Raw genomic sequence first — 71,653 nt, 5'->3', positions numbered from 1 at the left:
GGGTGGCGGGCAAAACGGTTGTACCAGCCAATACGCGGCTCCTCGTGCTCTGGAGCCATGGCAGCCAAGTGAGTTGCATTAAACTGAGAAAGGAGGGCCCAGATATCCTCTACTGGCTGCAAAAAAAGAATATCTGTATCTACATAGAGCAAAGAGTCCACATCCTTTAGGATCAGCTGGGGAAAAGAGGGGGAAAAAAGATATTAGCACATTTTATTAAAGTACAGCTGAAGTAGCTTATGCCAGTCAAACATTTTGCACCTACAGGTAGGAATAGCCTCTGAGAGGCACATGGTTTGAAGAGCTTCTTCCACTCTTTTGCATTTTCATTGGGGAATGAAATTGGGTAGATGGAGAAGGTAAACTTTGCCTGGACAGTCTTAGGCCATGCTTCCAACTTGAAGAAAAGAGAAAGAGAAAAATGTGCCTCAGCTTTTTCCATTTACAATAAATTAAAGAACACAAGCATGAAGTCAAGCTGTTTCTCTCAATTAGTTTGTGGCTTGACTAGTATTGTGTTGTTTAGATTAAACAAGTTTAAATGATGACTAAGCCGTCACACTGCCTTCAAAGAACATTGTGTACATTTTGTGTTGTTTACTGGCCAGTATTTCTATATGGGTTATTACTGGTGCATTATAATTCTGCTAATTATCTGACACATTCTTGTAAGAAATCTAGATTTGTTTTAAAAAAAAAATCACTATTTAAAAACTGCATTTTGTATTTACTTGGGTCATGTTGGTCTGATGTTATAATATGTGTGATGTGACACATTTAAGTGTGACAAATTTGCAAAATAGTAAGAAATCAGGAAGGGGGCAAATAATTTTTCACAGCACTGTACAATGGTTAAGCTGGTGTGGAGGTGCCATGACAGTCTGCAATCTTGAAACGACAGTAAGGGACAAATTGCACCAACCCCAAACAAGAACACATTTTCTCTGCGAAGCACCGCAGTGAGTCAGAAACATTTACCGCCAGGGTTGAGCATCACTTCTCCCCAAGACATTTCCCAGCTGAGAGTAAAGGAGCACTGATTGAGACGTCTGAGGATATCACCAAGAGAACTAATGCATATTCAGGCAAACTATTTCGTACACAATGTTCCTTTAAATGTTTCAAACAGTTAGCATTAGATATAAAAACACACCAGAACACTTACAGCATTTCTGAAGCGGTCATGCAGGTCATCCTCAGCAAAGATGTAGAAGCGAAGTGGCTTTTTGCTGAAGAGAATGGCAGACTTCAGCATGGTGAGAGTTTCTTCTAGCCTGGGGCCACATGCCACCACAGCCAGGTGACTTCTCTCATCATTATGTCTCTTGGCAACAGAGTGGGACCTTTCACTGAGGGCCAAGACACAATTACATAAATCAGTAAAGGAAGTGAGCTTTCATTTTTACAGGAGGCTTTATATACTGGCAGGAGGTGTAAACAAAGTCACGAGAACAACAACAGTCTCAGCTGACTGGCACTCAGCCCTGCAGGACTGGAAGAATGATTAGTTTCAAGGAGGATGCAGACAAGAACTATAATTCATGCTTTGTGCTGCCTCCAAGCGCTTCTTGTAAACTACAACTTTCTGCATGAACTAAACTTGCCATTCTTTTCTAAATGTATTTTACATACCAATATAATTTTTTACAAGGTTTTCATACATATAATTAGAAAAGCTTAAACAAATTAAATAAATTTCATGAGTCAGATGTGGAACTAAAAATACTGTAATCTAAATATACTCTCAGTGAAAAGTTTATGAGAATAAGAGACCTAAAGTTAAAATTTAAAGTGAGTGATGGAAAATAATTGACCAAAGCATAGAGTTACACATACATCAGAGTGAGTTCTAACTAATGTTTCATCTATAGGGACTGGGAAAAGGAAGAAAGTTCCAGAAGGGAAGAAGGAAAAGAGAATGAAAATGTTTGTTCTTGAGATCATCATTATTTTTGTGATAAGCCGGTGTTGTCTGAACGCCTTTGTGCAGGCTTAAGGATCACTACATGTACAAAATGATCTTCTGCAAAATCAAATGCTTTCTATGGATGCAAACAAGTTATGTCTGTTATGAGCTTTATGAACTCTAATAAAATGAACTAATCTTTATGTCCTAAAATCCCCATTACAAGTGCCAAAGGTGCTTTTTTGCTTTGTTTTGTTTTGGTTTTAGACCAATAAAATAAATCCTCATAAAGTCGGTGTAGATTGTTACCAGCTTGTCTGATTTCAGTCATTTGAAAGTGGTCACAAGGAACACTGGGAGAGCAGCAACAGCTTGGCATTTGCGATTGTGGACATGTGGACAAAGGAAGTCAGCGAAAGTTGATTACTGTCATTTTTTTTCAAGGTTTTCTAAAAACACACACAAAATAATAAATAAAATTTTAAAAAATATTATATATAGATATATATATATCTATATGGATATAGATATAGATATAAGAAAGTAATACTTTGTGTTCTGAGTAAAACGTGAAAAAAAAGTTTGGTCATTAATTTAAGAGGATGACGTTATTTTGTATTATTTTTTTGAGGTTCACAAAATCATTCATACCTAAAAGATGATTCCAATAAGCAGTTCACTCCACAAACATCAGCAGGCAGTCTCCAATACGGATTCCAGTTAGAAACTGATAGTGATTTACACCTGACAGAATAAAAACATGATCTTTTGGATGTTCAAGGTTGATCATTTGAATATCTCAACTTTAAGAGATTAGATCTTTCCTGGAGTACCTCCAACAGTTGGTCAACAGGTGGTTGTCCTCTAAATCCAGCCTAAAGCTGACTTTAATAAGAGAATTACTTCACACTAGCTTTAAGCCCATCAGTTACCTTGCTAGGAAACAGGTGCTGGCTAACATATATTGCAGCATGAGCCATTTTGTTCATACAATTACAGTCAGCGTTATCCACTGTGGGTGCAACAAACAGCGCAATTAAAGCACTGAATGTAGAAACTTTATAGAAACGGTCTTAAATGACCTATTATACAGGTAAACTGGGTTTTATGTGCTGTTGTTAGCCGCACCGTGTGCTAGCTGCAGGAAGTCAACTTACCCTGACTTTAACAACTGCAGCAGTAGCGAAGAGTTAATGCAAACTACTAATAATCTGCTAGCTTGTGGCTTAAAGCAGCGTGACATATCTGGCGAAACTACCTGTCCAGCCCCTTTTCACGGTCTTGGAGGCCTCTTAGTCCCGGTGTTTTCCTTGTAATCCTCACTGTGTCGTGAGCGCTCCGGTGGGGTCTGCTGTTAGCTTTCACGTCCTGGTCCTCCAGAGTGGGCGCTAGCTGACTGAATACGTACAATAGTGAGAGGAAAGTGAAGACTATACAAAGGAGAAATGCGTGAAGATAGCATCGCATTTTGCGAGCAAAATATTATTTGCTAAGGAAACATTTTTTATTCAACTTGTGAGCTAGCAACGCTACGGGTTTCTCCCCAGGTAACCACAGAGGAAGCGGAGAAGCGCTGTTGGTGTTGACAGTTTTTCGCCACGCCCACTTTTGCTGCACGTGCGCTGTTTCTTTAACAACCTCTCAAACAAGAAACAAGAAACAAGAAACAAGGGGGGGGGGAGAAACATGGTGTCATAGACATTATGCATAGAGAAGATAAATCCATTTCACAATCTGCATGTGTCTCAAATCTGTACAACTAAATGGCACCGATGGGGCGATAGAGGAAGTAAACCAACAGGTAACAGCGCATGCATCTCCAGAGAAGTTGGTTCAGATTCTCATCATAACTTTGGTGTCAATAAGAGTAAAACTCTGTTTTTATATCACTGACATGGATTTATGTTGTCCTTCTTCAGCTAAACGGATACAAATGAAAGATCCACTCTGATTTATCATCAAGGTTTGCCGTATAATGTAGCCCATCTGATACTGATAGAAGCTTGTGACCATGCTGCCAAAGTTTGGCTTCCAGATGTTATCCCATGGCAACACACTGGTGAGTACTAGTCACATAATGGCCACACAATTCATTTTCTCACATAATACAAATAGGAGAAAATGAAATATTTGACTTATCTTTTAATGTTTGGGTGAATTATAGTGGAATTATATCAGAATATTTTACTACAAAAGAACAAACTCAAAAAAACTATGAAACCCAGAAAAAGTCTGTTTTTTGTTTGTGGGGACATGTGCTATTCAAAAACCCAGCACATCATAAACTGAGAGGGTCCATTACAATGAAATGGTGCAATCTGTTGTGATTTGTCACAAAAAGGACACTTCATTTGGATGCTGAAGGTAAACGGTATGAAATAAAACACACATTAGTAATCCATGGCCACAGGATATCATCTTATTTGACAAATTCTGTTTCTCCTTTGTCATAGTTACCAGAAGGGCTCCTTCCAGAAGCCTATTATTCCACCATTACACAACAAAGTGATTTCAACCAGGGAAACAAAACATAAAGAGCCCAAGCTAAAAAATGTAGATATCCTAGAATATGTAGATCAGCCATGTTACTGAGTTCAGTTTTAACACCACTAAACTAATGTGCTTTGGTCCTATCTGCTATTGGTCCTTCAAATTTGCACCGACATCACATCTGGTGGTTTTCTGATTTTTGCATCCTCTTCATAAAATACTAAACAGTATGTGTGTAAATCTTCACCTACACAAGCAATTGATGAGATGATGGTGTGCATGCTGCATTAAGATCAAGAATGTGGTAGCATTGTTATCCAGCAACACAGAAGTACTGTACATGCTACATTTACTTGCTCTTGGGCATCTGAGATTTTCTCAGGTCCAGTACAGTTTAGCTTACAGCTCTTATACACCATTATTGTAAAGTTTTCAGAGTTGCCTCACCTGCTCAGTTAGAAAGGTGATTATTTTTTAATGAATTGTCGTGTGTGAACATAGTTATAAATTAGACTAATCTGGATTTGTTTTAATTGGGTCATATTAAATTTACTTGAATTTATTACGTCTGTAAAGTGCCAAATTGTGATTTGGCACTTTACCAGTAAAGCTTAATTGAACTGAACTTGAATCTGACCTCTGCATCATTAATACTGTTGAACATGTCCCATAAAAATAAAATGGTTGCTAAAATCTCAATCATCTAACATAAACATTAGTTCCATTTAGAGTTACTTTGTGAAATGCTTAAAATTCACTTTAAGTGTGCTGGCAAAATTAATTTGTGGACAGCAGCATCTCATTTTCTTTCTTGAAGGACAGTTCAATGCATTGTGTGCATAAGATAAAAGAATCACTTAAGCTTCTTTTTCTAGCATCTCATGACTGTAAATAACAACTGCAGCTACTTTACTCAGTAATGAAATTTCCACAGCAATTTTTAATCTAAAATATATAACTAATAAGGACAGATGAGACAGTGAAATAAAATGAAGATGTTAAATTAAAATTTCAAAAGGTACAAAGTATAAAAAAAATGACAAATGATCAAAAATAGCTTTAACAACAACAAAAAGACAGTTGAAAATATAAGGAGTTTTACTATTACCATTTAGACACAAGCAATTGATATAATTAAGCCAAAATGAGTAAATTGACATGAAAAACTAAAATGCTCAAATTGTACATACAAAATAATCAAGAACTATAATAAAGTTTGTATAGCTGGGTGTGGTGGTGGAATGGAAGCGGAGTATGTGTTTGTTCTTGGTAAACACAATATTGTAGTTGCAAAAAATTTCCTGAGTTGTCATTGTTTGACTTTCATTTTAATTATGAATCATACATTTTCAGGAAATGTATGAAGCATAAAGTAAAGACTGCAGACAGGTCAGTCAAGTGCATGTACACTGCTAAAAAAAAAAGATAAAGGGAAGACTAAAGTAACACATTGTAGATCTGAATGAATGAAATATTTTATTTAAATACTTTGTTCTTTCCAAAGTTGAATGTACTGACAACAAAATCACAAAAATTATCAATGAAAATCAAATGTATCAACCCATGGAGGTCTGGATTTGGAGTTCTACTCAAAAAAACACACTACAGGCTGATCCAACTTTGATGTAATGTCCTTTAAACAAGTCAAAATGAGTCTCAGTAGTGTGTGTGGCCTTCGCATGCCTGTATGACCTCCCTACAACATCTGGGCATGGTCTGATGTTCTCCTGAGGGATCTCCTCCCAGACCTGGACTAAAGCATCCGCCAACTCCTGGACAGTCTGTGGTGCAACTTGGCGTTGGTGGATGGAGCGAGACATGATGTCCCAGACGGGTTCAACTGGATTCAGGTCTGGGGAACGGGTGGGCCAGTCCATAACATCAATGCCTTCATGTTGCAGGAACTGTTGACACACTCCAGCCACATGAGGTATAGCATGGTCTTGCATTAGGAGGAACCCAGGGCCAACCGCACCAGCATATGGTCCCACAGGGGGCCTGAAGATCTCATCACGGTACCTAATGGCAGTCAGGCTACCCCTGGCGAGCACATGGAGGGCTGTGTGGCCCTCCAAAGAAATGCCACCCCACACCATTTTTGACCCACTGCCAAACCAGCCATCCTGGAGGATGTTGCAGGCAGCAGAACGTTTTCCACACCGTCTCCAGACTATGTCACATCTGTCACATGTGCTCAGAACCTGCTTTCATCTGTGAAGAGCACAGGGCGCCAGTTGCTCATTTTGCAGGGCTCTGGCAGTGCTCCTCCTGTTCCTCCTTGCACAAAGAAGGAGGTAGCGGTCCTGCTGCTGGGTTTTTGCCCTCCCACGACCTCCTCCACGCCCCCTGATGTACTGGCCTGTGTCCTGGTAGCACCTCCATGCTCTGGACACTACGCTGACAGACACAGCAAACCTTCTTGCTACAGCTCACATTGATGTGCCATCCTCGATGAGCTGCACTACCTGAGCCACTTGTGTGGGTTGTAGACTCCGTCTCATGCTACCACTAGAGTGAAAGCACCGCCAGCATTCAAAAGTGACTAAAACATCAGCCAGAAAGCATCGGAACTGAGAAGTGGTCTGTGGTCACCGCCTGCAGAATCATTCCTTTGTTGGGTGTGTCTTGCCAATTGCCTGTAATTTCCACCTGTTGTCTATTCCATTTGCACAACAGCATGTGAAATTGATTGTCAATCAGTGTTGCTTCCTAAGTGGACAGTTTGATTTCACAGAAGTGTGGTTGATCTGGAATTACATTGTGTTGTTTAAGTATTCCCTTTATTTTTTTGAGCAGTATATTTTACATCTATGAAGCCTTGCTGTTGTAATTCATGCAGAAGTCTGACATTATTCCACTGCAAGAATAGACTTCCAGCAGAAGACTTTACAGTTTTGGTATTAAATGTATCTCAAGTATTCCAGCAAACAGCTTAGTTTCAATGACACCTTCACCCATATGCATGTCACTCATGAAATTAGACTAGTTTCCTTTTTTCCCCCAAACTAAATTGTTACATGTGATGCCCCTTGTCTTCTTCCTGTTCACCTGAGATGAGTCAATAATTCTGAATGAAATCAATATCCAACTTTCTTGTGTAATAATTTCAGTTTACATTTCTAAGTGACTTGATAAGAGGCTAGATCTACTTAATCTGAATAAGATATGTTCGAGCTGGGACACGTTAAACTTGCAGGCCTGTGGGTCTTGAGGATCAGAGTTCCCTACACATAAGCTATACTGATCACGCTGATATGGCTTCTCAAGTAGTGCTGCCTCAGGCGTTGAAGGACATGTCCTTTAAACGGTTACTGACTTTTCAAGACTAGCTAAAATTTTTCACATAAAGAACTATTGATACTTAAAAGACCAAAATTCTTAGCACTTTTGCACTGATGATACAATATTGGAGAGCAGTTACTCTTTGTTTTGCACAAAGTGGTGAGCTATGACCTAACTTATCAAATAAGACAAAGATTTGGAAGAAGTTCCTTTTATAACCAACCCTGACATCCTTACCGATGACCAATTCATGTGTATTATAGAATCCTTTTCAACAAATATTTAGCTAAATTCTTTCTTTCCCTTGTTGTCAACCCTTTTCCAACATGGTGTTGCTTGCCTCAACCTTTCTTTTTGTTGTTAAACAATATCTTTTATGCTTGTGTAAAGGTTAAGTTGCATGAAAAAAAAGAACATTTTTTCCAGGAAACAAATTTTGTTTTAGAATTTATTCATTCTAAAATATTATCAAAAAAAGAAAAAAAAAAAAAAAAAAACGTCCAAGAATCTACAGCTTATTTTATTCATCATCATCATCATTTTACAATATAAACCATTCTATAGATTAAATCATGCTCAACTCTACCAAGTGATGGCAAAGCTAACGTAGTATAACTGATCAATATTTGTACTCAAGATGTTAGACAGTAAAAAAAAAAAAAAAAAGTTATTGCATCCAGTGGCATAAAATGATGGTAATACTGGTAACCAAGTGTTATAATGGCAAAATGGAAGTAATGCTAAAATCATCTTGAACAAAGGGTGTCAATAAGTGCAAACAATGATAACAAAATAAAAAAAAAACAACAAAAACTGTGATGACTTATTCACATTTCTTTCAGAAACCATTTTTTTATTCTGTGCGATGGTGACGCCAACCTGAATGTGATGCTGATGTAACAGAGTTTTTCAAGCTCCCCGCTGTGCAGTTCCACTGGCGTCTTATATTTAATGCTCCTGTTGTGATTTGTGAGCTTTCTGCAATGGTTCTTTGAAATAACCACGCATAATAATAATAATGATCCTGACTTCTTAACTCTGTCATCAAGGAAAGGCAGTAAAAAGTTTTACCCCAAATGAAAAGAATCATATTGGCTTTTAAAAGTATTATCGATAAAACATGCAAGTTGAAGTTTAATCTCTGGTTGAGGTTGTTGAGAGTGCAGAAGAAGGGGTTCTGTTGACTGGGAGTGTGAGAGTTAATGAGTTTCTCCATTGACTGATGAACCTTCCCCACGGGGCGAGGAACATCTTGAGACCCCTCGTTCAGTGTTATCAGAGCTTGAGCCGCTTTGACTGTGCTGGTCAGCTGAGGCAACGCTTGTTGAAGTGGATGTGGGTTTGGCTTTCTCTTTAAAGTCTGTAATAATTACAGTCAAATCCCCGACTGTGACTTCTAGATGCTGAGCACTGCTCCTGTCTATGTTTTTTAATCTGGGCCTGGTGAGGAACAAGAACACAAGCAGAAGCTGTATTGGTTAACTCTGAAAACAATTTATAGGATTGTAAAACAATGCAGATGTAACAAAGCAGATATCAGATAAAAAGAACACTGTTCAGCTATTTCTTTGGAAAATATGAGTTTTGTTTTACCTCATCTTTTTATAGGTTCTCTTTTTCACTTCTTTGTCACTTTTGTCCTTCTCTGACTTATCTTTCTTTTTGGGATGTGTTGGTGATGCAAACTGTTGATTTACTTGCTGTGCAACCAGCTGAGAAACAGGCCGTGGCTTTCTGAAAATGACAGAGGAAAAACAGGAACATTTTGATCAGTGAAACTTACAGGTGGATCGATTCACTATTTAATCGATCCATCAGGCAGGAAGCCTGCAGCTAGCTTTGCAGCTACTGTTACAGAGCATGAGATGAACTCATCAGGTTTGAAGGGTGGCATTTGGAAACATTTAGGTTTTTATGGACATGAGAACAGGCAAGGCCTGGCCAAAGCTTTTTCCATATGCAAGTTGTTAAAAGCCTAAATAAAGTCTAACAGTTCCACTACAAACGTGACAGAAGCTCTGTTCCCAGCCAGGTCAGAGGAAGTTGTTGTTCCTAACTGTTGCAAACCTATTTTTCCTACAGATTCCAGTTAAACATTTAAAGACAATATGATATGTGTTGGATTTTATTTATGCTTCCACATAAATAAAAGAAGAAAGACATTTGTTTGGTTAGTTGATTTAATGGATACTAGATGGAGTGTAAAGTAGTATAAAGGTAGCCACAGAGTGAGAAAAAGAACAGCTTTGGAAATCCTGATAATTGCTTAATAATTTAGTCATAGAATCCTGAATCATCATCGAATCGAACTGTAAGATACCTAAGGTTGCACACCCCTAGTGAACCTGCAAATAGGTTGAAGATATGGGTTGTACTGCTGAACTGTGTATGGATTTAACATGACCAAAACGACAGAAGGACTTGGGTGAACAATCTAAAATGCCAGGTTATGTCTCAATTTTCTAATCCAAAAATAAAACTGGCTAAAATTATGAGGATACAATGAAAGGTTACTTTAATGCAACTGAAAGAAAGTGTGCTGGTTGGGAGCATGCACTGTCACACCAAAGCATGCTTCTGGTTCAAACGTCAACTTGAACCCCAGTTGTGTTGAGTTTGCATGTTCTCTCCAGATACTCCATCTCCCTCCCACAGTCCAAATACATTCATGCTAGATTAGCTGGTGATTTTAAGATGACTCTAGGAGTGTGTGTGCATTGTTACTTGAATCTTAGTTGAGCCTGTGATAGACTGGTGAGCTGTCAAGGATGTAGTCAGCCTCCTGCCTTAGAGTAACCAAGGTAGACTCCAGCCCTCCATGACTTTGATCACTTTGGCTCACATGGCAAATACTACATACAGTACACACCATCTTTTCACCGTTATGAGTATAAGCATGTTTAAATGATTATCAGAGATGTAATTGTTCCAAAAATCTAGAAGATTTTTGATCTACTTCGGTGTATGATGAATCCATTAAGGTTACATGTTCAGTGTTCAGACATTCAGCGTCTTCATGCCAGGTTCAGTTGAGTTATGGGTGTAACAGACTATTCACCATGACCGAATCGTGTCGGGCTGCTTCCGTTAGTTTATGCGGTTTTTTCCGTTTTTTTGCTCTCATTTATTCCCCCAGTTGACTTGCTAAGTCACATGTAAAAATTGAAAAATTTGCTGGCAGTAAATATAAAAATATACAATGTAAAGAAAAATAACATGGTGAGGATTCTATCTCCTTTGTCATTGTTTGCAGTTATTACCTCTACCGAAGCATAGGTTGTATATTCGGCAGTGTTTGTGTGTCTTTTAGCAATATAATTATTAAAGTTAAGGAGCAATTTTGAGGATCTAAAACATTTAAATAAATAAATAAATAAATAAATAAATAAATAAGATGGCTTGACGGAGATTGACGCTGAGGGTTTCTGGGTTGGTTGTTATCTGGGTTTTCTGTCACAGTTAAAAGTTACAGTTCAAAGCATAAAACAGGACCTGGGAGGATTTTGCTAAATGTCTGAGCCTGTACAAATATAATTCTACTTCCAACTACATGATCAGTGTCTGATTTTAAATTATACAAAACAAACAACAGATAAGTACAGTGTGAGTATGACCAACATGTTTATTGCATTTGTCTGCATGTACTGTCCTAACAGCTTTCCTGTGATATATCTACAGTATTTTGGTGCCCATTTGTATAGAAAATGCGGTGTCAAAAGGGTGTTTTTCAAGAGAAATTAATAAACATTAAAAACCTCATACTCATAATCCCTATTAGTGATGCCTCCTAAAGACATTACTTGTGACAAATATGATAATGAATGAGCAACCCTCATACAGATTAATCACAACAAAACTCTGAGCTCGCTTATAATTATTGCAGGGCTGAGCTGTTGTAATAATCTGTAAGCAAGTGATAAAACTGTCATCTTTATGAGGCAATTTACACTGTGTCAGACATCTGAGCATATGAATGCACATTACACACAGCAAAGTGTATTCAGCAGCGCTTGGGTCGTTAAAAAGGGAACAGTTTACACTTACCGAGTTGATGTCCCTTTTCTGACATCACACATCATGCACTTGAACGCCTCAGCGCTGTTCCTGAACGTGCACACGCTGCAGTCCCAGTACCCATCGTCGGAGGGCTTGGATTGCCGCTTTGGCCTTCACACAAAACAAAACAAAAACAGACGGACAGCTGCAATTTTACTACTAGAATTACGATATTTAAAACTACATGCTCCGTAAAAACAGCCGCAGATGGGGTGAAACGCTACTTGAGTCGGTATTTCCTACTCAGAACCAGTCAAAGCGCAGGGAGCCGTCATACAACATAGGCAGTTGCCCCATATTACACCGTCAGCCTGCCGCCATGAACACTTCAGCAACACAGCTTCATCCATTCACCGAGGTTTTTCGTTTACGAATGACCCATTAAAGTCTTCATCCGATCATACCAGCGGCAGTTTTTACCTTGTGGGACTTTTCTTGTCTCCCATCTCAAAAAAATTAGTCTCAGAGGAGGTGAAATATACCACCGTTACTGGTGAAAGAAACGCATTTAGCAGCTTCTCAGCTGTCGTGGAAACTCCTGCCGAAGGATGGTCACGTGACACGGTTTCACCCAATTGCTTTTAATGTAATCGCAACAGATATAAAATGTCACACTATTGATTGAAGTTGACAAATTTCATCGCGTTATATACGACATATAAATAAACCTTAATGGGGAAATGAAAGGGATATAAAAACTGCACACAATCAGTACTGCGATTAAGACGGAAGTGGAATGTGTTACCTGATTTAACAATTTCAAAAATCAAATTAACCTAATTACACAACTGGACCTGAATGCAACACAATAATATCTCATAGTTCAAAACAAAGTTGTTGGTTTTTTTTTTTTTAATTTTTTAAAATCCCACATAAATAATTATATTAAATCCTAAATGGTCCATTTTCAAGAAAAAAAAACCCACATTGCTACAGATATCTTTATGGCTCTAGAAATGATAACTATTTGTTCAGATTTTTAACCATCCATAGACTTGATTTTATGCGATGTGTTTTTTTTTCACCTTCACATATTTAAATGCATGCATACAAAGTTGATCAATATTCTTGGAAAAGTTATTTTATACCTTTATGCTGACAGTAATTAAGCAAAGTTAGCATTTGATAGTAAGACAAGATTCCTTTCTCACTTAGCTGTGATGATTTCATGTATTTTTTCAGGAATAAAATTGACACTATTAGAGATCAAATTCACAATACTCTTCCTTCTACCTATAATGTTGAGCCTGTTGTGGTCTCTGAAGCATCCTTAGAACCAGGATCTGACTTGTGTCTAAATAGTTTCTGTCCTGTCCAACCCTCTGAATTAACTAAAATAATAGCTTCATCTAAACCATCCACCTGTATCTTAGACCCTCTCCCAACGAGCCTCTTTAAGGACATTTTCCCTTTAATTAATACATCACTACTAAATCTTATCAATATGTCTTTAGTGACAGGATATGTACCACAATCATTTAAAACTGCTGTAATCAAGCCTTTACTTAAAAAGCAATCTCTGGATCCAGAGGTGATAGCAAATTATAGACCTATATCTAACCTCCCGTTTATGTCCAAAATTCTGGAGAAAATAGTTTCAGCTCAGCTACATGCCCACCTGAGCAGAAATAATTTATGCGAAGAGTTTCAGTCAGGATTTAGAGCTCATCATAGCACTGAGACGGCATTGGTGAAAGTTACTAATGACCTTCTTATGGCCTCAGACAAAGGACTTGTGTCCGTACTTATCTTGCTTGATCTTAGTGCTGCATTTGATACAGTTGATCATAACATTCTGTTACAAAGACTAGAACAGGTGATTGGAATTACAGGTACAGCGTTAAGCTGGTTTAAATCATATTTATCTGATAGACTTCAGTTCGTTCATGTAAATGACAAGTCCTCCTCACAAACTACAGTAAGTCATGGAGTTCCTCAAGGTTCTGTACTTGGACCAGTACTCTTCAGGCTATATATGCTCCCTTTACGCAAAATTATTAGACAGCATGGAATAAACTTTCATTGTTATGCAGATGATACTCAAATATACTTATCCTTTAAACCAGATGAAACAAATCAGCCCAATAGGCTACAAAATTGTCTCATAAACATAAAGACTTGGATGTCTAGAAATTTTCTCCTCTTAAACTCTGATAAGACTGAAGTAATTCTCGTTGGATCTGAAAAACTCAGAGCTAAATTTTCCGGTTTTGTAATGAACCTGGATGGCATTACTTGAGCTTCCAGTGCTACAGTGAGAAACCTTGGAGTAATATTTGACCCTGACCTGTCCTTTGGCCCACATGTTAAACAGGTTGCTAAAACAGCCTTCTTTCATTTACATAATATAGCCAAAATTAGGGACATTCTGTCTCAGAGTGATGCAGAAAAACTGGTTCACGCTTTTGTTACTTCGAGACTCGATTACTGTAACTCTCTATTACTGGGCTGTCCTAAATATGCCCTGAAAAGCCTTCAGCTGATCCAGAATTCTGCAGCCAGAGTCCTGACCAGAACCAGCAGGAGAGATCATATTTCTCCAGTTTTAGCCTCTCTTCATTGGCTGCCTGTTGAATCTAGAATAGAATTTAAAATCCTTCTCCTTACATATAAAGCCCTCCACAACCAGGCACCACTATATATCAAAGACCTCATTGTTCCTTATATACCAAGCAGAGTAATCGTTCACAGACTGCAGGCTTACTTGTGGTTCCTAGAGTGTCAAAGAGCGGAGCAGGAGGCAGAGCCTTTGGTTATCAGGCCCCTCTCTTATGGAATAAGCTCCCAGTTAGTGTTAGGGAAGCAGACACCCTCCCCACCTTTAAGACTAGGCTGAAGACTTATCTTTTTGATAAATCATATAGCTAGGGATGGTTAGCATCCCCTAGTTATGCTGCTATAGGTTTAGATGGCTGCCTGTCCTGAGCCGGGTTCTGCCGGAGGTTTCCTTCCTGTTAAAAGGGAGTTTTTTCCTTCCCACTGTTGCCAGTGTGCTTGCTCAGGATGGGAGATTGAGTTGTACTCAACTCAATCTGTTGGTTTCCTTATATAGGCTATTATGAATTGGCCTTCATTATGTTTTCCCCTCTGTCTGTAAAGCGTCTTGAGATGGCATTGCCGTGATTTGACGCTATATAAATAAAGTTGAATTGAATTGAATTGAATTCTACATACATTACATTGTAGTAGAAGAAAAGTGCTGCATTTTTTAACAACTGTATTACTAACAGTCGCCACCAGAGGTCACCCACGCATGTTTTCCTTGTATACATGCCTTTCAACGAAGAAGAATATGAGGCATCTACCTACAGAAAAGTAGTGTTTCTGGAGGTTTTTCCTGCTGGTTTTATGGAGCACCAAGATTAGGGTTAGTTAGCCTAATGAAATACTGACTTGAATATATGTGTGATTCGATTGTAGTAATATGTAACACGGTCTTTGTGGTAATATTGGAGTCCTCATTTGGTGAGCTTCTCATCATTTCCTTAAATACTAGCTAGCTTTGCTAACAAGAAATCCATGACGCCAAAGATAAGCATTTTAACACTTTCATCATTGCGTCGTGTCGTTCGCCAAGTAGTCGGTCATATTTTTCCTGCAGGGTTTCTCCATTGTGAACTAAAGCTGGGATACTTTAGTTATTACATACTTGTTACGTAGGTTCTTTACAACGATAAGGATGGAAAGTAGCCCTTGTAGAAGTCAAATAATAGAGACTGTAAAACATCAAGAATTCATTTATGTGTTTCTTTTGTGCGATCATAACTTGTTTTCTTACATACAGGATCGTCGTTATCAACTGACGCAGCTTGAACATACACTGCAAGAAAGCAAACTCAGTTTTTCAACAGTAAGTGGAAATAAATAGCTCATTCTTTAAAAAAGAAAAACCCCACAAAAATAGAGAAAGATCTAACAGCACAGCCTTTACAAAGATTGCTGGGGGCGCAACCTGGAATGCATGTAAAATGTAAATGATGAGAGTCAACAACCCAAATACAAAGAAATTGACACTATTTGGCATTGCATTGAATTTTAGCTGCTAAATTTATATTGGATTTTCCATGTAAGAATGCAGACTGTATATTTGAGGATGTGTTGAGACCCAGCTGGTCCACCAGTTCTACATTTTCAAATGTTGATCAGTTGCACAACAGGGCTGTTTTCACTTGTTCATTCAAAATAGAATGAGACCTCAAGCTTTGCAAATATACAAATTTTCTGCATCTCATTTACATGAAAATTAAATGAAAAAGACAGTAGATTAAATTCAAAATTCTTATTTTTTATTTATCTGGACTTTAAACAAACAAAAATCTGTCTGGCATTTTTTTTTATAAGTAGGTAAATTCACTCTTAGATATATAGCATTAAATACTACACCATGGCATTATTTATGAAAACAACTTCAAAATGAAGAGCAGTGTATAACATCTAAGTACACTGCTTCTATAGAATTTAAAAGAATAAGCTTCTGCCAGGTGATGCTAAAGAAATGATCATGTATTCTATTTTAGAGTATATGTTTTTATCCAAAGTGGCTTACATTTGAGAAGAGATCAATTAACCTAACACACATCTCTTTGTGGGTTGGAGGAAGCCAAAGTACCTGGAGAGAACCCACACATGCATAGGGAGAACATGCAAACTCTACAATAAAAGACCTCTATTCAAACCTCCCCCCAGCCAAGGCTCGAACCAGTGACTTTCTTTCTGTTTTGCAGTGCTAACCAATACGCCACCATTAGGTGTAATCGCCTCTGTGGTAGGAAAGGTTTTTCTGATCTGGCACTTTCCAGTATTTATTGATGTAGCGCCAAGGATCAGCAGTGATCTAATAAAAAGAATTGTTGCTATCCGCCACTTTCAGTGGATTCATAAGGTCATTTCCAAACAATTTGGAGTCTACCATTCTCCAGAAAACTTGTGCATTAGCAGGAAATATTAATCTTAAGATAAGAGTGTATAAATGTTTAGAGAAACTGTATAAAACCCCAGAGTTTACTTGTCACACTGAATAAGACCGATAAATGTGGCTTGTTTAGAGGGGAGAAAGTGAAAAGACACTTCTTGTAGAAAGTTTCTTTTCAAATTGGAAATGTTTGGCAGGACTGTACAGTCTTAGCAGGAAGCCAATCGCAGCATATCAGTAGAAATACTTCATACCAGCTGTGAAGCACAGTGGTGGACAGGTGATGCTTTGTGCTTGTTTTTCAGCCTCAAGACCAGCTGCCTTTATTTAGTCAAACACCATGGTGGTCCAGTGAAAGGGTGTTTGCAACAAGGTGCAGGAACCATTAGAAAGTGAGAACATGTTAAAACTTTGGAGTGTTCAGTAAATCTCCAACATGTTAGACCTCAGGAAGGTGAAGAATGGTGAATACTTTGAGTAGAGGCTGTACTTCTTCGCTTAGTGAATCTGACTGCATTCTTATTTAGGAGTATAAAACAAACGAAACCAATGATGCATCACCCGTCAGAGCATTATTTAAAAAAGCACATGTTCATTGGCTGCTTGTGGAACAAAGCTGTGTCTTTCAATTATTCCAACAAACGGATCTAATGACTCCTTTATTTCCTGTGAGGGCTGACTGAATAGCCATGTCCAGGTTTGTTATTTTATTTACCGTTGATCTGTACATTTAACACTGAGAACATGAGATGCGTTGATGTTGTTTTTCACATATTTTCTTGTCTTTTCTTATTTCAGTGGCGTATCAGCATAATCGGAGGTCAATCAGAGAGGCTTATGAAGACCATTTTGGACCTTTGGATTCAAGAGAGGTAAGGAAGTGGCGTATTTTCCATGGATAATTATGATAGAGAATAGAGCTGGGCATTTAATCGGATTTTAATCTCAATTACGATCTGGGTTTTCAACAATCATAAAAATAAAAGGGTGTAAGTTTTTTGCAGTTTCCCCTCCTGCTGTCTTCAGTTGCGAATCGAGCGTCTCTGGCATTGCAGTGCTGTGCTGTAAACTCCTCCCTCAGCCGCTTTGGCTTCATTCAGCCACTTTTGCCAACTTGGCAAATTTCTCGCTAAATCTGGCAACTTTCCGAACCCCCTTTGTGACCTTTTTTGTTAAAAGCAACTAGCGACAAATCTGGCGTCTTTTACTGGAGTCAATGGAGACTTTTCTGGTGTTTTGGCGACTGACTAGAAGCACATATTGTTCTGCAGTTACATTCTCCACGAGAAGCAAGAACTGTGTTCTTCCTCTGGAGGCTGCAAGAACCAGAAAAAGTTCTTTTTCACCGGGTTCATTCATCCTCCACGAGAAGCATGTCTGTGGCGGTCACTGTGGATGGAGATGTCTGCCGTTATGTGTAATGAACCCGGTTGTTACCTCCACCAAGGAGGTTATGTTTTACCCGGCGTTTATCTGTTTGTGGTCCAGTCAACTCAAAAAGTTATCGACAGATTTTAATCAAATTTTCAGGAGTTGTTGGAAATGTGAAAAGAAAGAACTGATTAAATTTTGGTGGTGATCCGGATCACCATTTGGATCCAGGAATTTTTTTAACGGATTCTTTAACGTTTTGCTTGGCTGAGGTTTGCGCTCTCTGAGTGCTTTTCTATTTTCATATTTAACGAGCAGCTTCGACCACGGCGGGGCGTGTTGTGCACGCGGCTGGGTCCGAGTGTTTTAATGCCACATGTTAAAAATGTCCTAAAGCACTCAGAGACACAAGCCAGTCTCACAGTCGGCTCCAGCTGCAGGTACAATGGAGAATGATTGCATTAGGTTGTGGAAGTTCACTACAACATAGTTTGTATTAATTTTTATCAGTTTACATTCGTATTTGCACCTTGTTTGTCAAGACAACGCTTCATGTAATTTGTTTGTTTTCTAAAATTTGCGGAATCCTAAAGACATTGTTTAAAAGCCAGTGTTTAATGTTAAATAAATTCATGTTGTTAAAGATAATGTGTAATTGTGTTAAATAATCAAGATCTCAACTTCAGTCAGAATAATTGCGATTATAATTTTTTTTCCATAATCGAGCAGCCCTACTAGAGAAGTTATAAAGTTCTGATTAGATTTTAGTGGCCATTGTAGGTATTTTTATGAGTGTTTGTAAACGTACTAAAAAGATTGTTTGTCACTTCCTATTACAGGACGGGACTTAATTTTCTGGTTTCATTTATTTATTTATTTTCTTTTTGTACTGACATTTTAAATGTACTTTCTTCTTTAAGGTCACTGCTCATCGAGTCGTCAGTATAGTTGAAAAAAGGAGCTTGATGCCACGGCCGGGATCAGAATTTGAGAGAGGGTGTAATGATGAGCAATGGTACTCTGGGCCTCGAAATTACCAAGATGCAAGAGGATACCACGAAGATGACTGCTACCCATCTAATCGATACTTTGGCGAAATGTCCAACTACAGCAGTTTTCGCAGAAATTCTTCGCCCTCACGAAATGTAAGGCAACTTTATATGCATGAATCACTAAAACATGACTGATTAGTCCACAATACAGAATATGATGTTGCAATTATGACAAAGTCATCTGATTGGGAATACTTGAGATGATTGCATCTATTTTTATTTTTTTCTGGTCCACTTTCAGTGAGCTTGTCTCCTTCTGCAACAAATGAGAGTACTTTTACTGCCACCCAGTGTAAATTTCATTCTAGATTCTGCTTAATAAAACATTACAGACTGAACTTCAAGCACCACATTGCTGATGAGGGAATATTAGAGAGAGATTGGGAGAGAAAGAAAAAGTTCATTAACTTGGAAATTTTCATCTTGAAAGTAATCTAATCTGAAACCCCCCCCCCCCCCCCCCCCCCCCCCCCCACCACCACCACCACCACCACCACCATACAGTTTACTGGTAGGAGGGGAAAAACACAGCTGCACATTTCCCTCAGTAGTGTTGACTGACTGTGTACTCCTATTGGTAACCAAAGAAATACAGACATTGTTGGAAAAACTAGCCCTCATAGAAGTTTTATAAGCAGTTTGAATTTTCCAGAAAGACATCTGAAATACTGCCAACAATATGGAGCGTCACATTCTGAAAGATTTGGAAGTAATGACCTTTATTCAATCTCATCAGACATTTATTTACAAACCTTAGAGGAAAACTGGTATTATTCTTATTATGTTTGGGTTGCCCTTGCCAATAAAAGCGTGTTACTTAGTGTATTATGATATTGTTATGTGATGATTAAGCTTAGACTATCATTATGACTTAAAAAGAAAATAAATGATTAAATTCTCAGCTGCAATGATTTTTAGGATAAATAGTTATCTATTAAAATTTCATATTTGTGACAGCCCCTAATTTTGATTGGCAAAATGCATATGCCAGAAAATCATCATTTGCATCATTTCGATGCAATCAGTTGGTTTCTATTATAGGCTATGTATGAATTGGCTTGAAATGATGTGTATGTTGATTCATGTGTGTAAAGTGCCCTGTGACAACATTGTTGTGAAGTGGCGCTACACAAATAAAGCTGAATTGAATTGAACTGAATTGCAACCACATCTTATAGTTAAAACAGTTGTAGTAGTTGTTTGTTTATTTGTTTGTTTTTTATTTTTCAGGAGGCTCCTTACTCCTCACAGTGTTACAGCAAAGATGATTTAAGGCATCAATTAAGCTCAAGGTAATTTTCTGTTATCGCTGTGTTTCGGAGGAAGTGTGGTTGGTTGCCAAGTGGTTCACCTATCTCATCCATTCCTTCATTACCTTAACCGCTTAATCCGATTCGCAGGGAAGCTGGAGCCTATCCCAGCAGTGTTTGGGTGAAAGACAGGGTACACCCTGGACAGCTCGCCAGTCCATCGTAGGGTTCACTAATCTCTTGTTTGATTAACCAAAGTTGCCACTAGAGGGAGCCAGAGTTCTGTTGCATTATAAGGTGGTGGTGGAGATTTAGTGGGACTGCACAGTGGTGTGTTGTTTAGTAGTTGTTCCTGGTTCAGATCAGAGCTGAGGCCTTTAATGTTAAAACTACAGCAAATTCTGGGCTGACGTTTGAAAATGTACCTGAAAAAAAAAAATTGTTTAAAAGATTTGATATTTTTCTAATTGTGCTGTATCAAGTAAAATGTATATCATATTTTAACTCAGTGCACTGTGCTGTTATTTGCCTTCTTCCTTGTGTCTTACCAATATGAATATTGAGATATCCATATTTTTCATTCTATTTTGATGAAGTTGTTTAACTCATTACAACAAGAAAAAAATAGTGCAGAGAATTTGTTTTAAAAGCAGCACAGTTTCGTTAACTATTTCAAAGTTTGACATATTCAGTTTCATTCAGTTCAGTGATGCTTCATTATTCATTCATTTATGCTTCAAAAAAGAAAAAAATGCTAGAAAAAAATTCTAAACTTCATTATTGATCCCAATAATATAAATAACATTCAATGTTTTTGTGTAATAATCAAAATCTCCAGAGATTGCAAAACTAGGGAAAACTGTCTGTGCCAAATAGTTGCCGATGAGTTTAACCAGTTTAAATCTCCCCACTGTGGCTGCAATGTTATCGATAGGCCAGGCAATCATCCAATCAGCTGGCAGTAAACAAGGGCGTGGTGAGCAGAACCATTCCTCAGTAGGTGATGGCATGGGTGGATTTACATGTAAAAAAAGGAAGCATTTAGTTAAACTGGCAGGCAGCGTAACAGTATCGATGAACCACTTTGTTGTGAGATGTTTGATTTTTTTTTTTTTTTCCGCTGTTGCATAACTTGTCATGTGTTTTAATCTTTTTTTTATTTATTGTAATCCTAAAAGATATATGCTTCACTATCAACATTTTACATGTGTATTTGTACTGTTTAAAATAAAATATGTGATTGAAATATTTGCAGATCATTGCTTCAGGTTCTCACATTATAGAGTTTTCCGATTTATGAGGAAACATGGTTGTACTTCATGAAAGGTAATTTATTGTTTGGTAAATGGCAGGCAAAGTTTTGGCTGCTTCAAACAGGACATGCATCGTAAAAATGTGAGGCCTTGTTAGACCTGCGTTTTTGTTCAAGATGTGTCTTAAGTTCAAGCAGAGGTCGTGGCCACCAGGTGCCTCCGGGTTGTTTAAGACCTCAGAATCTAATGGATTTTCTGACGTTTTGAGTCAGTTAAATTATGACATAAAGGTGTAACGAACACAGAATTTAGGAGTCATGACTCTCAGATGAAGAAAAAAGTACTCTGACAAGACTTTACCTTATTCAGTAAATGAGTGTGGTTATAGTTTCCAGGCTTAATGGAGGTACTGTACATTTCTGATGAAATATAATGATATGGGTTCGATCAAAATGGCCAGTTTGTTAGAATGACTTTCTTGTTTATGATGTTTTCTTTATCAGTATCACTCTCCATCTAATTTTAAACCTTTTCTCTTCAGCCTGCTCTTGACAAATCTGCTCACTTTCAAAATTCTATGTATTTTTGTGTTAATCGTGTTTTGTTTTCAGGAGCAGTAGAGCTCAACAGTTCCGCAAAAGTGGTCGAGGGGCAGGTTCTTCTAAAAGGTTAGTGATGGGTGGAAAAGCAGTTTTTCAGCTCATATTTAACACTCTCTTTACCATGTCTAAAATAAGTTTAGGATTTTTAATTGAAAAAAATGAGAAGGAAAGGAGTAGATCCAGTTAATATTCAGTAATTCTATAAAAGCGGTATAAAGAATTGAACTGATGGATTTGGTGATTTTTTTTTTAATGACATTCGCACCATAATTTCTATCTAATATGCATTTATTACCATTTTTGTATAGTTATTGTCATTGAAACAACTTAACATAGCAGGTTTTTCTGCAATTAGGATGTCAATGATTGGGAAAATCTGAAAGAATAAAAATAACACCAATATCTTTTATGTGTAAAAAATGAAAGTAATAGTCAACCTTTTGTCAATTGTTTCCCTGAAAAGCTTTGGGTAGATTCATACACTGCCTGACCCCCCAAAAGAAGCCTCACCTGAACGCTTTCAGCTGTTTTGCAGACAAACAGACTGTGACAAATCTGTAACATGATAATAAAAACATACATCAACATTTAAGTAAACCTTTTCTCCAATATTAATTTTATGCCATTGCTTTACCTTTCTTTCTTTTTTTCTTTTTGGAAAAAAAAACTATTTACTTAAATTTAATGGATCCCGCTTTTTACTTTGATAGAGAGGAACGTGATGACTACAGGAACTCTAAGTCTTCGGTAAACGCACGGGATCGGTCTCCTGTAAGGAAAGATGTCCAACCACCTCAAACTTCCCGCTCTGGATCAAACAGCAGCAAGAAATTCTCTCCTGACAGGGACAAAGGCTACACCTACCACCAGGCACAGCAGAAGCGTAAGTATGATGTCCTCTGTGGATGCCAGTCAGCTCCAGGTTATGGATTTGGTGTGATCAGGTGAAGGAACAGCCTGAAGCTAGCGGTGATTGGTCCATATAATTATGCTACTGTAATTAACGTGATTGGTGGGCTCATCTTGATCTGGTTTGAATGAAACGTCACCCTGTTACCTAAACTGGTACTGAGAAATGATAAAAACAAAGTAACATGTCATCGATCCTAGTCAATTGATCAATCTTTTATTTTAAATTTGGAACAGACCTGGTAATAAAGAGCTCAACCATCTGACCCGGTGCACCGTTGGTTTTTATGACCCCTAATAACCAAGTAACTCTTTGAACCACCCGACACTCGGTGATTGGCCACGGCATTAAAAAAAAAAAGAAATTACAAAAATAATAGTAACCCCAGCAGAATTGCTAATTATTTATTTAATAATGTGTTTGTCTGTGCAAACCGTGTAAAACGACAACAGTGGAAGTAATTGCTTTTTAAGAGGATACATATAATTAAAACAACTAAAGGAATTAAACCATTCCAGGTGATCAGGCATCTGTTTTCAGAGGAGGCGTGTAATGCGAGGGGTCAGGGTGTGCTGTAACATGTTAGGATGTTAATTATACTAACTCTCCACAACACACACACACACACACACACACACACACACACACACACACACACACATGCATACTCTCTCTCTCTCTCTTTTAGAGTCTGGGAAAAAGGATACCCTTGGGTTATTGGGTTGGTTTGGATACAGAACCTGACCTTTTGCCACTGGGAAAGTAGTTGATATACTAACTTAATGACATCTCCAGAATCATTCTGGTTGTGTTGTTTTCCACAGTTTAAGTTGTGACTTTTATGGGTTCTGAACTCCTAATTTGGTGTGCAGTACAAATGAAATGGCTTGATCTGCTTAACAAACATTTCTTTTAAAGTGAAAAAAAACACTTTTTTCTCAGGTTTTTCTAAAATATAAAAATGAATTAAAAGATTAAAAGCTTTGCTTTAAATTGTACCATCACTTGAAAATACTTTTAGTCTTTAAGAGAACAGTTGGACTTCCCACCTCCACTCCCCCATCTGGGATACTAGTTAGGGAGGCACAACTAGATACACAAAAAAGGAGTTTGCTGACAAGGTGAGTTTGCATAAATGATTATTACACTATCACTTTGTATTGACTTGTCAGTGATATCCTGTTGCTATGGGGAATATTTAAAGTTTATAAGTGTTTTTAAACAACAGTTTTCTGTGATAACAGTGGCAGGTATAGACATTTAACAGTCTTGATGAGGAAATGCATGTAGTGAACTTCCGTAACGCCATTAAGGTGCAGCACACAGCTGCTCACCAGAACCTTTTTGTTGTCGGCCCTGGGAAATGGTACCAAACTAAGCTGGTTAACCATAAACTGGCCTTTGTCAAAGAAATTCAAATAAACCTGAGAAATGTAGGGCGAGAAATTGGGTTTCCCTACAGCAGTGAGCCAGTCAGCGGGAACCAACTTTACAACAGGCACAGATAAGAGGTAGAGGGGAAATTATCAAATCTGTCATGCATCACATTGAAGATTCTAAACTTCCTCACAAATGTCCACAATCGATTTTCTATATGTTAACAGCAAGTTCATGTTGAGTAGGAGTAACGTGTCAGATATTCTAATGTGTTATTTCTTCAGTCTTATGAGTAGGACTTTTGGACTACATTGTACCCTACATCATCCAAACTTAAAGATATTTCATTGAAACAATCTTCACTCTTGATCTTCACACTCTGCAAGGCCACAACTAAAATATGGAGTAATTTAATGAAGCAGGCAGGGTTGGTTTAGAACAAAATGTGTGCTACATTGCCACAGAATCTCATGTCACCATAATGGTTTTTTTTTTTTTTGTTTTTTTTTTAAATCTCACGTAGTAGATATAGACGGATAGGACAGTACATACAGATTGCATGTTGGCGTAGTGGTTAGCACTGCAGCTTCACAGCAAGAAGGTTGTTGGTTCAAACTTCAGCTGGGCTTGAGGTCTGAACAGTGTGTGGAGTTTGCATGTTGATGCCTGTGTATGCCTCTTCGGGGACTCTGGCTTCCTCCCAACCACGATATGTTTGGTTAGGTTAATTGATCCCTTATCACATGTAAGTCGCTTTGGATGACTATAGAATATATCGTTTGATGGGCTCCAAAGAACAGCACAAAATGAGCAATTGCACGATTCATTGCACAAAACTTGAGGTTGTTTGTTTCAGTTTAGAATAAATTAATGCCTATTACCTGTAATTTACTACAGATTTGCTTCTTCAGGCAAACTGTTCCTCCTGTGCTGCTCTGTTAATGCTGAGAAATATGCTGGCAAAAGTAAATGGTCACATTATTCCTGTTAGTTTTATTTATTAAGGTATTTGAAGTAAATTAATTATGCATTGTCATTAGAAAAAATATAAAGCAACAAAAAGATGCATCAAAATGCATTATTGGTTTTAATCACATTGCATCCCTCTAAGTAATGATTAAATCATATCATCAAATCAGCCGTGTCTAATGATACCCACACCTAGTGCGTTGTATTCTTTAGTCCCTAACTGAACTCTGCTTTGTTGAATTGTATCTTAGAAAATGAATCATCTCCACATTGTGTCACCGTGGTTTGCTTCACTCATTGATAAGTAGAACATTTGTTTCAAACAATTGGTGCATGAACTTCTTCTGGATGTTGACAGGTTGGTTTTTTTTCTTACTTCCTTTGAGAAGGAACCGTTGACACACAAAACATGAGTCATTTTCAGTGGCATATCACTCTAGAATTTGTTTAAGCAGATCCTAGAATTTACAAAGTTTCTTTTTTACCAATCACAGTATCTGTGAAGGAATGCAGTCTTGGTGAAATGTAATAACTATATTAGAATAATACCAGTCATAACGCACAATGGTCCAACAGTGGTGTGTAACAAAAAACAAATGGTGGTTTTAAGACTTTTCAGATGCCTTGTACCTTCACGGCTTTGTGATTTTGTCCAGAGATTCGTAAACGGTTGTTTGATGTATCGCACATTATTAAAAAGCTTAGCGCAGAGCAATAAGAAGCGAGAGGAGAAAAAAAGAGGATAAACCCTAACAGAGATCACTGGCCTGTTCTGAAAGACAATACTGCAGTTAATGTGGTGCACGTACCAGACCATGGCCCACCAGGTTGTTCCCTGAGGCTTTGTTTTAATACAGATGGGAGTTAATGAAAACATTGTGGCCACCCTCATGTGGTCTTTGGATCACCTTCTTTTTGTGGTTGTGTAACCTTTTGTCAGAACTTTCTGTTTACCATGATAATGTGGAGAATGATCATCTGCTTTTCTGCTTCCTTTCATCGTCTCTGCAGAAAAGGCCAATGCGGTGTCCAGCCACACTCCCAGCAGTTCTGTGGAGGGGTGTCAGATTTCAACATCTTTAAAGGTAAATCTTTTTTTTTTTTTTTTTTTTTTTTTTTTTTTTTGCTGCTTTTGTGCGATCTAAATTTGTTTGCATGTGGTAAAATCCTCTCCAATAGTCTCGCGCTTGTATTCATTCAGATATTTTAGAGTCAGTCCCAGTTGTACGACTGGTTCCTGGTTGACAGGCCAACATGTCAGAATAAGATACTCGCGTCAGCAGTGATCCTATATCTCCAGAATCTGGGCTGTTCTCCTCCATGGAGCGATGGTGATCACAGTGTACCTCCAGAATCCTGCTTTCAGTCCAAATCTCGACCCAGCTGAACATTTGTGGGGTCAATTGGAGGGGCTGTATGTGCTGGTGTGGCCAACACTACCTCACTGGCTGACCGTGTACAACTGGTTGAGGAAATAGTTGCCATCCATGTGTGATGCTGATGTTGACTAGCATCAGGAGGATGTGTGAAGTTATTGTGTCTGTATATTGATCTTGCTCATGCTACCAAGGCCCCCAACAATATAAACTGAACGAAGAATAAAATGGCCAATATCTGTGTATGTTTTGTTTTTTTTGTCTTACTATGGGACAATGTTACACAAACTGATGTTATTAAAGGGGAGAAATCAACCAAACTCAAATTCCGTTACTTTTTTCTCTAGGTTAGGAAACATCTACAGTACGATTGTTGTTTTAATGTCACTCTTTGGAACAGCTTTTACTTTACCAACAAGAAGCATGCAGAGTTTAAACCTCCGCCAAGCCATTATTATTATTTTTTTGTTAGGTATGTGGTGGGGGGATTTTTTTTATTTTTTGGAATAGAAGCTGTAATGGCAAAGTGATCGCTTTCATACCATAATAAAGAATCCTTTAAAAATTCCTGGATCCAGGTGGTGATGTAGAATATTCTCAAAATCAAATTAATTGTTCCTTATTCCATTTTTGAAATTTCATCAAAGTCCATCCACAAGTTCATTTGCTAACAGACAGACATGCAAAGCACCCAGCCAATACATGGCCTCCACCTCGGCAGAGATAAGCATAATAATGGTCATTACAGAAAGTTGACCACATCAGCATTTGAATCAAACTATTTGATTTCACATTTTTTTAAACTGTTTTTTATTTGTTGAGGTTAAATTTTAATTCATCAATGCACTTCATTCTCACTCAGTGTGCAATGACAGGAAACGCATTATTGTAGGCAAATTAATGAACACGGTGTGTGTTACTAAATATCTTTTCTCTAATTAGAAGTGTTACTGACTTATATACTATGTGGATCATTAGGTCTTTAATGGTACCATTATGCACACTGTTTGGTACCTCCTGCCTGTTTGTTGTTGACATGTAACTTGCATAATAAAACACTTATGCAAAAACAAAGAGAACATGGCACCTGTAAGAGAGCAGCAATGTCTTTTTCTTTTGTAACACTTTGAAATCAGAGCCACATTCTAAACCTGGTGACCTCAGCTCTAACCCTTAACCTTTGGCCCTCCAGGAAAAACCTTCAGCATCTGTAACAGAGCCGGAGGAGGTGGTGGCTGCCAGCATGGAGCCAGAACCGACACCAGAGAAGGACTTAAAGGCTCGTCGGTTGGAGGCCATTGAGGCTAAAGCTCAGGAAATTGAGAAGGTAGAAAGATTTGTTCTCAAGCAGTTAGTGCTAATGCCTTAACTAACTAAATGTTTACTTTGCAGTTAATTAAACTGAGCTTTCCAATACTAATACCACTGGGCTTTAAATATGGCGTGGAAGAATAGTCTTTAACACACTTAAATCTTCAATATTATTTCCCCTTTTCTTATTCAAAATCTGTCAATAAATTTAATTTTTTTTCATATTTGAATTTATATTTCTTCACAGCAACTTGTTAGTGGGGAAAAATATTTGGGATACCATGTAATGTTTGGATAGGAGGGGCGCTAAATCTGTTACTTCCCACAGGCCATATGACATTGTCCCAAACTTACACACTTTCCATCCGTGATGCTCAGAAGTAACAGCTGACCCAAATACATTACTATAACTTGCAGGTGGCATAAAGCAAAGTGCTGCAGGTCATGTGATCACATGAGAGACGGATCCACTTCTGCAAAGTTACAATGTCTGGTTTCTGAAGAGGGCAGCCACCTCGGAGCGCAACCACACGTCAAGCACTGTAAATTGACCCCAGAAATCAGACATTATTATTCACATTAGCTTAATGTTTGAGTTACACAGCATCCCTTTTAAGCAAGCGGCAACCTCTGGCGGTTAAAAGTGAAATCCCCATAGACTCCCATGTTTAAAAGGACAACTTCACAGCAGAAATAAACATGTTTACAGCCTGGTTCAAAAATCCATTTTCGGTTTATAGGACAGGTTTACCTTCATGACAACTGTGGAGGGAGTGAATTTTTTTCTAACTCGCTCACTAAAAAGTAATTTAATCTCGAAGTTTGGCAAATTTAGGGGCGTGTCCTTTTGATTGACAGGTACCAATCTATGGCTTCAAGTCAGAAGAACGTAGAACAACCGCGGTTTTTAGCTGGTTAACAACGTGACGTAGCTTTAGCCCGCTTACCTCCGTTAGCTAGGTAGCTCTCGTTATCTCGGGGTTAGCTTTTAGCTACAGAAAGCTCGGAGATCGCTCGATGTCAATCAACCGCCATGACGCTCACGGCTGCCCTCTCAGCTCCACGGCTTTGCCCATATTTGTATTTTCCGGGCGAGACGACGCGTATGCCCCTGCCAACATGGCGACGGTAGGAACCGCCCACCGAGCTTCAATTCAGCTCTTCAGAAACCTATGGGTGACGTCACGGAGACGCCGTTCATCTCTCTATATACAGTCTATGGTTTTAAGGGTGCATTTACATCAGGATAGTCTACTAGACTTGGCCCGATTGGGGACTCGGATCGGTTGTAGTGGAGTCCATGCGGCCTGAGATTTTGTTTACGCTGCACTTTGGTCAAAGGAGCCAAACCATTAGAATCATATATCCTCATTCCCACCAAAGATGGTGCTGCACTAGTAATTAGCAAAGAGGACAAGACCCACATGAAGAAGAAAACTTTCCTCCACCTGTGCATTAAATATGGAGCATGAAACTATCGCTGTTTTGGTTTTTTTTAAAATTTAGTCCTATGTGAGTATACTGCAGAAATACACTGTAACAATGAGCGCAGTATGAACAACAAATGAGGCAGAAGACCCTTAATGCGATCGCTATGTATTTACCCATAATGCAATGCTATGTCGAATGGAGGAAGTGACTTTGTTTTTGTTTTTTTGTATTCTGCTTTTTGTATTTGGTCTGTTTGAAACAAACTGAGACCTGTGTTTGTAGGCGGACCGAGTCGGCTTCTTTGGTCCGAATCAGAATTTTTTGGCTGATTCACATTTTCCAGAACTTCCGAGTAAACGGACTCGGATTCGAAACAAAAAGGCTGATGTGGATGTGCCCTAAGAAACCAGAGTATAAGTATTAAATGTTGTCAACTGTATATTTAAAAGAACAAGAGTTTAGTAGAGGATGCAAATGGGAATGTTACAGGTTTGAAGACTGAACTTACTCTTTAAAAGAAGTGTTGAAGAAATTCTCAAAGCTAAAGTGGGATTCTTCTCCTCTGGCATCACGCGGCAGCTCATTTAATAAATGAGTTTTCGTTCACCCTTTCTATTATAACTCGTAGCTGAGAAATTTTTTACAGTTACAGAAACATAAAAGAATACATGTTTAAAGATTATTTGCCTTAATTTTCATCATGCTAAAGTAAGATTAAAAAAAAAAAGTGGCTCATTTGTAATCTCCCATGTTTCAGGTGCTTCGATATTATGGACAAAGAAACTAGAAGTACAATTTTTTTCATTCTGCACGGAGAATCCTTTGCACGAGTGACTGCATGACTAGTTAGTGACTGAAGTCATTCACTAATTGACATTAGCAAAGACCAGGTTTTCTCTTGTGTGAGGCCTTTACCCCAGCTGTCTTTAGTTGTTTATATGTGGGTCTTTCCGCCTTTAGTTTAGTCTGCAGCAAATGAAATACAGCTTGATCAATTTAAGATCACATGAATAACTTGACCAATGCAGATTTTTTTCTTGTTTTTAAGCTGCCACATCTCCCAGGTTGCTTTTTCAGGGAGGTTTAGTTCATCAGATATGTCCTAGCACCCGACTAATCACTTATCCATTTGCCTGAATCTTTGCAGAAATGATCCCACTGGTTTTATCTTTCTATCCTCTGTCACATCACTGATGCCATAAAATAAACTTGTGCCATCAAACTCCATCCACACATTTAGTTTAGTATTTTTTTTCATTCTTAGAATAGTTGGAATTATAAACTATTCCAAACACTCCCCATAGTTTTTTTTTTCTTCCCATCATTCAGGGACGGTCTGAGCACAAATATTTTGCTGTTACAGAAGAACTCCTGTAAACCTTCTATATTGCTGAGGTTTTTATATTTCCAAGCTAAGCAGTGCATTTTTCTCAGAGTGTAGCTAAATGATGGATTCGGCCACTCCTAACATTCCATTTATCTCCTGCTCGAGCATTGAGAGATTCCTGTGGGTTTCCAGCAACAGATTCCAAATGCACATGCTACAACTGACTTTGAGTTCAGACCTTTTACCCGCTTTTTATTTTCATGAAAAATAAAAGTTTCTCTTAACGGACCTAATCCTGTCCTACAGTTTAGAATAATAAAAGTTTGCACACTGTGGTTGGAACACTAAAGCATTCCTATATGTTGCATCCCCACATTACATTTGTTGACTTGACATTTATCTCATTGTGTGCTGTATATTCACGTGACAATATGATGAGGGTTAATGAATCGATGTAAAAGGCCTATAAATATGCCACAGCATGCTGCTCATAATGTTTGAGGAACCTTTTCTTCTCATTGTAGAAAAGGGGGATGAGTCAGCAAAAATGTCTTTGCCACCTCAGGTTGTGATGCTTTTTCTGGCCTGCTATTTGCAGTTGTGCTCGTTCTCTCCCCTTCATCACATACACTACAGTACCACTTATCTGTTCCCGTTAAAGCAGGGCAGGAATTGCCCTGCAGGATGCAGCTGGCCCACCCACAGTGTGGTACATCTCTTGGCATTGGCGCTTACCCTGCCATTTCCAGCTGCTTCCACAGACGCGGTGAGAGGCAGAAACCCCAACTACGTCTTTGCTGTAGCATCTGCCCCAGGCGCAGTTAAACACACATGTATCTGTTGCTTTGGATTGTGAGATGGAGCAGATCAGGTGGTGGGCAGAGGTGCACCACAGACTCCTCAAACTGGCTTGAAAGAATTTCTCCAATCTAGCTTGGGTACAAAAAGCTTGTTAAAACATCATTTTCTTGTGTGGTCTGTCCCTAAAGATGCTTTTTCAGCCAAGTTTTAGTATTCTGTATAAATCATACATTCAATTTATATAGTTCATTTTTGTCTAAGTGTTGTGCTGTTACTTGATTATGAATGAATTCTTTAATCCATTGCCAGTTTAACTCTCATACTTTGTCTTTTCTTTGCAAATTCCAACTGACTAGCATGTTGCTGTTTTTTTTCAGCTACCAGCACAAAAGACATTTCCTTTTTTTTTTTTTTTTCCCCCAGTAAAGCACTTGGCCCTTGGAGTTATTTACTCCACTGGAGACTGACTTAAAAAAAAGAAAGAAATAAAGAAATAATATTTCAGTATTACAGTGTAGCAAGCTTCCTGGGAATGCTTTTCACGGAAGTCCATTCATCTTTTCAATCAGTGCAAATTAAACATATCCATTTCAACTATTAGCCCCACCACTTAGAGGTCCGGTTTGCAGCTTGAGTGATTAAAATGGCTCTTTTAATATCCCCTAATGTGTACCAGCCCTCAAGTCATTACCCTACTTCCCTTATTATGCAGAACCCCTGCCTGCATAAGTGCTCATTTGAACAGAGCCTCACTAAATGTCCATGTGAGGGCCGTATGTATAATCTCACTCGAACCCTCAACTTCCCATCCCCCCACCTGAACCTCCAGCGCACACTCCTGTTGGTATGTTCACAATTTGGACCTCTGCAAACATCCGATTTGGGTAGGAGCCCACTTTTTGAGGCTCCTCTTCAAAGTTCCTAGTGTTGCTGTTTCTCTTGGGGCTCTAGCCCGTTATGTGTGGCCCCACAGTATCAGTCTTAAAGATCAGCTCATGGTTCCCATTCGACAGAGATAACTTAGGCAGAACCTCACTGTAACTCTTTCTCACCGTTTAGAGCATACTCAGATCAAAAGCACTCTTCTTGTACATCTTTGTTTTTTTTCTCATTAAATAATTCCACAGCACTACTAAATATATACTCTTAACATATTAGCATAAATGAACTTGTATACACACTTTAGTTGCTGTTGTATATACACTTTAGTTCTATCTTAAGGCAACTTTTTTAACTCTAGCTTTTTTTAAGCTTTGAAGTGTGTAAAACTGTATACAGGACAAAATTAAGTGAACATTTAAACGACAAAGACTGTAGCTTAAAAAAGCTTGTGAGGGTCTTGTTTAGAAAGATGGCAAACTAATTCTAAAGTGAACAGAGGGGATGCTGGTTTGTGGGACATCCACCACATGTTTGTCTGTCATTTAGCTGTTGTTTTCTCTTCTATCTTCAAACCTCAACCCCCATTTTTGTCTTTCAAAACAATGCTTTACTTTCTGAAAGTATAAATGCAAGAAGTCATTTTGGCTGAGATAAATGATGTTTACTTGATAGATGTTATTCAATGCCCAAATAAGAGCAGCTCATACTGTAGGAAGACCCACACTGTTGAATGAAACTGACCCTGAGCTCAGCTGGCCACACGTGTCGTGAGTGTCTAACTTCCTTGTGGTCATGCTGAAGGCTATCATTATCCTGGGCCACAAATTTGCTTGACAAGATCTGCAGACATGAAAGCATCTGCATGAGTCCAAACATCTCCCACAGTCTGGGATATTTCTGTCGGAGCTGGCTGGACTGGCCTTCCCCATTGTGTGTGTCCGAGTGGGTGTGTGCATGAGAAGTTCCTGTTGTGATTCTTTGATTTTATCATGTATTACTTGAAATTTAGTTCTAACAATATGTAACAAAGCTGGACCAAACGGTTTCAAATACATGAATTGCAGAGCAAAATGAGACCAATAAGAAGCCTTAAAGTACAATACCACTGATGGCCGGTAGGGACAGAATTCAAGAGCAGCTTCGGCTCAACTCGACTTTCACTCAACAGATATAAACTCTTATTGTAAAATATTTAGTCAATAGACTCTCTTGCATAGACTGTATATAAAAAGATGGACGAAGCCTCTGTGACATCACCCATAGGTTTCTGAAGAGCTGAATTCAAGCTCGGTGGGCGGTTTCTACCATCGCCATCTTGGCAGGGTCATGCGTGTCGTCTCGCCCAGAAAATACAAATATGGGCAAAGAAGTAGAGCTGAGAGGAGGGCTGTGAGCTAGGGGGTTGATGACATCAAGCAAACTCCGAGCTGTCTGTAGCTAAAAGCTTACCGAGCTTTTAGCTACAGCTGCTATTACTCAGAGAGAAAATAAGATAAATCCAACTGCAAGTCTGTGGAATTTTAAAAACCACAGTCAAGTCTGAGAGGGAACTGAGATGGGTGGGATTTTAAATCCACAGAAAAGGTCAAAGACACAAAAACAATATGAGATTCAACCTGAAACAATTAGGATGGAAACTCTTCACCACATGGGAACAATCTATTTTGTTTACAAGTAATAGAAAAGTCCTGTGTTAAAGAAATTATCTAAAAAAGATAACAGGAGCTAACTAGCTAACGGAGGTAGGCGGGCTAAAGCTAAGTCACGTTGTTAACCGGCTAAAAACCCGCAGTTGTTCTACATTCTTCTTACTTAAAGCGGGAGATCGGGTACCTGCCAATCAAAAGGACACGTCCCTAAATCTGCCAGATTTTTATATTATATTACTTTTTAACGAGCAAGTTAGAAAAAAATTCACTCCCCCTACAGCTGTAATGAAGGTAAACCTGACCTATAAAACTGAAAATGGATTTTTGTACCAGGCTGTAAACATATTTATTTCTGCTGGGAAGTTGGCCGTTTTAACATGGGAGTTCATGGGGGTTTGCTCTGTTCAGAGCCAGCCCCTAGCGGATGAGGGGGGGGGCTGCAGCTTTATGCACTTCCACATAGGCTTCACTTTTAACAGCCAGATGCTGCAGCTTTCTATTTTGCAGGTCATTATGGTGGTAAATTAATGCCTTGTGATTGTTATGTCTTTTTTTTAAATTCATTAAATAGATTTCAGGTATTTTAAGTTAAATATTTTGTTCAAGATCTCTAATTTCCTGTTCCCCAAATACCAGGAGGGTGATAGCCAAACTTTGAACCTGAGTCTTAAAAGCAACCGACATCAAGGACACATTGTCCTCTTATTATATGTACAGTCTTCTTTGGCACCAGTCTTATACACACATAGCTTCTTTTTTTTTTTAGATCATTTCTTTAACACAGGACTTTTCTATTACTTGTAAACAAAGTGGATTGTTCCCATGTGGTGAAGAGTTTCCATCCTAATTGTTTCAGGTTGAATGTCATATTGTTTTTGTTTCTTTGACCTTTTCTGTGGATTTAAAATCCCACCCATCTCAGTTCCCTCTCAGACTTGACTGTGGTTTTTAAAATTCCACAGACTTGCAGTTGGATTTATCTTATTTTCTCTCTGAGTAATAGCAGCCAAAAATGATATTGCCAAATCTGTTTTTTTCTACCTATGAAATCAAGGGGCTGTAAATTTATAAAGGCGCAAACTGATGGATGTCTATTTAGCTGAGACATGCATAATTTAAAATGCATGTTGGTAAAGAAAGATTAATTGTGACTTTTATTCTCCCTCACCATCCACCCAAAACTATGACAGAAACCTGGAATATACTGTTTAATAAATATAACATTTTGTAACTGTTTAATATTTTATATGGTCATAACGCTTTTGCAAGCCCGGTGCCTACTTGTTCTGAAAAAGTGTATTTATTTATTTATTTTAAGCCTATTGTTCAAGGATGAACAGAAAAAAACATTCACCCAAAACAATCAGAATGAGTGTTTACAAGGTTCCTTTCGCGTGTTGATCTGGCATGAAAAGGTTTAAATCATCCCTCTCGATTCGATTGATTCTGTTCTAGTCCAGCTGCGGTGTTTACATGATGCATTTTTATTCTGGCTGGAAATGTGAGAGGTGGTCCATATAAACGTAGCTAGTAGAAGGGACATCTTTAAGGTTGACAGGAAGATGTTTTTTGTTATTTTTTCTCTTCAAAGTTACTAGAACTGAAGGTTTGCTTTTCTTATTAAGTAAAGATTAAACAATGAGGAACAACACAGAGTCTAGAACACCACAACACACGGCGGAGTACATTTAAGCCATGTAATGTATCGGTCTGATTTGTTTCATCTGTTTATACTATGGTCCTACATAGTCAACATTTTATAACAAATGTAGTTTTTATGCTTAATAACTATAGTCAAGCCACAGCGCGTTTCTCTCCATTTGTCAAAAGCCAGCTGATCTGAATCAGTTGATTAATGCGTTGCTATGGTGATGCTTTTAACAGAGTGGTATAACGGTGACTAAAACTTGTCAAACTATGTGTATGTATGTACAAAAATACTGCACTTCAGTTGGCATTAAAGTTCTGTCTGACCTGGTCTAAAAAGCAGATTTTTGTTTGACAATGAAGAACTCCTTAGTCCACCTTGTATAAAAGGCCAATTTGGTATAAACATGATGAGGATGTATTGTACCTCGGAAGACACTGAAATAGTCGTATATCTGCGTTTTTGTGAAATTCTCACAAGGAATTATTTTTTCCACCTGATGAAGTGATTATCAGAGAGATGCCTTTTCACAAATTGTTTAAAAAAAAAAAAAAGATCAAGACAAGATCGCTACCCACATAAACCTGTTTTGTAAACATCTAATATTTTTTGTAAAATACTTATTTTATTCCAAATTACTGTGCAGCCCAGAAAAGCAACTTGTAACTAAGTTGAGGGGACTGCCCTATGACATACCAGTGTTTTAAACTTCTCAGCAGCTCCAGTGGAGGGCTTTTTTTTATTTCAATCCCGAGGTGATAAAGATGTTGTGAGCTTGCACCTGGAACTCCAATAAAGAACTTAACAGCCGTTTCGGGTCGGCAATAAAATCTGAGAGGGATGCAATGGCTTGTTGCAAAGCTGTGTGAAAGAATGCTACGGCACTGCTAAAGTACTCTTTACACCTCATGTCCCTTTGCTTATTGGACAGACATGCACTTGAATAGGCTAATATACACTCATTCACACACCTGTTTCATGGAATATATCAGTGAAACTTAGCTGTGTTGAGAAGTTCTTCAGTAGAAATTAAACAGCTGCCAGAGGTCCTCACATGTGTTCAGGGTCAATAAATTTTTTTGCTCTGGCCAATAAAATGTTACTTTTTTTGTTTGTGTGTGTGCCTAACCTTTTAATAACCTGCTAAAAACTTAAATTTTGTTTGTGATATTTTACTACCTTCCACCGATTTAACATCTTCTCAACAAAAGTTGTCTTTTCATTTAATAACTTCCCCAAGTTTTCCCTTGCAGTGGTTGTATGATATATGACTTTGTGTAATTTCCAAAAGGTAAGAAGTGTCCTACCTGTCATAAGTTTGACAGGCCTGTAAACATTTTTGATACAGGTACTTCAACCAAACTTAGCTTCTCATTTGAATTGAAATGTATTATTTTTTTCAACTTGTATCTTCAGGCTACATAAGCTGACAACTCTCTTGCCTTCTAGAAACTAAGCAAGCTGTAAAAGAGCATGTAGGAGATGGATACCAAAACCAACCAGTAAAATTCTGAAAATAATGATGTGCAATTTTCAAGTCTAACTTTAAATGTTGGAGGAAAAACCCAGTGTAAATCAACACAGCAAGTCCTTTCAGTGCTTTATGGGCAGTGTGATTTAAAATCAACCAACATCCAAACTAAATCTACGCTTTAGGACACATGAATACACGGTCAGTGTGGCGGAGGAAATACCAGGCAAAGAGAGCAATACTTTTTGGGGATTGCGTGAGCTGCTTTAGGAAATATATGTTTTGAAAGTATTTATTTTTTATGTTATCAAATTAGGATGATGACTTGGTGGCAGATCAAGCAGTGGTCAGGTCATGTGATCCAGCAAATTTCCACAACTGTTCTTGTGTCTTTCAGTGAGGGACTCTCTGTGTTAGTCTTTAAGTAAGACTAAAATAAAGCATTTTTAGCTCCACCAAAGAGGTTGTTTTTGCCTGAGTTCATCTTTTTTTTCTTCGTAACTATACACAAAAACTACCGGGTCAATTTAGTCATTTTTACTTCTGAGTCTGTGTCTTAGTCTAAATTAAATTCCATAAAATTTTGGGAGGGATCTGGAAGGAATTGTGGACACAGGAAATTTTTCCCAGGATTCTTTACAATTTGGGTGGAATTGAGCTGCTTGGTGGAGGTCGGCACACTCCGAGTGTTTTTCTGTTTTTTTCTGATTGCAAAACTGCTTATTTTTGTTATGTTTAACTCTTTTCCATTATGGCAAAATTTTTCTCAACTCATACTGTGTCTATGCCGATAACTTCCAAAACATATTTGCAAATACACAATTAGCTTGCTGCATATGCAACACAACCAGCTAACTTTGGTTTAGCAGTAGTACATTTATGACCCCAATTTGCAAACCACAAAGGAGCAATGATCAACATTTTATGACACATAAATATTATTTGTCACAATTTAAGCCCAAATGAATGAGACAGAACAAAGTCAGCTATGTAGAAACACCAAAAAATGATCTATTTCTTTATCATTTATATGTCTTGTGGCTCTTCGTCAATGAATATGAGCATTCCTGATATGATTATTTTGATGTGTAGCATTACAGGCAGGACTGTGAGACATTCCGCACTGTGGTGAAGATGCTGGTGACCAAGGAGCCCAGTTTGGAAAATCTTCTGCAAGCTCCATTAGATGAGAGCCTATCGGAGATCAGACAGCGCTGCCTTGATGCCCTTAAGAGCTTCATAACAGACCTAGATGAGATATTACATCCGCAGGACACCTCGACATGAGCCACATCACCCAGCGGAGTTGATGATCTGGACTGCTGTACTCCTGAAAGAATCATTTATCCAAAGTCTTTCACTTATCACCTTCTTAAATTTTTGTTCAATTAAATATTAATTCATTAGCAAAACGAACAGCAATGTATTATGGTAAGAGGTTCAGTACAAGATTGAGTTACTGATGAAATAAAGAACTGTGAAATCTATATTGTCTGTAAAATCTAAAAGATATGTAATGTAAAGCATTACATATCTTAAAAGTACTATGGACTTTTAAGTCTCAACCCTCACCTCTGTTTTTACTTTCATTGACCATCATAACTACAGAATGTCATTGCTAACAGGTGACAGCTGTTAATGATGAAGATACATGTTTAATCATTCCATTAGCTAGAAGCTTCATTGTAAATTCTGTTTGTGTTAACAGAACTGTTTCCAGCAAATATCAGAGGGTCCAATACTGGTGTTTTCCAGGTAAAGTGTTATTCATAAAGAAGATGGCATTTTATAAGGTCATGCATTTTTATGGCATTGTGTGTTGAAATAAAGCTGCTTGTGATTTTCATTAATTAATTTTCTAGTTTAGCTTTTGTAAATACGCTGTGATGCCTTGAAATAAACAATATATTATTCTTCTTTACAGTATTTCCATTTAATAATATACCACAAACGACCACCTATCTTGGCCTTATATTCCAGTTTGTACATTTATACAGATTATATTGATTTGCTTACAATACAGTGACCCCAAATGTGCCGCTCAACCAAGCGTTGTAATACACACAGTGGTTTTTTGTTAGCCACACAAGCCTGGAAGCAACATACATTTAAACAGCTCAAGTCAAAGCAATTTGTCATTTTATGTCTGACGGCCTTAAAATGGCTCTGTACTAACTGCCAATAGTTTAATGGTAATGCCATGTCAGTTTTTATGCATTTCAAAGGTACAAAAATAGCCATCCTGTTTTCCTTTTTTTTCTTTTTTCCCCATTTTACAATATATACATCATACCTGCATTGTTAAATAAACAGTTTGCCTTTCATAATTATGTCTTATGTGAAATACTTCACTGGCAGTTTGTAATGCCACAAAGACATATAATTGTGTTTTACACACTATCATGGTAAAAACTGGGCTGTCAAGCATTTAATAGCAAGCATCTCTTGTATATTAAACAGTAAATGATAGAGATTTTAAGTGGCAGCATTACACAAAACTAGGGAGTATAAAACCTATGAAATGATACAATTTTTCCCTTTGTGACCTTTTTTCTTTTTGGACCTGGTCCATTGATCATGAGGGGAAGACATGCCTGCAACGGGGCTTGCCAAGTCATCGGTATAATAGTGTCTTTGGGGCCTGGGCTGAGGGATAGGCTGGCCCAAGAAAAAACCTTCTTCCTCTGAATCTGAGGATGAAGAAGAACATGTAGAGCACCAGTCATCTTCGTCGCCATACAGCCCCAAGAACCTGCCCTGTAGCCTGTAGTCTGACATGGCAGCAGGATTGGGGTGACCATGAAAGACGTGATGCCCCTTGGGTCCGAGAGCACTCCCTCTATGATCCATTTTACAGCATATTTGTGCTCTTTCCTTCGGTGGGATGTTAAGAGCGTTGTCAGAGCGGGACTTGCGACTACGGCGACGCCTGTGATGGGGATTGTGGCGACCAGAAGGCTGAAGGTTCTGGCCCTGCTCCTCAAAGTGATATACTCTCCGCCGAGTTCGTTCACTCATAGGGGGCTGACGCATTGGAAGATCACCATAGTGGCTGTTGTCCACCACATCGTCAGAAAATTTGACTTGCTGGGGCTTAGATTGTGAACGTGTCCTCCTGATGGCAGGGACATATGGTTTGGGCCTGTCTTCCAAGGACACTTCTTCTTGGGCATTCTCCTCCACTTCTTCCTCCTGCTCAAGACTCTTTAGGGAATTTTCACTTCTATGTAACACTGAAGAGTTGAGGGTTCCCATATTACTGGTTTTCTCACAGTCTTCTGTTTCAAATTCGTGAAGGCCTTGCAGGGCATATACCTGAGGTCCAGCTATGTAATCGCCACATACTGAGGCCCCTAGAGAGGGAAAAATAAACACTGTAAAATTCCAGGTGAGCTCAAGCATTTGTTCAGACAATGTTTTTCTACATCTTATGTGTCAGGTTCTTTATACTTACCAGTAATATTGGAGAGAGCAAGAGACTCCATGGAGTCATGGACACTCGGATCCGTCTTCTTGAATTCATCTGTGATGCACTCTAAAGAGTCATTGTACCATTGTGGTTCCTCTCCGTGAAAACTTCCTGCCCCATGGTCCAGCTCCAGCTCCTGGATTTTTCTGCTGCTGGCCGGTCCTGGATGGCTACCATATGCAGAATCCCCAAGCCCATCCTGTGACTGGGCCCAATACTTGTCAGTCTGGTACTTCTTACTGACCAGTCCACCCCTCCTTTCTCTTCCACCACTGCCTGTTTTTGAAGACTCTTGCGCTGACTTTGCATCCTTTTCTGCAGTCCAAAAATCTGTGGGTCTAGAGTCATTGTCCTGCTGAAAGACCCTGTGTTCGCCAAACTTTAATAGCAGCTGAGTCATGTAGTCTTCATGCTCAGCCCACTCCTCCTCTTGGTCGTCAGGTGCCTCGGCATCCTCAGCACGCCCCCTCCAAAAGTGCTCATCTGATAAGTTCATGTGGGCAAGCTTGTTGGTCAGGGTGTCATCAGTGTTTCCACTAAAGCCGGGGAACTTATAGTTGACAGAGGGTGAGAAGAGAAGTGACTGCCGGCATTGGTCGGCTGAGCAACTGCTCTTGCCTAAACGCACGCTGCAGCGGGATTCACGTGAGCGTGCTGATTGGAAGGCAGAGTCAGAAGAGTCAGAAGCATGTACATCTTCCCCAATAGTGCAGGCCTTGGAGCAGTAAATACGACCATGGTGTGGAAGGAAGGGACAACCAATTAAAGATCTCTTACACTGGGCACAGCTGAAGCAGCTCTCACTGGCATGCCAGTGAAGCCCATCATACGTCATCTGAGCATGATCCACCCCTAGAAAAGAGGGCATTTTAAGTAAGCAAGTGTACAGTGTTGAAAGACTAAGAAATCCAAGCAGGTGTTTAAAGTGTTGAAAAGCATAGGATCTTACCAATATGTTCCCCACAGGCCTCACAATATTCCGCATAAAGAGACTCAAAGCAACCACAACAGTATGGTCTGCCGTCCTTCATGATGTACCGCTGCCCACCCAGGATGGTCTCACACTCAAAACAGGAGAAGTGCTTCATGTGCCAATGGCGGCCCTCCGCCTCTGTGCACTCATCAGCAAAGATTATCTGTGGAAAAACGGTTGCACTGGATGAGTCTGGACTCATCTTCATACTAATATTGGATTTATTTAAGACAGTGACGACAAATGTTATTGCTATTCAATGGGATTCTTGAAAGCCCATAAACTCCAGACATTTTTCCCTTTTTACACTGTTTCCGTCCAGTATTTCACTCTTGTGGTTTTACCTCATCACAGGCTGAGCAGCGTGGTTTGAGTAGCTCAGCATGGTGCCTCCCACAGTGGATCTTTCCATTGTGGTAAAAGTAGATCAAGTCCACCAGCTGTTCCCTGCATGTGGAGCAGGCAAAACACGCCGGGTGCCAGCACAGCCCTGGACTCGCCCTTGTAGCAAACACTGCCATTTCTCCACCGTTGATGTTTTTACCACACTGTGATCAACAGAAATGAGTAGTTGATTGTAGCATCCTTATATTAATTCTATATGTTACATTGGCCATAAATTGCAGTTGTATTTTATAAGATTATAAAAAAAAAAAGTCTGCATGGACACAAATCCGCTTTGCTCTGATGAAGATTGGCCAGTGTGTGTTTCAGTCTGTAAGTGTGTCAAAACTATTCCAGTTGTGAAAGATTTCTCTTTCTTGTCTGTACTTCTAAAAATGTATAAAATGAAGATGTTTCTTTAATTAGCTATTAAGGCTATGGATAAATCAGGTTATTATAAAGGAGAAGACTTAAAATGGGATCTATAGGATACAAATACCATTGGAAGAGAGGTATAGAATTCAACTCCATAGCTGGAGAAAGATTTTGAATTTTAAAAGGGTATGGACCAAGGATCCTCAGTCCTGGTCCTTGAGGGCCAGTGTCTAGCAGGTTCTCCAAGTGTCCCTGCTGCAACACACCTGACTCAGACAAGCTCTGCACATATCTGCTAAATACACACTGATTTGAATCTGGCATGTTGTGGTGGGGACATAGGAAAACCTTCGGGACACCGGACCAGGACTAAGTATCCCTGGTATAGACTGTGGTCTTGCACTGCCATGTGACCTACTGAAAGTGATGTATACAACTTACATGCTCACAAATGCTGTTGTGAAGATTGCGGGGCAGCAGCTTTATTGTGCCCCTTCCTAGAGCTTCCTTCTTCCTTTGGACGCTGAACATATGTAGTTCCTTCTTCTCCTCCTCACTGAGTGACTGGCAATAACGAACCTGGGTAAAGACGTTATGGGTTAGGGTTAAGAAGATAAGATAAGAAGGATAAGAAGATCAATCACACTTATATATTGAGAAATGGGATGATTTCTACTTTCTTAAGGTCTAATACTAAAAAAACAAAACAAAAAAAAGATACAATAAAGAAGTGACCTTGTCATAAAATCTCCAAAGAAAGCTTGTGATTCAAGAAAGCTGGCAACTGATAAGTTATAAACTGAATGAGTGGGCATCATACATGTCAAAGTACGCTGAACAAAAGCAAGTCTTGACCCCAGCTTGCCCCTCCCACAGCCACACAGATCTCCACTTCCAGACCCTGACAGAGAAGCTCATTTTTTAGAAAAGACCATTTTGATGTCTTCCCAAGTCTTCTTAACAAGAGGGAAAGCAGACATTTTTACAAACAAGGCCTGTGTTTAGAATGAAATCAGGAGGGTGGACAACAAAGGGAGAGAGACGGCCGAGTCAAAATGCGGTGCCACTGCAGTGGTGGCATCACATAAAGTCTCTTTCAACTAGCACCCCTCTCTCCCACAGAGCGCCCCTCGTAAAAACCACTGCTATGACAGGAATCCTGCTGGTGGGGCTCCCAGCAAACACAATAAAATAATCAAGTCACATTGTGCCCACGCTTCATGTCTACAAGATTGTGGAACAAAAATCCCCCAGTGGGATGTCGACGTGAATGCCACGTTAGCTGAGACGGCAGGGAGATCGAGGGGTTTCAGCACTGTTGGAAAAGTGGGCAGAAAGATATGTAGCTACTGTAATAAAATGTGGGATTGATCTTTTCCTGCAACTGCAGTGAAATGGAAATTACCTGCTGGGACAAGTGATATTGTATTTGCACACATGGACATTAAATATTCTTACCTCATTATCATGTGGTGGAAGTTGATAGAGGAGCTGCTTTATTCTGAACTTCTCTCCTGGACTGTTGACATAAGGGATCTTTTCCTCCGGCAGGCAGGAGAAATACAACTGCACCTGGAGAAATCATAAGAGATGTAACAACTTCCCTCCATCCATTGTATTTTGGTCATTTGATATTTCCATGTCAACTCAACAAGGTATTTATTTATTTACTTAGCAAATAGATAAAAAAAATGCAAATCAAAGGTTTCTCAATCTACAAATACATCTAATCCACTTTTATTATTCATACAGAAGTTTGAAGTCTATATAGTTTAATCCTCAAGATTATTTTTTGTTTTTATAGGCAGATATTTCTTTTAAATCTGCAGAATTTTTTAAGACCAATTTCTGTTTAATCATATCATTTTTAACTGTTGGCTTTGGAAATGTTTTTGGAAATAAAAGTAGTAGTTCATACATGACTTCTATCTCCACATACACAAAACTACAAAGTTATGCATTTCTTTAAGTTTAAGATTTTGTTGTTGTTGTTTTTCAATAATTCAATATTGAATTGTAAGTGTGACCTGCACTGATTGTTTACCTGGCTTCAACATTGATTCTTAAATTCACTAGGAAAACTACCTAACAAACACATGAACTGCAACTATGTCACACTGGCATCCTGCCCGATATTTCTACCCCAGGAGTCATGGAACCAGTTCATGAATCATTTCTGTGTAAAATGTAAGGAAGACTGACTTTAAGGAATCTGAGTGTACATGAGATTTCCCTAACCCCTTTAAAAGGTTCATTTCAAGAGGATACCTTTGGGGAATTATTTTCCTCATAAATCAGCAATAAACTAGCCAAAACAGGTCAACAGGTCAGCTCCGTTTAACAGTTGTAGTTTTCAGCCATATGCTTGTCTCTATAGGGATGGGACAAAGCACCCTGTCATGGTGGCACTATGACCCTTGAGGATGGCCAATGAGATCTAAACTTTATGAGGAAGGGGCTATTACATTCAGACAGATAAAGAGGTGGGATGTGCTTGTTTTGTGTGTTGTAGGACTTCCTGCAGCTTTAGGTGTCTAGAGATGGGATGGAGGGGTAATTTACCCAGACAATCATTCCAACACCCCCATCATAAATTATGCACATCATCGTGCTGCTATTACCCCTCATCCAACTCCATAGGACCTAGGGACATTCAGCGACCATAACCACGGATCTATGAGTTTCAATACTAAAATGATGACACCCCCCCAATGCATGGCCCATTTAGGGACTTGTTTGCAGTAAAGGCATTACAGTTGACCTTTGTGTTTAAAAAAAAACGGCCATGCATGTTTAAGGTTTGAGGCTCTCCGTCGCTGCCTTCTCCTCTCTTTTGTTGCCCATCACCCGCTCATTGCTTCCATGTGTGCTGTTTAACAAGCAAAGCAGAATGGTGGGAGACCGGGAACAGAAGAGAAACCCAGTAAGAAAAGAGAGAGCGATGAGGAGAGAGAAAAGGAAAAAATGCAGCAAATTTGGGGAAAGTGCCACATCACACTCGCTGCCCCGCGGACACAACTAACAGCCCCTTGTTAAAAGACAGACCCTTGATTCCTCTGACCCACCAAGTCCTCCCCCAAACTGATCTCCTATAATCACAAGCAGACTTTACCATACCACAATTTGTAAATAAAAGTACATTCATCCTGCCTGTTAGTGGCTGCCTGCCTGGTAAAGCCTGCAAGGCTGCCTAAAAACACCAATCTGCCTTTATGAAATATGTTTTTTGTCCCATAGGTGCCATTTTCTAGAGACTCTGGGTTCTATTCAGTAGTGAGCTGAATGCCATTTATCTGGGCCAGGTAAATGGGCTATTAGAGTTAGAATTAGGTCAGGGCTGTTTTTATTCCCTGTCAAGGGGATACACCATTATTCACTTTGGTGATTTGGGGTCGCAAAAAATTGTGAAGTGATGAAATGGATACTACAGTTAAACAGAACAATGTCATGTTGTTAGTCTTTGTAGTACATGAGGGCTGAACCAAGCAGACTGTTTTAAGTGCAGGTATGGTGAATTTACCTGTTCAGGTCGAAGGCCAGGTGGTACCCAGGCGTATTCCTCCAGTGCGCAGCCTGAGTCATCATCAGATGTGGAGCTGCGCTGGAAGCCGGATGTTAGCTTCCCGACTTTCTGCTCCATTATGAAGTCTCGCTGGCGTGCTCCACCCTGGAAGCCTGCTGCACTCACCAGACTCATCACAGCCTTTTTCACTAAAAAAAAAAGAAATAAGACAGAAGAATGACGCAATTGGGGAAAAAAATTGGTGATGATGGTGGGGTTTAGAAATGAGATGAACAAAAAGGAATCATAAAAAGTTTTATGAAGCCTTTACTTTGTGTACTACTATCCTTCCTCCATTTAATCTGTTTCTCTCATGTTACTGCCATCCTGCTGCATGTTAATCACCAGCCTTACTGCCTCTTTCATGAGGCTCACAGCGCCCCTCAAAAGGCCATTATGGTATCTGAGCAAGCTTTACTTGGTTTACCTCTGGTGATGAGTCTTACTGCATAAATACACTCATAAAGACTACTTTACCCTTTCACTGCTATTATGGTGGCAGTTTAACACGAACCTCCTTATGTGGCTTTTGTGGGTGTAGAAGCCATTAGGAAATTCCCAAAGCCTCATGAGATGAAGCCCAATCTCATTATAGGGACAATGACTAGGAGTATTCATGAATATACACAGAAAACACAAGCGTGCTCATTTTCCATCATCAGAAAAGTAAGAACAGCATCCAGCTCTGGCTGTTGAATCTTTACGTTTCATGTCATTGGAGTAGTTTAGGTCTGAGTCATTGTTTAACTCTGCTGAGATGCTACATCATTTTGTGTCTCAAGAGGGGCCACCTCATGGGATCTGTTGCTGGCTTGATCAGTTGAGTCTGAGGTCTGTATAAACACATGCCTGGCCTGAAGACAGGGCCACCATATGGGGAATGTCCACAAGCCAGTTCTCTCCCTTCATCTCCCCTTTTTCTTTGGCCTGTTTGTTTTCCAACCTGCTGCAGTGAGTGTGGGATCATTCTTTTATCTTAGAGAAGAGCAAAGCCATGCCAGACAGGTGAAGTAGTCGGAAAGGGAGGGCTAGGGGTTGACTGATACTGACAATGCATCAGTAGTCAAAAAAATAGAGCTGGGAGATCAAAGACTGGGATGCTGGTGACCTATGTGTGCCGCATCTACAGCCACTGATACATTTCCACAAAGTCGCAATTTGCAGACACAAATCAAAGAAGCTGTAAAAGGAACATACAAAGAAAAGCTCTATTAATTCAAGGTTTGCCACCATAAACCAGGCTGAAACAGCAAACTCCATTAGTTTATCACAATGTATATGAATGCCGGAGAGTTATGGCCATATTTTAAACACAGTGGTGAGCCACCTTCCTTTTCTGTGCAACAAATGGAAATGCTGGACTATTTTTTTAAGTTTGTGAAGCTACTAGGTAAAGTTAAACGTGATTAATTGTTAGTCAAGTGTTTTAAGACCAAGTAAACACAGAGATGACGAATGTGCACCCAGTTGTGGTCACATCTCACAGAGCAAGGGCTCTAGCTGAGATCAAATGAGAGCACGGCCAGCATCCAAGAACCCCCCCCCCCCCCCCCCCCCAAAAAAAAAAAGCCTCCACCCCCCCCCCCCCATTGCCAGCAAGGGCACAGGGGGCCGTTGAGAAACAGCTGAGAAAACCAGACACACTCACGCTGTGCCTTTGAACACAGCAAAAAGCCCTGAAAACTGAAGCTCCTTGCTAGAATGACATACATGGGTATGAAGAAAGAAAGTAGACATGGAAACAAGCTGATAAAAGCTAATGGCTGCTCATATAAACTCTGATTCATGAAGGACAAACAGCTTGCTGCTCTCAGTGGCCACTCCAGCTCACCCAGTCAGCTTTAAGTGTGATGGATAGCAGTGGTAGTGGATTGATTTGTAACTGCAATGTGCCACAGACTGTCAGGTCAGGCAGACTGGCTTATGACACATCCTCTTAAAATGCCACTGAAGTTTTCAACAATGCCACCTTTGTGGGAGAATCCACTTAAGGCTTGTTCAGTCAAGAGTCTGTTTAGCTTTCTTTATGTATTTTTTTGCACTGAAAATCTGATGCATCATCTCTACATGATACCTAAAAGCTCTCACACAGAGATAACTTTGGAGAGCACAGGGTGAAATACAAGACACTCTCTTGTTTTAGTTACAACCATTGACTTGCAAATGAGACCAAAATAACTTGCAAAAAAATGTGGCCTTGTTTAAGAACAGCTTTGGTTTCACATGGGAGATAGCTAACTATAGGCAGATTCAGTCAAGAGCCAAGAGAATTCACAGTTTCCCATTTTATAAGCCATTCAATAAATCCTGTGCTACATTTTTTCCAAAAGATATTTGCTTTCAGATGTTGGCCAAGCGGTGGCAAGGATGTCTCATACAGCCAAACCTGACTTACAGGAATGCCAGTCTTGAACTTTAGTCATGCTCAGCATTAGCCCCCTGTATTGTACGACCACAAATGTACATTTTTCCTTTAGATGTCCTGCAGTTAATTTCCTCTTAGCCCAGAACGCTTCCTTTACGGCATGAATGACAAATGCACTTAGTAAGCTAACTTAATCATGCTCACACTGACTCATCGCTTTTTGCTCCTAACAAGGGATCTGTGGTTTGCAAGAGTACTTTTTTTTAAAAACCTGTTACTCACCCCATCTCCCCCTTCCTTGTCCTCCTCCCACGCTTGCCAGACCCCTGCAGTCCTGAATGTTTAACAGCCCCTTGCTCTTTTGTAAAGGTGCTTGTTAACATGGCTTTGGGAGCTGCAGGCCTGCATTTTTTGACTGATCTGCCCACAGAGGGCCAGAGGGCAGTGTAGGGGAGGTGATGGTGCGGGGGTGATCAGAGTGAGGCTAAAATGGGTTGCCTAACATGCATGGAAATGTTAATACCATGTTTCACAAAAGCAGAGGAAGTTTGACTCACGCCAGGTGAAAGATGTCACCTTTGAAACGTCTCAGTCGACACGGAGCTGAAAGCATCACTAAAGTCATTGGAAACTATTAAGGAGGCCTGTGTTCTATTAAAAATCACACAATGAAGCTTACATTCCTGCAAGCTTCATATAATGGGAGCTTCAGAGTGAGTGAGTGGGTGCTAATGTGATTCAACAGTGACCAAAACAACCACTTATTTGTATTCACCCTATGGAGAGAGCTGTCTGGCTGCACTGTCTGACTCGACAGCACGTGTTAACTACAGTTCGCATGTTATTTATCACTTTGCGGAATACAAACTCTCACAGGACCTCATACTGCAACTGACTAATAAATGCAGCCAACAGTGACATTTAAAAAAAAAAAAAAAAAAGTATTAAACAACACTTAAACAGGAGTCTCCCCAAAATCCAGACTATGGAGCCTGGAGTTAACAACCCTTGAGAGAGAACTCAGGAAAAATAAGCAATTTCTGCTCTGAATTACTGTCTATATTCCTCTAGGAAGTGGATGATGGACAAGCACACAAGCCAACACAGTGCTCTCTGTCAGCTTGGACTGGCCGAGCATGTTTAATTTGGCCTCTACTAGCTCAGCAATGTAGGATAGACTTTAGTTGGAGAGAAAAACAAGATTGTTGCATTTCCCCCCCTCCTGCTTATTTGAGCTTGGACTCAGAAAATGTGTTTATTTGGTCATGTCAGACCAGATAGAAAAGTACACAGTGCAGTACTGCTCTCCCTGTACACAGTAATATTTTTAAAGGAGATTCTGTCAAGTTTTGGCACCTAGTTTGTAGCATGTTGTAAAAAAAAAAAAAAAAAGAAAGGGAATAATAAAAACTAAAATAATCAAACTGTAGCTTTGAGCAGAATTGTTGAACAATTGCATCCTTGTGTCAACAAAGGCCTTCTCATGTGTGTCTATGTAAATCCCTGTTAAATTTTAAGTTTAACTGTATGATCTTTATATCTTGACCAACTGAGTCTCGTAAAACCTGGGAGCTGAGGATTTCCATTCAGAGCATTTTCCTTTTTGAACGAGCTCAGAAGTCAGTTGCTTGAAATGCAAAGCAGGAAAACTGCTGGAAAATTAATGAGAGGAGCTTGTTATATGGAGAAGGAGGTGGATTTTGGCCTCATTTTGACAAAACCAAATGGATGTACGTGATGTCCACGTTCACAGATGAGACCACCTGCATGAGCTGACCAGACTAAACATGTGTTCTGATGTCACAAAACATCCAACGTTTCTTCAACCTTGAGCGTTAGCTAGCATTCTTAAAGTGCTTATCTTTGGCTGGACTGACTTGCAAAGACAAAAAAATGATCAGAGATGATCATATTCTCAAATTAAACTAAAACTAAAAAATAATAAAAACTAAAATAAAACCCATCCAAGAGACATGAAGCTGGTCTAATCACTAAAACTAATTTTAAAAGGAAATACGATGCACTGCTTTCAAGATTGTCTCTACTTCAAGCAATTTTTTTTTCTTTTCAACTAAGAAATCCATTTACATCTTCGGTTATTTTCTTGTGCTTCTTACCTTAGTCTAGGCCAACTCTCCTAATGTGAGCAGGAAAAAAGATCTTATCACCTGTATATCCAGTCCTAGATTGTTCTCCAGCCTCTTGGGTCCATATCTATGTAATATCCTGAGCACTCTAAATCCAGGACAGCAGTCACCCTTCTGTCAGCACAGCAACGGCCCATATCAAAGACTGTAAAAGTCAGAGATATGTCTGAGCACATGGGAAAGGTGTGTGTACGTGGAGAACCCAACCAGATGGTCATCCCATCCTTGTTTCTCCCAGCCACCACACTTCCTCCTCCCAACTCTCTTAACCTCAGCCCAGCCCCTCAACCTCAGAGCAGCCACTCGTGGCAGGGAACAGCAGAGATAGGCGTCTCCCCATCAGCAACCCTCCCCATACATCAAACACATGGTCGCAAATGAAACCACCAGCAGATTTCACTGGAGCTGGGCTACCACACTAACCACCCCGTATCCACAACAGGCTTCATATGGCATCGTTCCTCCTCTTGCATATCAACAGTGAACGCTGGAGTCAGAGTGGGCTGTCTGGGGGTTTGTCTTGAGTCACCTTTGCACAAAGACTGAAGTTAAAAAAAAACTTTTTTTTACTTAAAATGAATGAACTATGGCTTCTTACTGTCCCAGTCAGCATTATAAACATTCCTACTGGCTGAACATACTATCAGCAAGCAACATTGCAAAATACCCCAAACAAAGATGATCAATGAATTCCTAATAATGGTGTACCAGTAATATAATTTCTGTTTGCCTAAATTAAAGTCATATTCCTTTTAACATACAGTATGAAACTGTCCAGTTAAACTCCCAGAGAGGGGTGCAGTTGACCTCGGCCTCTCCTTCACCTCTGCAGGAGTGTCAGAACATGATGCTCTTCTTGTTGCCTCTAATAACAAAAGAGGGTAGCTCGGGCCAATTTCTGCTTTTAATGGTTGTTTGGTTGAAGGTGTCAAAGTGTTCATTTCGCCCAAAAGAAACATGTTAGCAGCAGGCATAACTGTGTCGCAGATAAGTAAAGATTTGCTTTTATTTGGTTGTGTTGATGACTGTAAAATGAACAAATAAATAAATAAATAAATGAAACAGAAAAATCTTTATTAGGAAGCAAGGAATCTACAAAACAGCCAGATCTGTTTTCTATATAAACACTCCAGCAGCTGTTTGGCTTTGTGGATGTGATGTAAGGGCTTGTTTCTGTGAACTAGGTTTTTTTAAATGGTTACTGGTGTAACTCTAACTTTTATGTGGAGTTCTGTACAGGTTTTTTGTTTTTTGTTTTTTTGTCAGAGAAACTCCCCACTCTTTTTTAATCAGTTTATTCATGGGTTGGACTAAACACAGTTAAACACTGCCTGAAAATCAGCAAGGGAGAGAAAGCCAAATACTAATTTCTGGCATATGACTATCAGTTTCTAACTCAGCAGCACATTTTTCATCCTCCACACACCCACACAGCTTAAAATCACACCAAAAAGTGATGAAATATCAGAGCTTGGGTGGTGATTGCTGATTAAAATAAGTAAAAAGCTAACAGCAGTCTGCACTTACTGATGCTCCCTTCATGAACACACTTCTATATGTAACAGAACAAATTTAGTGGAGCAAACTGATGTCAAGTGTGTATTAAACAGAAGTGTGTGCGTGTGTTTGTGTGTGTGTGTACGTGTGTAGACAAAGCCATTGTAGCAGCCAAGGCCAGGGGAGGAGTGGTACCCTTTCACAGCAAACTTGAGGCCATTGTACTGATCCAAAAGACTCAGCACCCTTCCCCATTAGCAAGTCTTTGAGAGAAGGACCAACACAATGCAACCCCCCAAAGACAAGATTATTGAAATGTAAAGCTAAAGCAGCAGACTGATCCTGACAAAAGTTGCAGAGCAACATTGATGATGGTGGAAGAAACAACTGTAAAAGAGATCACAATTGTTAATTGTTTTCTCAACATGTGCAACTCTTTTTTTTTTTATTAAAATTGACACGTTACATAAACCTTTCTACACATTTTACTGATTTTAAGCCTGTTTATTTTCAGTAAAATTAAGTAAAAGATTTCAGCCTTAAAATAAGATTTAAGTCATGAAGCTTTGACACTGAACGAAGGTGTGGACATCTCATTTAAAGGCGTTTGCTTCTTATGTTTAGGCTCATGCAGGCGTCTCCATCAGAATAACAACACCGCAAATGTCCATTTGTGTTCACAACACTCTAAACTTAGATGTAGCTGCCTACATGGTTCAAGGATCACTTCAGAGAGTTGAATAAAATAAAGTTGGACAAGTCATACATCCCTGACCTTCGACCTTAGAGAACACCAGATGACCCGTAAATCTGTGACCTCTGGGCTTTACGGCCTACTCCCCTGTCATAGCCACAACGACCTGAACAGCATCTCACACCTGGTCTGGACCTTCTCATCGCTGTAAAAGAGCAAGAAGAGGAAAAATGTGCCCGACGCTCACGGCGAGGAGGTCTGTGACCAGCATGCCCTGACAATGACAGGACAACGATGATCATCATCAAAACTAACACCCAACGGTAAAGCTGCATTCTTTTCTGGTCCAAACATGTTTTAAAAGAGAGTGAACCTTAAACCCCGGCAAGTAGACTGCATGCTAGCTGAATGCTCACAGTTAGCATGTGCCGAAATGTAGCAGCCAGAGCATGAATTAAAAACAGGAATAATTAGAAAAAAAATCACGTCATAAAATGGGGTACAGAAGAGGGCAAAGAGAAGGTCAGTCTCTAACCTACAGTCATTGATGACCATTGTTGGAAACAGCCCTCAATTGTGTGTGATTTACCTTATAAAAAGTAGCCATTCTCAAGGTTTAAATGACTAGTCAACGGGTATTAGCAGGACACAGGCCTAACAAAAGCTTCAGTTATAAAGGCCAATAAAAGCTTCTCACCCTACTGTAACGACAATCCCTTTTTACACCTTAAAAGCGGGAGGAAAAGGTCAACTGGTGGAGCAGTCAGCGCATTGATATTGACTTAGCTAGATTGGCGCTGACAAACTCAGGTCAGATTGTGGGCTTGTTAGCCCTATAACCCTTGCATAACCCTGTTTTACTGTTCCACTCTGACCCACTGGCAGCAGCTGAGGGGAAAGCTTAGATCTAAGTTAAGTTTGTGACAAGGGACATTTGTAAAAATTACAAGGTAACAGCTATTCTTCTGACCGTTGACCTGAAAAGGTAATATGTTTCTCGAGAGCAAAGAATGGAAATAATCAAACTGAAGACCAAAATCTGACATTTATTTGATTAACGTGATAATAACAAATACCAGTACAAATGGCTACATGTGAACATCACCACGTTGACCGAAAAAATCTAATTTATTGACCCACCCAATAGTAAGAGAGAAGGTCACCATACTTACAGTATGAATGTCTAACCAGGCTTGTCTTGATTTAATTATTAGATTACGATACCGCATGTAATACTATTGCATCAAGCTGACAACATAATACTCCTTTGGCCAAGTACACCATGAATGTTTGAACTGACGTGGATTTATAGAAGAAATAAACACACCACATTTCTGCTAATTTATTTTTGTTCTATCTAATAAGCTGAAACCGTGTTGTGACATGTATGAAGTAATGCAACATCAATGTCCAGTTTCCAGTGGGGAACAACCACTACTTAACATGCTTGATTCCACTGTTAAGAAGTGGATTCTTTCTTCACGTTGTCATATGTACACTACTGTATAGCTGTTTTGCTAAACTTTGCAGAGATGTATGGTGAGGTTGGGTCATATTTCACCATCGATGTGACACCCTCTCACCTAGTTGTAAAAGCCGAACCTCATCGAGAACAATGGGAAGTGGAGCGACAGAGATCCTGGGGCTGTTAAAGGGAGGAAGCCCCTTTATTTGAGGACGCTATAACTCAACAAAAGCCTGTGGCTGTCTACTCACAAAGCAGGCAGAGGATGAATGGGCTGCACTACACACTTGTGCTAACAAAAGCACTGGATCAGGGCAAAGTCTGTCATGTGTGGTCTCCATGGACAAAACTGGTATGTATATAGACATTAAAGTACAAAACAGCTCCATTAACACCTCAGAACAACTCCCTTGTTTTCCATGCCTGTATTTCCATAGCATGTGACAAGGTTTGATTGCTCCTGCTGAAGCAGCACCCTGTCAATGTGCAGGTTTGATTTCTTCTCACTAAATGTTAAGCTTATGACCTCAGTCTTTCTGAGAGTCTAATTCACACACCACTTAAAGCTCACACATCTGGGCTTCTCACCACAACCTTCCTTGAAGTTCAATCGTCTATCCTTCAACGCAACTATTTCCTGTGTGTTTCCAGCCCCGGGCTCAAATGGACACATGAATGAGGCTGCCATAAGAAAACAGGCGATACTGGGGTGTGAGTGCGCTATAAGCAGATCGCTTGTAGAAAAAGACAATATAGAATTTTTTTAAAAAGAAAAAACACAAAGAAAAAGTTTGACAACTCCTACATGTGGAAACATTTTCCTGAGCCGCACAGCTTCAAAAGGCAAACCGTGGAATCCGACAATGCTCTGAAACAGTTTAGAGCTGCTCAGTCAGGATCCCACTAATGATTAACATTCCTCAAGAAACGCTCTGTTACAGTCTTTTTAGAGCGTTCTAATTAAACACATGCTCCGGTGCCACAGCACAGAGGGAACTCTGACAAATGCAAGCGGGGATGCGTCTTTCCAGCTCTGCTTAATTGGACACAATTTAAGTCATTAAGGTGGTAGTTAAACAGCAGAAAGAGCCGAGGAGAGGCCCAATCATCTCCCCTGTAAGGCTCCCTGTTGCTCTGATGTTGCTGACCCTTTCACCTCTTCAAGTGACTTACATGAAAATATTCCTAAGAAAAAAAAAAAAAAAAAAAGTCTAACTGGACATTAAGACCAATCTAAGAAGAGCCATTTGGAACTATTTGTTATTTGATTGAATTATTTACATTTTGAACAAGATGATGAGGTTATGTGTGTTCTGAGGTTCTGTATTGTGGAGGTAAATCTGTCCATGTGTTCGCTACATTGCCTTTCTCTGTGCTCTCTGTGGTTTTGACGGATAGTTCTGATACTTTGACTTTTAACATTTCTCTGATTGAAATTTCTGATGATTGGTAATCTAAACAGTGATACCAGACATTTGACATCTTCATTTATTTAAAATGTATTTCCAGAGATCCTTAAAATACTACAAATAATCTAATAATAGTTGTAAAGTATGCCTTAAGATGCAACTAAAGCAGGCAGCTGGATTCTCTTTAGATGCAAATCTATGTCACCAGGCTCCAAGCTGCCCGTATCCAAATGAAAACTTTTTTCTGGTAGTTTTCAGGTGATACAATAAAATAAAATATGATGGATCATCTTCATTGGTTGTGATTTTTGCCTGCACTTTTCCAAACTGCCTGTATGCAGAACATCCTAAAGCCATTTGCGCCATCACGTTAAGCCTGGGTGCACTGATCATAAAATCTTATTGTCTCGGTAACCTCTGTTTAATGTCAGTCCCAATAATGTATCTGTCTTTCCTACTTTCCCTCCACCTCTCTATAATCTACCCTTCCATCAAAAAACCTACAGCATATACTTTGTAACAATGGTCCAGACCCTTTTTCTGTCTGCATGATAAGAAAAAATGCCATATCTAAGGCAGAAAACTACCGCAGGGAGTATTAAACACAAGCCTTTAAAGGGATCATCAATCTAACTTTATCTCTCCCAGTACCTCAGTTTAGGCTTCTGTAGGCAGTGGATACTGATGCAATACCAGTGAGTCCTTTAATGCACCAAATCAATGAAATGTGGTTTAATTCTTTAAATTTTAGTAGAAATACAGATTTTTTTTTTCCTGAAAAGAGGGTCACTGTTTTTGGTAAGGTGTCCAAATGGGTTTGTTGGTCTTGCTTTTGGAAGCCTAAAGAAATATCCAGAAGAAATCTACGAATCTATTCTTAAACCATGTTTGTTGTTCAACTGTGTATACAGTTCGATTTGGAAGAGTGTTCTTTGTTCATGCTGGTCATTGTCCCAAAACATGCTGTGAAGGTTTTCATGAGGTGAGGGTGGAGTATTGCCAACACGGGATGGTAAATATAGTTAAAAAAAACTATTTTTCTGTCCCAACACAATGTCCCTGATATTGTGAAGCTGAATGGTAGGTTGAGGTATGTGCGTGTTTAACTGTATGCTGTATATAGTGAAGTCAAATCTCAGCCACCCCCCAAGAGGGGGAGCGGGGTCTCTGTCAGTTTATCTGATATACAAACCAGACATTGGTGTCTGGGATCCCTCCGTGAGTGTGTACACATGTGTGTCCTGGCACCATGCATGTGTGAAATGGAAGAAGGAACACATTGGCTGCCTTATCACCGCCCCAAATTACGGATAGCAGTCCTCCAGAGTGGAGGTTATTCTTAGAAGCCATGCATGTAAAATGTCTCTTTCTGTCAGCATCAGTGTGTTACTTTTGGAGCTGGTAATACTGAGGTCACTAATGACATCAATACACACTCAGCCATGGAACATGTGACAAGATGGTGATACATTTTGTATTGTTTGAAGACGAATAAACTTTTCCCTGAAATCTGAGCTCCTCCTTTTGTTTCTGTTTTTCAAGCTAAAGGAAAAAAATGCATAAAAATTGAGCAAACTGTTCAAATGGTCTGGAGTGCATTTTTAGTCAGTAGAGTGGACACATCTGTTGAGCCACTGCTCTTGTTTTCTTTGAGAGCCCAGCCCCTAACAGGAAGACAGTGTGAGCACGGCAAACAAAAGCCTGGCTCTTTGAACTGGCCTCTCACCAAGACCTGCCGTCAGGTTGTTGTAGCCAAACGAACTGTTTCTGTGTCAGCTCAGCAGGCCCACAGAGGGCCCCAGTCTGCTGCTCTGCAAGCCATGTCCTCAGTTGGCTTTTGTCAATATTAGCCCATCTGTATGCTATTCAGCAACATCTCCCCTCACCATGATGTACGACTGTTTCCAGCTCATCATAGCACATTTCCGCTATGTCAACAGGAGATTGCAAAGTAAACACTAAACAGAATTTACAGTAAAACTGGAGAAATGAAAGCAAACCAGGGCATGATGTAGATAGGTTTCAACATCCGTTTAGTTCCCCAAACACAGTAATATTTCTTGGTTGCATCATCTGGTTTATTGTTTTTGTAATATCTTCAATGAAATACAGAGTCTTTTATTTTAACGAGTGCAACATGACTGAGGAAGATTTGATCCATCCATGTCTGCCTTTCTTCGTCAATGCACAGAATATTACAGCTGCACTGCTACATCACTTGCATTTACCGATGAGGACATGATGTTCTTTGTATTCATTGCTGTTCTACGAGTCTCCTTTAACACAAGCCCTACTCCTTTCCATCTCCGCCTCATCATTGTCCGAGAAATCTCATCCTCATTCAGCTGCCAATATTCCACGATCACCACCAGCATTCACGCCAAAGTCCCTAGATATTTATCATGCCCCTCTATCACACATCCATCCATTTTCTTAACCCCTTAGTCCAATTAAGGGTCACAGGGATGCTGGAGCCTATCCCAACAATTATTGGGTGAGAAGCAGGGTACACCCTGGACAGGTCACAAGGTCATCACAGGCCCTTTTTAATAAAGTCCAATAATTTTCTTGACATCAATAAATGTTATTCTTTACTTTCAAATGGTTTCTTCTTGTGGGACCAATTTAGATTGACAATTCATATTGACACAACTTTCTTCTTAGAAATTTGGAACATTATAAATATCAAAAGTAATGTATTGCCTTTTATAATAGTAATGTTGGTCGCTAGACACTTGTCTGTTGCATAACTTGTTTTAGTATTTATTGATTTTCAGGCAGTACACTGATATAATAGGTTGACGTTCAGCATTGCAAGGATGATTTTCTGTGTCATTATAGCTCTTTAGTAAAGCCCCTATAAAATAAAATCAGGTAATTAAATAGTTTATATATGCCCGATACATCCCCCTTTATTTGAATTTGGTCAAACAATTGAAAAGGGGAATTTATAGGTTTTTCAGTTGGAGATATTTTGAGGTCTGTAATTACCTGCAACATGATTAAAGATATTGATGACTCATAGTATACCTGGAAATGTACTAATTTTGTACCCAATCAAATGCTTTCTAGAAATTTAATTTTCACCTTAGTTGAAAGAAAACGAGTTTTGGTCCATGGTGGGGGTCTCTGACACAGACAGGGTTTCTATTGGCCTACGGTTATACGATCAGTATATACAGAGGCCATGAGCACCCTGCGTGCCACTTCACTAGTACTTAAAGCCCAACTTTTCTACATCTAAACATATGCTGAAAAGTATTTTTTAAATATTTGGCATCCACTTTAAATATGTTTTGATTGTCAATGTCAACTTTAAACAGAACTAAATGAAAAAGCATCAGTCCTGAGGGAAATCATACAACTTGACATTCTTATCATCGGTACTGCACACTGATAACAATAATGTTTGCATGCAATATGTTTGGAGCCAACTCAGTTAAAGGTCTCAGATAAAGAGGTTCAAGTGTTTCATTATGAATGTAAAGCATGTACTGCAGCGGATATCTGAAAATACACAGAGCAGCAACTATTCTTGGATGAAAGCTTATCATAAGGATTTATTCTTTTATATGATTATTGCCCAGTGTGCAAAGAGATCCAAAAGGGGATAATACATTTTAGTTATTGTTTTTTCTTCCTGCTAATCTTGAGATATATTTTAGGAAACACTTTGAATGAGTTATAATCATATAAATTGCAGTTGGAATTGAGTGTTAGAGAAACTCAGTCCATACCGAACTAATTGCATAAAAGCTACATAAAATTGTTAGAGGAATAAGCTGGCCCACATCCAGATGCTTGTCCCCACAGACTTTTACTGTAACTTTTTATCTCCGGAAATATCTTTGTTGTCAGTCCAAAACTCTCCTGCCCTGCATGGTTCATTTTTAAACCCCACTGACCTTTTTCCATATCACCCATGCTCCCTGACTCCACCCCTCTGAAAATGCAAACAGGAGGAACAAGAGCCACAGGAAAGGGAGCATGTTTTGCATATTTCCAGCCAAAGGATCTGGAAAGCTTTAACTGAATACCCTGCTGTGGGCTGGGGAAATAGCAGGGTCTTTTTTTTAATGACTTTATTAGGGTACTACAATTTCTTTTGCTTCTAGCTCTACACTATGATGCTGCTGTTGCTTGGATGAATCCCTGCAGAGATGCAGGACAGCGGGAAAACATGCTGTCTTGCCAGTATCCCAGCCTGTGTCAAGTTGGGTCAGATGAACTTACTTCGCTAAAGTTGCTGACATATCTTTATGTCTGTTATTCCCCTTTACAGACATGTTGATAATAAGCAGCTTTGCAGTCGTGCACCGTGGCTGTTAGGCAGTATAGCTGAGCATCATGCTTATACATAGCGGTGATAATGAAACTTGTGTGTAGAGTGATGACTTTCATCATCGTGGTGGTCTGAGGGTCCCTCCCGCAATTATGCTGTGTGGTTACCAGAGATCTGCCGGGGCATTAAAACCAAGTGTGTGAGCCAAACCCGTTTTCCTCTAACATCATCCTGCAGCTCCCAGTAAACAGAGTTGTGCCTGGAAGCGCTAAATCACAAACTACCTTTAATCATTTTAGAATAATGCTAAGCATTTGGATTCAATGTGTGCCACTGCTTCAGGTGGATCCCGCTGACTCTCATACATGATGCTGTTTGAAAGTTAAAGACAGGAAACTTTACAGCAGAGCAAGCACAAAGATCTGCCCAACAGGCAGCTGCTTCCACGATGGTTTTTCCACTCCATCCAACCGCACTGTAACAGTGCCCCACATTTGACCGTCCTAGCCACCGTTCATTCAAGCAAGCGCAATGACTACAGATTCAGGGACCACCGGCGTTTAAACAAGTCATATTTCATCCAATCTTCTGCCAACCTACCACAAACAGTTTACAGTTAATGGATATGCTCTCTGGAGTTTGTCTGTGGCTACTCTACTACACACCACATCTCCCTGTGCAGAACCATGAAAGACTGGCCTCCTGTGACAGCTCCTCACAACATTCAGTCCTGTCCAGCTCTGCTTTTAGCCCTACTGCGGTGAGCTGGACCACGTCTGTGGATGAAAGGCTGCCAGAGTGTTTGGTTTGCAGGCGATTTACATGGATGCAAGGTGATTCATTCTGGCTTTGCACAAACAGGTCTCTGTGTACATTTCATTGGTACTGGGCTTTTAAATCAACAGTGGGAAACATACACACTGGTACTGGGACTTACATTCTACTCATTCACACTCAGATGGGTGTCTTACAGCAGTGCACATACTCTGACACACTTAAACACACAGGTGAACTGTTTCTCATTGCCTATGTCAAGACAAAAACACACACAAGTCATATCTCACTGTTCAGTCTAAAACAGTTTCCTTTTCTGTCATTTGTCTTTAATTGAAAGACGTACTAAGAGGCGCGGATTAATGACAAAGAAACCTTGAATCCTAAAACCACTGTCTTCTCACAATGCTGTAGCTGAAATAAAGCCATCAGTTGAACTCACTTCTATTAAACAAGTAGCTACTTGTTTAATGCTGAGGAGGATCAAAACTATTTCTGTCTCTGTGTCCAGAAAAATGGTGACAAAGCCAGCTATTTTGGGTCTTTCAGTTCTATAAATGGTACCTTTTGATTCAACTCAAAACCTTTGAAATGAGACGAGAACAAGCATTCGGTGACACATTGAGCTGTTCCAAAAACACCACTTTTTCCCATCTATTAATAACATTCTCAGAACATTCTCGCCTGCAGCCGATTAATAAAAGTCTTAACTCAGCTCAGCTCAGCCTCCAACACATGCCTTTTCTGCTAGATCATCTCAACAATAAAGTCTGCAGCTGTGAAGTATGAGACTTGTATTGCTGTATGTATTGTAATGATGTAAGTTATTCATGTGGATTTTGCATTAGATGCCTGCCAGATCATGGATGTCGGAGTACTTTTTCACTATTTTTGATGACTCCTGTGATATATGGACAGTAAAACTGTCAGTCTGTGATCTGGCCACTAGGTGACACCACCACCTTGGGACTGTGCTGCTTCTGTACTATATCTATACCAGCTGCACTCAAGACTCCCCTCTTTGTATGAGTTATTCTTTCACTGTCCAGTGTTCAAAGAAAAAACTCTTCTGTAATTGTGTTTAATAGTGGGAATTAAATTAAAAAAAAAAAAAAAAAAAAAAAAAAAAAAAGATTCTGCAGCACAGTTGACAATTTGCATAAGCCAGCAGATGACTGTAAAAGTGCAACAAAATATAAATATAATTTAAGTTTGTTTTCACGGCATATCTCATGTGTCCAAATGAAAACTTTGTCATTTCCTGTTTTTGTCCTCGGACCCTGCTGAGCTGTTGTGAGATCAGCAGTGCTCTGTTGTCACCAGCTGTGCTCCTAGTGACAGATTTCAGGTCAGTTTGCATTTAGCCATGCAAGTCTGTCATTCTATGAGAATCCAAAAAAACTTGTAGGATTTAATGGCTTATGATATTTACTGTGGTCCAATGAGAACAAAATATTATTTTAGACAGGTCTGGTTATATATAACAATAATTACTCTCCTGTGTCTGGTAGTTTAACACTTTCTATCACAGCTGAGGATGTAAATGCCTGAAAGTTGAGGGTGTGCCACTGTTCTCTAAAGGAAACACTTCATGGCACATTTAGTACTGTGAGAGGTCCATCAGGAGTGATGAATTCACTCAGAGCAGCTTGCAGGAAAACTAAAACTGTTCAAACAATAATATTAAGGTTATGCAAAGTTTCAGAACCAGCGAACACATTTCTGAACTAACAAACACTTAAAACTGAATATAAGGTTAAATTTCTCAAAGGAATGTCTATTTTTGACAACCTGTCCACCTCTCAAAGTCTTTCTCACCTTATCCATCATGATTAGAATTGGAGGAGAAGAGAGGAACCTCTCATACCCTACGTGTGTGTGTGTGTGTGTGTGAACACATCCAGTCTCACTCAACAGCCCTCCTGACAGCAACGGAGCCTGCAGTGGCTGACAGACAGCGGTCATTGAGCTCAGACCAGTTGTCACCCAAAGTGACAGGCGACAGCTGAGTCCATACATCTGGAGGCCCCGGGGAGCTCACACTTCTACAAGTACCACCAAGTTTTTATAGCGTCAGAGATATGGAGTTACTCTGGCTACAGAAAGTGAGACATTTCTTTTTGGAGACCTGCTGCGTAAAGGCGCAAAAAGGGGATCAAGGAACCTGCGTGTTAACTGTATTGGCCTTACACAAGCTGCATATTGCATTTGGTGTAAATTATATGCAGAAAACTCTGCTTTATTCCGATTGAATACATAATGTCAAAACTTACGCACTTATTCGCGCAATCTGAATCCATAAACTGTAAAGTATATACATAAAATGACCACGGAATTCTCACATACAAACAATGTAAACGAAAGTTGGAAAAACAGAAACTGACTCGTTCCACTCACCTCAAAAAGTGTCGAGTCTCAGCAAACTGAGTATCTAGAACCAGTATTCCTGATGAGAGAAAAGCGAGTCACAGAGCGTCTCATCGGCATCAGAGGCGAGTTTTAATCGGGCGCACTGTTGAGCCGCAAAGCTGAACCAAAAGCTTTGCGACAGAGTCTGGGCTGACTTTACGCGCTGTCACCACGGCGCAGTCATTTCAGCAAGGCGCAGTGCGCTGTGCTGCACCTCGGCGGTCACAGTGAAACGACATTAGCGCTGCTCCCTGCTTATTGGCTTAAACATGAAGCCCCCACCAATGCTGGAGAGACAAACCAGTCTCTTTAAGCACGGTGGACAAATGCTGCTGAGACTTTTTAACTCTTGCTGATGCAGTCACTGCTGTTTGTATGCATTTATGAACTTTTGCCTTATAGCCTAAACGCATACAAATAAGAGTGACTCTTATATTTTAAAGTATCTGTGCTATACCACTTCATAAACTCATGTGCATCCATTCAACATCAAACAAAGACTTGAAGTGCACACACCCTCTTATGATCCTCCATTTAACATGCCATTTTCACCAGGTGTAGAAATATGATCTTTAAAAAAAAACCTATTTGTCCCTCTTCCCACCAATACAGATTATTCACAATGTGCTTTATGTTCTCCCACACCACCTGTGTAACAGTACTCCAACTTGATGTGGAACATGAAAGGTAAATCTATATGCTTAAGCTGAAAAGAGACTTGTGCATTGCTGTCTATTGAGTCCAACAAAATGCACAGTGATGATCAAAGATTTAAAGAGAATAGCCACCACCCATAAATCAGTGCATGGCCACAATACAGCCAATAAAGATGCAGGCTATGTGCTCTTCAAAGTCATTAAAATGTTTATATTTTGTGCTTAGTGTGATTTAGAATACACAATAAATCCTGTATTATTCACATGATAAATTCTGCATGGTCACGTGCCAACAACCTTTAAAAGTTTCCAAATGTTTTTGAACTGCGGAGCCTTAAAAGAAAACCATGACCCACCGTGACCCAGATAAGGCCTCTCTGTGACATTAAGAGTGACACTGCACCCCAAACAGTTCTACCAAATCTGGATCATTTGTCATATTTGAAATCAAGATCTGAAAACGCTTTTGAAATTTGGCCTTCTCTAAGACTAAAGATGTCTGAACCCTGACACACTGATCTGACTAAATGTATCAATTTAATTGCATGCACTTTAACCTGCAACATCTCGTCTGACCTGGGTTATGACCCAGTCACCATCACATAGATCTGAGTGCATGCTAAGTAGGAACAGGTTTAGTGAGCTCAGAGGGTTCAACCGCTCTCTAAACAAACTGCATTGAATGGTGCAACATCAGATCTTATACAGACCACATGGACAGAAGCAGTCACATGCCACCAATCACTCTTTTTTTCCAACATCAGAACTGCTGGCATTCAGTTAATTAACACAATTCAAACTAACTGAAATGAATAAACACATAAATGGGTTTTTGTTTCACACATCTCATCATATAGCTCAGAATGACACAAGGCTCAAAATACCAGTGAAGCATCTCTATTTAGCTTCATCACTTATTCTGAGAGTCTAAGATGTATTTAGAGATATTTAACCGGCTTTTGGTGAATAGTTTCCTAATTAATCTTAAAGCTATCAAGAACAACTCAGGTGAACTAAATTTCAAAGCGTGCTTGACAGGAATATTATCACTTCACAGAGATGTTGGCAAAGTTGCGGTGGGAGGCAGCGCATGAGGCATTGGATGTAAATTTACAGCTTGTGATTATTTTAATTCAAAGCTCTTTTCTGTTTTTGACCAATGTTTTTCTCTCATTAATAACAATAACAAAATACTGCAAGACTCAACAAACCATAGTTTACTAGTGAACTTAGAAAACCTGCTCTGAGGAAAATGGAATATTAAAAGAAATACCTACAAAGTCCTGCTTCTTCACACTATGCTTCATACAAATGATTTATGAATAAATACAACCAGATTCTTAGAAATGCTCAATGGGAGTATTACAGTGACCCATTCAACAATTTTAAATAACATCAGATTGACATGGGCATACATTGAAGGAATTACTTATTATAAGACCCCTTTCTCAATTCCCAGTTGAAACTCAGGATGGTGAAGTAAAGAAAACAGATTCATCCCAAATTGCAAATAGCCTCAAGGCCTTTGTTGTAAATAAGGGACCATGTCTTATAAAACATACTGGTAATGCTTTTGGTTTTCCAACTGATTTTTTAAGTGAAGACTATGTCTCCCTCAATATTTTTGATCCTGTAAAGTCTTCAGAATTAGTTCATATCATTACAAGCCTGACAAATTCTTTTCCTGAAATTTCATCATCTTTGATAAAAAAAATGTAGCTTCTTTGATTTTCAATCACTTTTCAATCACTTAACATTTATTCATTATTTACAAGCAACCTGTAGATCTAAAAAAATTCTGTGTATGGATCGCCACCAACTATGTAACTTAAGTGTTAAGTGTTGTTAGATGTAGGCTGAAGACAGGGAGGGTTTCTTCTAAATCCTTTGGCCTTTTTTAGCCTTCCTGCACATTTAAAGATGTTGATTTCAACTAATTCGTTTTACAGTTTTTTTATAGTTTGAAGTGCAAATGACAAAAAATTATCCACATCATTTCATCCCACTGATATCTTGAAAAATAATGAATTCACATTAGAGTACAGTAGTCACTAGCATTTTTTCAGATTTCTCCTCACTTATCCATGGATTAATGTGCATTACAAACCTCTACATCAGTTAATGAAGAAAAATAAAGAAAAGGACAAAACTCGGGGCTACGACTTCAGAATCTTATCTTGCAGTTTTGTGCTTTTCATCTCTGAACAGGATATTTGCAAAGAAACTTCTATATTTTTCTACAAATGCAGATCTTTTTTAAAACTATCCCAAATCCTTTTCTGCAGATCCACAAACTTGATCTTTTTTGGGGAAATTCCCTTATGCAGAATGACAAAACTTGATTTACAAATAGAAAACATTTGCAAACATCAATTTTCAGGTGCAAAATATTTATGATTTCAGATTAAATCCATAGACTTCTCTCTGCAGAAGCCATACTATAAAAAATCATTTGTTGGTAGACAGGAGCTAAGTTAAACCTTTTCATTGAAATGAAAGGTTTAATGTTTAAAAAAGAAAATATTGCACTCTATTATGGACCTTATTCTATATGCAACATGGCAGTAGTAGCACCATGATTTGGGCCCTTTTTGTTTACACTTTTAGCCCATGGTCTGCCATGTTTCATGGCACTGTAAATTTGAAATCATAACATGATATTTTATCTGACAATGTCAGCAAATCTCCAAACTAGACCTCAACAGAAAGTGGTCAACCATTAAGACAATACCTCCAAGCACATACCTAAAGTTGTTCTCCAAGAAAGTGTAAATAAGAAACGCTTTGGAATGGTGATGTTAAAGTATAACAGAAATGTTGAAGCATGACCTAAAATGAGAAGTTTCTGTGAGGAAGCTCCATAATAGAGGAAAAACTGTGCACAATTTAGGAGAAATGTCAAAGTATTATTTCATCATACCCCATTTCCATCCATCCATCCATCCGTTTTCCACCGCTTATCAGGGGTCAAGTCACGGGGGCAGGAGCCTAAGCAGGAAAGCACAGACTTCCCTCTCCCCAGCCACATCTGCCAACTCTGTGGGGGGCATCCCAAGGCATTCCCAGGCCAGCTGAGAGATATAATCCCTACAGTGTGTCCTTGATCTTTCCCAGGGTCTCCTCCCGCAGGGACATGCCCGGAACACCTCACCAGGGAGGCGTCCAGGAAGCATCCTGACCGGATGTCCGAGCCACCTCAACTAGTTCCTTTTGATGCAGAGGAGCAGCGGCTCTACTCTGAGCCCCTCATGGATGATCGAGCTTCTCACCCTATCTCTAAGGGAGAGCCTGGCCACCCTGTGGAGGAAGCTCATTTCAGCCGCCTATGTGCAAGATCTTGTTCTTTCGGTCATAACCCACAGCTCATGGCCATAGGTGAGGGTAGGAGTAGGAGCTGTAAATCGAGAGCTTTGCCTTCTGGCTCAGCTCCTTATTCACCACTACAGATCGGTGCAGAGTCTGCATTACTGCAGATGCTGCACCGATCCGCCTGTAGATCTCACGCTCCATCCTTCCCTCACTCGTGAACAAGACCCCGAGATATTTAACCTCCTCCATTTGAGGCAGGACCTCATTCCTGACCCGGAGAGGGCAATACACCCTATACTGGCTGAAGACCATGGTCTCGGATTTGGAGGTGCGGATTCTCATTCGAGCTGCTTCACACTCTGCTGCGAATCACTCAAGCGAGAGCTGAAGATCACGGCTAGATGAAGCCAACAGGACCACGTTATCCGCAAAAAGCAGAGACCCAATGCATGCCTCCAAATCACTCCTCTCCAGGTCTCACTGTCATTGCCCACGTGAGCATTGAAGTCCCCCAACAAAACAAAGGAGTCCCCAGAGGGAGCATCCTCCAACACTCCCTCCAAGGACTCCAGAAAGGGTGGGTACTCTGAACTGCTGTTCAGTGCATAGGCACAGACCACAGTCAAGACCCATCCCCCTCTCGAGGGAACTGGTTCCAGAGCCCAAGCCATGTGTCGAAGTGAGTCAGACTATATCTAGTCAGAACTGCTCAGCCTCGCGCACAAGCTCAGGCTCCTTCCCAGTCAGAGAGGTGACGTTCCACGTCCCTAGAGCCAGTTTTGCAGCTGAGGATCGGACTGCCTGGGTCCCCGGCTCTTGCTGCCACCCAGCTCACATTGCACCTGACCCCCACGGCTCCTCCCGAAGATGGTGAGCCCATGGGAGGTGCCCCATTTCCTTAAGAAATAAATAACTTAGTACAACAATATGATCTCATTTATTTATTTGAGTTCCATTTTGCATTATACATTAGATCATTAATTACCTAGTGTATACGTTTTCATTCATAAAAAAATATTAAAATATTCAGTGATGCATTACATCAGTTTTGACAAATAAAAGTCTGTCTTCTTAGAGCCCTTCTTTTCATCAGATCTATTCTGGTAATTCCTTTTAAGTAAGTGAAGTGGCATAGAAGTCTGTGTTCAGCAACTTAAGCTTGTAAATGTAATCATAACCCCGGTTGCTAAGTTGGATAAGCCTGTTTGCTGAAGTTCACTAAGTCTTAATCAAGTGGCTTTTGTTTGCTTTACTTTTATGTATGGCTGGATGTTTGACTGGGCTCAACGTGAGTGAATACGAAGCTGCAATGGTTGTGTAAACTAATTGTGCTGAGTATGTTTTTTCTGTTTTTTTAAATATACAATTTATTTTCTACAGCCTACAGGGATCTTTGAACAAAGATAACCCAAGAAAAACAAATGAATAAGCTGCTGCTCCACACATTACATATAAATATTTTGTTCTGATTTTATGTTGAAATATCTAGTAATTGTTTGTTACAGAGAGGGAGAGACAGAGAGAGAGAGAGAGAGAGAAAGAAAGAGAGAGAGGAATAGAAAGAGAGAGAGAGAGAGATATCTTGTTTCGCTGGGTTTACACAGGAAACCATCAGTGCAAACAAAGACAGGAAAACAAAATAAACAAGTTTCTGGGACAGAAACTGAAGGCAAAGGCTGGACCAGTTACCAAGTCACTGTCCTCACACAAGTGACCAACCATTTAAGGAGAAGCAGTCATTCAAGGACTGTTTAAACAAGAGGTGTCCAGCTCCAGTCCAGGTACATCTTATGTAATTAGAATATTGTGAAACAGCTCAATATATTTCATCATTCATTTCAGAATGTGAAACCCACATATTATATAAATTCATTACACATAGTGAAACATTTCAAACATAAATTTCTTGAAATTTTGATGATTGTGGCTTATAGATATTCATTCATTCATTTTCCTAACCGCTTAATCCAATTTGTGGGGAAGCTGGAGCCTATCCCAGCTGGCTTTGGGCGAAAGACAGGGTACCCCCTGGACAGCTCGCCAGTCCATCACAGGGCCACACAGAGACAAACAACCACTCCCAGGGGCAATTTAGAGTACCCAATTAACCCAACATGCATGTCTCTGGATGGTGGGAGGAAGCCGGAGTACCTGGAGAGAACCCATGCATACACAGGGAGAACATGCCAACTCCAGACAGAAAGGCTGCTGACACTGACCAAACCTTGCCCCAGCCAAGGATCAAACCAGCAACCTTCTTGCTGTGAGGCCACTCACAGCAAGAAGGTGAGTCAGACTATATCTAGCCGGAACTGCTCGGCCTTGTGCTGTGAGTGAGGTCACTCACAGCAAGAACCAACCACTATGCCACTGTGCAGCCTGGCTTATAGATACTGAAAACCCAAAATGCAGTGTCTTAGAAAATTTGAATATTACATAAGATCAGTGACAAAAATTATATTTTAAACAGAAATGTCAGGCTTCTGAAAAGTATGTTAATTTCCATGCTGTAAATACTTGGTTGGGACTCCTTTTGCATGAATTACTGCATCAATGCTGTGTGGCTATGGAAGCAATCAGTGTGTGGCACTGCTCAGGTGTAATGGAAGCCCAGGTTGCTTTGATAGCAGCCTTCAGGTCATCTGCATATTTGGGTCTGGTGTCTCTCATCTTCCACTTGGCAATACCCCACAGATTCTCTATGGGGTTCAGATTGGGTGAGTTTGTTGGCCAATCAAGCACAGTAATACCATGGTCACTGAAGCAGCTTTTAGTACCTTTGGCAGTGTAGACAGGTGCTAAGTCCTGCTGGAAAAAAAAATCATCATCTACATAAAGCTTGTCAGCAGAAGGAAGCATGAAGTGCACTAAAATTTCCTGGTAGATGGCTGTGTTGACTGTGCGCTTCAGAAAACACAGTGGACCAACACCAGCAGATGTCATGGCTCCCAAATCATCACTGACTGTGGAAACTTCACACTGGACTTCAAGCAACATGGATTCCGTGCCTCTCCACTCTTCCTCCAGACTCTGGGACCTTGATTTCCAAATTAAATGCAAAATTTGCTTCAATCCAGAAACAGTCCAGTCCTTTTTCTTCTCAGCCCAGGTGAGATGCTTCTGTCGTTGTCTCTGGTTCAGGGGTGGCTTGACATGAGGAATGTGACATTTGTAGCTCATGTCTAGGATTCTTCTGTGCGTTGTGGCTTTTGATGTACTGAGTCCAGCTTCTGTCCACTCCCTGTGAAGCTCCCCAAATTCTTGAATGGATGTTGCTTGACAATGCTCTCAAGGCTGCAATTATGCCTTTTGCTTTTCCCCATGATTGTGTAGCCATCTGACCCAGACTGAGAGACCATTTAAAGGTTTAGGATACTGCAGGTATTTTAAGGTTAATTAGTTTATTATGGTATGACACCATGACTTTCTAAGATTTAAGTTTTTTACAATATTCTAATTTTCTGAGACACTGCATTTTGGGTCTGCGATGGACTGGCGAGCTGTCCAGGGTGTACCCTGCCTGTCGCCCAAAGCCGGCTGGGATAGGCTCCAGCTTCCCCGCGACCCTGAATTGGAATAAGCGGTTCGGAAAATGAATGAATGAATGAATGAATGCATTTTGGGTTTTAATTATCTACAAGCCACAATTATCTAAATTTCAAGAAATGAATGTTTTAAACGTTTCACTCTATGTGTAATGAATCTATACATTATATAGGTTTCACGTTCTGAAATGAGTGAAAAAAAAAATGGAACTTTTTCATAATATTCTAATTTTGTGAAATGTACCTGCATACCCACTTGAGCTTGTATATTGGAAAATCTGTCATATATTGGTTCTGATCATTTTGTTAGGAATTATGACTGGTGTTAGGTGGAGGTATAACAATTTGGTCCACGGCTGCACAAAAGTACTAAAAGACTCCAGAGTCTAAGCTGTCTGTGACAGTAACATAAGCTGTTGGCATTTTGTTTGATATGTTGGATACATTGTATGAATACCAGGTCATCATAATGGATCCTCTTTAGGCTCTGTAGTTTCTAATTGCTCTCTAGTTTGAGCTCTCCCAAAATAACTAAAGCCACAGAAACAAGAGAAGGCTTGTTTACTGACGACACTCTAATTATGGCATTGTTACATAGTTGAAGCGGTAACAAACTGCTGGCAGTAGTATGATACCTGCAGGGCTGCTGAGGAAGAAGAGCCGACCACAAAGTCGATTCAAGGGTCCATGACTACATAACAGTGTCCTTGGGCAAGACACTGAACCTCATGTTGCCTCCCAATGTGTCAGCGCATGAATGTGAGTGAGAGAAGCGGTTACTATGTAACAATAAAGGTGCTGTATGAGTGTTGAATTGGATGTCTGTAGTGTAAAAGTATGTTGAATGGTCAAGATGATTAGAAAAAGGCTATATATGTACAGTCCATCTACCAACAGCCAATGAAGTTCTGCACTACTGATTAACCTATACTACTGATTAATCTGAGTCAGGTAGTCTGAGCAGGAATACATGCAAAACCTGCAGGATTCTGGCCCTCGAGGACCGGAGCTG

General features: G+C 39.6%; 4 protein-coding genes across 6 annotated transcripts in view; 1 reads left to right on the top strand and 3 right to left on the bottom strand.

Moving 5' to 3' along the window:
- Positions 1-3,448, bottom strand: part of gxylt1a (glucoside xylosyltransferase 1a) — a 10,030-nt gene extending 6,582 nt beyond the window's left edge. The window contains exons 1-5 of the mRNA XM_079249253.1: positions 3,165-3,448; positions 2,558-2,650; positions 1,166-1,349; positions 266-397; positions 1-176 (exon numbers count right to left, since the gene is read on the bottom strand). The exon at positions 1-176 is cut by the window's left edge and continues 76 nt beyond it. Of these exons, the coding sequence (XP_079105379.1) occupies positions 1-176; positions 266-397; positions 1,166-1,349; positions 2,558-2,650; positions 3,165-3,373 (794 nt within the window). The 5' untranslated portion in view covers positions 3,374-3,448. The remainder of the gene's footprint in view (positions 177-265; positions 398-1,165; positions 1,350-2,557; positions 2,651-3,164) is intronic.
- A 4,734-nt stretch (positions 3,449-8,182) lies between these two features.
- On the bottom strand, positions 8,183-12,277 carry LOC306770835 (YY1-associated factor 2-like). Its single transcript, XM_079259838.1, has 4 exons — positions 12,155-12,277; positions 11,723-11,845; positions 9,272-9,412; positions 8,183-9,118 (listed from the first exon to the last, which is right to left on the bottom strand). The coding sequence occupies exons 1-4, from the start codon at positions 12,178-12,180 to the stop codon at positions 8,878-8,880; spliced, it is 531 nt and encodes a 176-aa protein (XP_079115964.1). The 5' UTR covers positions 12,181-12,277; the 3' UTR covers positions 8,183-8,877.
- A 2,742-nt stretch (positions 12,278-15,019) lies between these two features.
- Positions 15,020-39,057, top strand: LOC306767748 (uncharacterized protein). 3 transcript variants are annotated; one of them, XM_079255864.1, is made up of 11 exons: positions 15,050-15,199; positions 15,519-15,584; positions 17,445-17,518; positions 18,938-19,162; positions 20,300-20,361; positions 22,184-22,240; positions 22,885-23,057; positions 26,442-26,515; positions 27,999-28,133; positions 30,306-30,337; positions 38,419-38,508. In XM_079255864.1, coding segments are annotated over exons 2-10 (831 nt in total). In that variant the 5' UTR covers positions 15,050-15,199; positions 15,519-15,583; the 3' UTR covers positions 30,336-30,337; positions 38,419-38,508. The 3 variants fall into 3 exon arrangements, with proteins under 3 accessions (XP_079111989.1, XP_079111990.1, XP_079111988.1); XM_079255863.1 differs by lacking the exon at positions 30,306-30,337 and having other exon boundaries at positions 15,020-15,101; positions 38,419-39,057; XM_079255862.1 differs by lacking the exon at positions 30,306-30,337 and having other exon boundaries at positions 38,419-39,057.
- A 163-nt stretch (positions 39,058-39,220) lies between these two features.
- On the bottom strand, positions 39,221-63,235 carry prickle1a (prickle homolog 1a). The gene is made up of 8 exons (XM_079247920.1): positions 63,120-63,235; positions 46,048-46,238; positions 43,986-44,099; positions 42,969-43,106; positions 42,113-42,316; positions 41,745-41,931; positions 40,781-41,647; positions 39,221-40,679 (listed from the first exon to the last, which is right to left on the bottom strand). Exons 2-8 carry the CDS (start codon positions 46,222-46,224, stop codon positions 39,841-39,843), a joined length of 2,526 nt encoding a protein of 841 aa, XP_079104046.1. The 5' UTR covers positions 46,225-46,238; positions 63,120-63,235; the 3' UTR covers positions 39,221-39,840.
- Positions 63,236-71,653: the final 8,418 nt, after the last annotated feature.

Source organism: Telmatherina bonti (genome assembly GCF_933228915.1).
Source record: "Telmatherina bonti genome assembly, chromosome: 2".
Classification (NCBI taxonomy): domain Eukaryota; kingdom Metazoa; phylum Chordata; class Actinopteri; order Atheriniformes; family Telmatherinidae; genus Telmatherina; species Telmatherina bonti.
The sequence above is the reverse complement of the archived record's forward strand: the minus strand, read 5'-3'. Positions and strand labels throughout refer to the sequence as shown.

Coding starts and splice junctions, on each gene's coding strand:
- LOC306770835 (XM_079259838.1), bottom strand. CDS start 12,180: ATGGGAGACAAGAAAAGTCCCACAAG. Junction 9,413..11,722: donor AGAAAAGGGACATCAACTCG/GTAAGTGTAAAC, acceptor TGTCATTTTCAG/AAAGCCACGGCCTGTTTCTC. Junction 9,119..9,271: donor AGAACCTATAAAAAGATGAG/GTAAAACAAAAC, acceptor GTTCCTCACCAG/GCCCAGATTAAAAAACATAG.
- LOC306767748 (XM_079255863.1), top strand. Junction 17,519..18,937: donor GACCTTTGGATTCAAGAGAG/GTAAGGAAGTGG, acceptor TTCTTCTTTAAG/GTCACTGCTCATCGAGTCGT. Junction 22,241..22,884: donor GGGGCAGGTTCTTCTAAAAG/GTTAGTGATGGG, acceptor TTACTTTGATAG/AGAGGAACGTGATGACTACA.
- prickle1a (XM_079247920.1), bottom strand. CDS start 46,224: ATGAGTCTGGTGAGTGCAGCAGGCTTCCAGGGTGGAGCACGCCAGCGA. Junction 41,648..41,744: donor GGCCTGTGGGGAACATATTG/GTAAGATCCTAT, acceptor CCTCTTTTCTAG/GGGTGGATCATGCTCAGATG. Junction 40,680..40,780: donor TGCTCTCTCCAATATTACTG/GTAAGTATAAAG, acceptor TTCCCTCTCTAG/GGGCCTCAGTATGTGGCGAT.